The 72,089-nt window shown below is 48.5% G+C and overlaps 1 protein-coding gene and 1 non-coding gene across 4 annotated transcripts; one reads left to right on the top strand and one right to left on the bottom strand.

Moving 5' to 3' along the window:
• Positions 1 to 24,151: 24,151 nt before the first annotated feature.
• Positions 24,152 to 36,679, bottom strand: LOC142582704 (acetylcholinesterase-1-like). Of its 3 annotated transcripts, XM_075692664.1 has the most exons (9): positions 36,005 to 36,679; positions 35,278 to 35,437; positions 33,916 to 34,171; positions 31,562 to 31,882; positions 30,707 to 30,918; positions 29,365 to 29,698; positions 26,705 to 26,974; positions 25,399 to 25,529; positions 24,152 to 24,864 (listed from the first exon to the last, which is right to left on the bottom strand). In XM_075692664.1, exons 1-9 carry the CDS (start codon positions 36,660 to 36,662, stop codon positions 24,720 to 24,722), a joined length of 2,487 nt encoding a protein of 828 aa, XP_075548779.1. In that variant the 5' UTR covers positions 36,663 to 36,679; the 3' UTR covers positions 24,152 to 24,719. The 3 variants fall into 3 exon arrangements, with proteins under 3 accessions (XP_075548779.1, XP_075548781.1, XP_075548780.1); XM_075692666.1 differs by lacking the exon at positions 31,562 to 31,882; XM_075692665.1 differs by lacking the exon at positions 25,399 to 25,529 and having other exon boundaries at positions 24,727 to 24,864.
• Positions 36,680 to 40,168: 3,489 nt separating this feature from the next.
• Positions 40,169 to 40,351, top strand: LOC142583831 (U2 spliceosomal RNA). The gene has a single exon (XR_012828668.1). It is a non-coding gene; the product is annotated as a U2 spliceosomal RNA (small nuclear RNA).
• The last annotated feature ends 31,738 nt before the right edge of the window (positions 40,352 to 72,089 follow it).

Raw genomic sequence — 72,089 nt, 5'->3', positions numbered from 1 at the left:
GTGCGCAGGAGTCCGCACCTTCCAAGTCACGCGCACCGCATCGAAAGCCAGGCGAACAGCTAAGACCACCGCACAGCAGTTGCTTCTAAATCCTCCGCGCCGGACGCAGCGCACTGGCGTCAGATGGCGGCGAGGATGAGAATCGTTTAAAACCAGAGGCAGTGCTTCGCCACGCTGTAAAAGAGCTCAAGTCTCGCTTCACTGCCTGCCACGACTTGTGGGTTCTGGACTTGTGCGTTGTTTCCAAAGGCGGCAGAGAAGTTGGGGGCGGGAGGCTGGGGTAGTTTTTGTGATGTTCTCAACATAAACATCAAGCTGCCGTTATCAGCAGCATGATACCTTTTTTTTTCTTTTGTACTAATGCCTCATACATTTTCTACCCTGACCAAACCCCTTCTCGCATGCGATACCCTTGAAATAAGTAAGCGTACAATGTAGGCAAAAGCAAGAAGCGATTACAAGCGTTGAGGGTGCAATCTTCAGCACTCTTGTTCTTTTCCGAGAGCCACGGCGTATGCAGTGTATCGGCTCTTAACATAGCATAGCTCTCTTAACGACATCCGGAACATTTCTCGACGAGATGTGCTTTTTATATATAGCTTTGTTTTTTTGTTCTGGCTCGAATGTTTTATGTTTCAGCCACCTTCTCCTGGAGTAGCGTACAGCCAATCAAATGCATGTAGTTGCTACTTTATATAACGTCATTGCCCTTGTTTTATCTAATCGGTTCTCCGCCGCAGAAACTGTCAACTAAATCAATTACACTGCTTCATGTGACTAGAAAGCACACGTTGTGCGTGTAGGCCTGCCGCGCTCGGCTGAGAGGTTGGCGGTGCAGCGTGTCGACACGTGTTGAGCGTACAAATGGTCGTTTTGGTTCGGACGGGTGTCGTTCCTCTTAGTTCGCCTCTTCTGCATAACTCTTGGGACTTCGCGGCACGGAGGGCCCATCTTCTCCTGCCCAAGTTGCCACTCCCCAGGTTCTGACGTGATCGCCTTAGCAAATAGTGCACCGCGAGCTGCCCTATATCGTCCATGTGTAGGAGCCGCCTGACTTCATGTGATGTGTCCTCTGTATACCGACCGTCGCGAGACGCCAAATAAGCATTTCCGTCATTTCCGAGCTCAGGCCTTCTGTTCCCATCACACCTTCACCCCCCCCCCCCAAACAAAAGAAAAGAAAAAAAAAGAAAGAAAAATACGGATTCCACGCGCTGTGAGAATCGGTTTCAGCGAAGCTTTCATTTGTGTTTGCGAAGAACACTATTCCTGATTAGCGACCACGAGCTCCTGGCGCTCGATCATGCGCGTCCCACGAATGACGACGAAGGAATGACGACATATTTGTGACAACGACACAATGATAACGATAGATTGGCGACAATGGCGTGGCGAGAATGGCATGACGACAGTAGAATCAATACTATGAAATGACAACGGCTGAACGGGCACGACGGCATAACATGACTTTGACCACGATGCAATGACGACGATGGAATTAAGATGACGACATGACATCGACAGCATGACGGCAGTGAGATGACGATGCTAAAATGCACCGTCGTCTCATTGGTGCAATGGTATGACGACTGCAGCGTGGCGACGACCGTATGTCGACAATAGTATGACGATGGCCGCTGTAATAACGAGAATTTTATGACGACGACGACGGCGTGATGACGGTGGTGTGATGACAACGGCATGACGGCAACAGAATGACGACGGTGGGAATGAATGCGAGGAATTGATGTCAAAGGAACGGCGGCGACGACGTGCATACAAAAGTGTCTCTGTGTTGCAGCTCACGTCTGCGCTTACGTAGATCATCTGCCGGCCCGGGCCGCTTCGTTCTTCGCTATATCCGGTACTGGTCTCCACTATACCCGAGAGGGCAATCGTGCAAGACAACATTCACAAGCCAGCACCCGACCCATATCCAGTAACACATATGCAGCGATACTTGTATGAGTCACACATGCCCAGCCCAAGTTTGCTCTCCTCCCTTAAAAGGCAGAAACATAAAAACTGTACTGTGGGGGAAGGAGCCAAAGCAAGCTATTGCTTAAAAAAAGAAATAGTAAGAATGTGATGAAGTAAAAGAAGCACTTCTTTTTTGGCGCATGTCATGGTCAGGACGAACATCAAAAGAAGATGCGCAGTGCCATTTTAAAGTAATCCGGTGTAGAACAAATAGCCGAGTATTCAGCTCCGCCGTCGGGTTCAGCCGATTGCAACAATTGAAACGAGCGTACCCATGGGACGCCGCGTGACACACACGGACGCCGTGGTTAACTCAAAAGGAGGACAAATAGCCTTCTCAAGTCATGCACACCCCGAGATCCAAGCCACTCGCAGCGACGCAATGGACTTTTCAGACCCCTTACTGCTTCAGCTGCTGGCTATACACGATGCGATAGAAACCCTTGTCAACTTGCCTAACATCAGCGAAGCTCACATCTATACTGATAGCTTCGGAGCAGTTAAGTATCTCAAACAAGTAACAAACTTGTTGCGTAAATTTGCGAGCGGATACACGAAGTTCACAATTCTACACGTGTGAACATTGCTGCACGCTGGGTGCGGGCACATGATCATTACTACAACAATGACCTTGTGGACCGCATTGCTCACTCTTTCTTGACACCGGTATAACACGTCCTCTTTCCCATCCCGCGCCGTTTTCATTGCCCCACAATCCATCATCCACCGTGACACTCGTGTCCTCATCTCCCCTCGTGTCTGCCCCCTTTCCCACAATATTTCTCGGGTGGAGGAAGTCTCTCTCCGCAGACTTCGGGCCGGGGGGCAGCTCTTACAGCAGCCATCACTTGTGTTTGAGGCCAGCCATACGAAGACATTCCAGTGTCCGAAGTGCTCCGCTCCTGCGTCTGCAGCCGATGCCCGCCGTATACTTTAGACGTGCCCTCCCCTTAGGCAGCGGTATATATATATATATATATATATATATCGTAGCCTAGACCGTAATCACATATATGATGCAGTCCAATGCAATGCATCGACACAATTCCACGTTGTGAGTCTGTGCTAGGAGAAAATCGTAATTTTTGCTGATGCCGTGGTCTCTAAGGTTCTACTCCTGGGGATACAAGGTGCAATTTTGAATGTACTGAATGTAAGATTCTGGTTAGCGAAGGACTGTGTGTGACGTGGGGGTCATAAGAGATGCCGCAATGTTCGGCTGCGTATCACTTCTGACCACCCCCACAATGTTTCTTTTTTTTTGTTTTTACTTTTTAATTAATATAAAATGAAGGGAGAGGTTGCCACCGTTATTGGCGCCGACTACTCATTTTCCTATAACGTGCGCACTAGGCGAAGTACACGACCGTTTTGCATTCAATTCCTATAGGATTGCGGTCGCTGCAGCCGAGTTTCGAACGCGCCACCTCGTACCCGGTAACAGAATACCATAAGCACATTTAGAAGTGAGATTGAACAGCGCGAATAAAACAAGCACACGAGGAAACAAATACCACAGACAAGCGCTGTTACCATATAGACGCCGAATCACTGCGGCGGGTGCAGTATATTTGCACTGATGCTCTGTTTCAACCATCGTAAGTGCGAGTTTCGCAATGGTCATGATCTGGCATGTCTACACCGAATACGTCTAAATGTGGCAAACACAAACTATTTCCTATTTAAGATTAAACGAATAATGTCGTTCTCATTCTTTCGTTTGCTGGCTTGCACTAGCAGCGCAACTGTGTCACAGAAGGTAATGCGAATGCAGAGCAGCTGAATCTGTCGTAATGTCTCGCAAATGGAAAGTGAGTAGTGCCGAAAACATCCACGAGATAAAAATACGTTGCTTATTAAAGCACCGGGGTTTATGTCCACACTGCGATGAATATTATGGTGAGGGTGAATTAGAAGGGCTACAAAAGAAACATAGAACAAGAACAATACAGGGAAACAGTGTTATAATCACACGTGTCAGCAATTATATTACAAATGGGCTTAGCAATCGTGCATTATTATAGTATGTCATGCAAATGGCGATTAATGGTGGCAAATGTGCCACTTGACGCGGTAACGATTGCATCTGGGAAGCTATTCTACTCAATTATAGCGCGTAAGGAAAAGAAGGACGACATGAGTACAAAATGCTATGTGTGTGACGTGATGCGCTGTCGTTGTCATCATCATCTGTGTGGTCATCGTTCTTCTCGTTATCGCGCCGCTGTCGCCGCTGTCGCCGCTGTCGTCGAGCCAGCTACTGCAGTTTTGGATTTCTTTCGAGGGGTTCTATTTAATAGTTTATTCGTTGCGCCACATTATGCAATCACTGACCCGAGTGGAGAAGTCGCAAATACTTTGCCACTTTCCACCCCTCACAAAATTTGTCCATCCAATTCGATAGTCCGCTCGAGACGTGCCCATCGTCGCTAGCGCACGCCGGATCGCTTTTTTCAGTTTCGGTCGTGGCATTCGCTAAACGCATTTGACCTCCGGCGGCCCACGCACGTCAGCGCAGGGAGGCGGCCTTGATTTCGCGTTCACGCGGTGCCGTTGCACGCAGCCGAGACGCGGGGTCAAGTTCACTCAAGTAACGGCCACCACGGGAGGAACGCACCCAGTGCTACACGTATACCGCGCGACGCGATGGGGACGCAGGCGCATCTGGCCGACGCTCGTCGCAGCTCGATTGATGGAAGTGCCCCGTCAAGCAGGCTGCGTCAAGGCGGGGCACGCGATGTTCCACCCACCCGTCAGCCGTCACGAATCCTGCCATCGTAGGACACTATGCAGCGAGCCTGCCCCCGCCGCCGTGCATACCAATTGACAAACCATATCCCGCGCGGGCACTACTTAAAGGAGATTGTATTGGCTCCCAGAAGTTATGCACCGTGAAGTTTCTATCCCGAGTGGAAACTTCCATGAGAGCTGCTGCGTGCCCACTTGCGTTAACAGCGTGAAATGTGACCTCGCTTTTTGTCACCACGGCCTTCCGGAAATGACACATTTTCTGGACGGTGCGTGGCACAATTTAGAACAGCTATTGCGACGATCTGGCTTAATAGAGAAAGTTTAAGTGCTTGGCGAGTTGGTAAGATGATCAAATGAGACGAAGACATGTAAAAGAGACGCAAATAAAGAATGGCAAACGCGCCAGAGAAATTCTTCAACACCTTTTAGGTAAGGAAGCACAATGGCATATGCATCAGTGTACCTTCAATCGCCTTAACTGTTCAGGATACGTGCGCGTTAGAATCGTGACCGTGGCCGTGCGTTTGAGCGGTAAAATGTGTAGCCAGTGGAGGTTTGATAGCGTTGCGTTGTGCTGGAGCATGCGACTGGTGAGGTGATGTGCAGAATTAGTGTTTGGTTGTTACTGCTGTTCAGCATTCGTCTTGCCTACTTTTTGTATAATTTTGTATTTTGATCCCGGCTCAAAAGAAGCGCCGTTTTCGTCGACCGATCACGCGGTGCGTGTATGGTGTACTGCACACAACTACGGGCGCTGGGGACGAGCGAGCTCGACTCAGGTTTGCGCATCACCGACGTGTGCAGGCCTGGTTTGGAAGCACTGCAGTACTGACGGAAGCGTAATGACGCGGAAGAAAAAAATTACACTAAGTTATCTGAATTAATAAATTTAAGGTAGATTAGAACGTTTAAGCATGATTCATGAGCGTTAATTTTGGCGTAAGAGTTGCCATCAGTGTCCTCCTGCATCACCATCGCTCGAGCCAGCCGTGCACAGTACAACGAAATGTTCTTGCCGAAGTTTTTTGGACGGCGAACAACCGGTTCCGAAGAATTCTCTAATTGAGCGTTGCTCGTGTTGATACTGTTCTGTTGTCGGCTTCTTTTCCTCGCACATGCATCCGACCTGCCGTCTTTGAACCTACGTTCGGGAGGCAGCTAGGTCCGAAGCTACTCGGCGATGACTTAACCTGCAAGAATAACGCGTCTGGCTGCTCAATTCCTGAACTCTCTATGGTAACTTTTTTGAATTAGTGTGACCTGTAATAAGTATGGGGACGATTTCAGCAGGAATACTGAGCGCCAGCATTGGGGTACAACTTAGGAAACGATGCTAAATTCATTATCGTGGCAGATATCTTTCATTATTTATTTATATTTGCGAGGAGGCGATGTTATACGCTGCCAGCTGATAATTCAGTAAGATTTTGTGTGGCATTTCATGTACTATTCAGCATCAAGATAGAGATACATATGAAACTGAAAAATAGATCGGGATGAACCAGACGCGCCACTGGTTTCCTTGCGAAGATCTCTAGCGTAAACAAAAGGAGAAAAGGGAAAGAGAGAACTCTAGCTGACGCACTCACCTGTCCGGTTATTATCGTTTTATACACGTTAACAGGTACGACAAAACACCCCTTGAATTTGTACGCAACACAGGCCTCGCGGCGTACATGTAAAACATTACCCCGTACGGCGAATCTTTATTGAGGAAAAAGAAAGAAGCCAAATATTCATAACGTTTGCTTTTAGCAGGAGAGCATCTTCTGTTCCTGGAGATCAACCAGTCCAGTTCGGCGGCGCCGCGTCTTTCGTCTACATACATACTATGTATGTATGTAGACCACATACATACATACATACATACATACATACATACATACATACATACATACATACATACATACATACATACATACATACATACATACATACATACATACATACATACATACATACATACATACACACACACACACACACACACACACACACACACACACACACACACACACACACACACACACACACACACACACACACACACACACACACACACACACACACACACACACACATACATACATACATACATACATACATACATACATACATACATACATACATACATACATACATACATACATACATACATACATACATACATACATACATACATACATACATACATACATACATACATACAATCTACTACATACGTCCCGTCTTTTGCGCGGTTCGTTTTCCTTCAACATGCATCAACCGGCCCCGTTCGGCACGCTTCTGGAGACTTGCGTAGTTCTTTTATTGCGCATGGTATATATGTCTTTTCTTTGCTTTTATAGCGTTTTACGTTTGGGCTGAATTAAAACTTAATGTTCTGGCCGTCCGCCCAAGACGGCTGGGGCAGATGTCTACGGTGAAAATTGGGGCGAACTCGCAAATAGAGATCGAAAAGCGAGTTGGGCGGTCCCCTACTTAAGGCGTACAGAACGGGCGTGGTTGGTGCAGGACAGGACGTGATGGCTGAACCTTTGCCGAGAGGCTCGTTTATTTTTTTTTTTCGTTTTATTTTTTCTTTTCCTGCCTTGCATCTGGCAGAATCAGGCTCTTGATGATGACGAAACGGTGCTGGCGTTCGGTCGAGCGCGTCGTCTATAGGGCACCCGTAAACACTCTCGCGAGAGGCCTGCAACGACTGCTCTTCGGTGATGATGCCGAGACTGGTGCGATCAAGGCATTGCCAGAGCACTTTTGGAGTGTAGTTGCAACTCCTCCTGCGTGATGGCCCGTGGACTTTCGTGCTAATTTTGCTCGAGTGGGATCTCGCGCTGCAGCCGTTATACCACCGGGTGTATCATGCGCTCAGCGCGAGCCTGCTGTGATCTGTCACGGCTTCGCAATTTACAGCGGAGCTGCGTATAGGGAATTCCACGGCGGTTTTGGTGCGGCAGTGGAAGCGTGTGGGGGCGTGGCCGGTACCTAGGAGGGTGGCGCGATCGAGCGCACTGTATAGAGAGCGCAGCCGTCGCAGTAGAGCCGTCGCGGAATACAGGAACGCGCGTTTGATATATATGCCGGATAGTTAATGACGATCGGCGCGGAGAAGGACGAAAACGAGAAGTAGGCAAAAATGCGGCGCAAACGCCGTCCTTGTTTTGTATTCCCGTTTTCGTCTTTATTTGCGCTGATCACCACTAAAACTACGCGGCTCACCCAGTTCCCGATCATTCTTTTTTTTTTTTCCGACAGCGGAGAGTACGCCGGAGGTACCACTAAGCTCAGATGTAGTGAGGCGTTTGAGAAAGGCGCGGCTATAGTGGAGGAATTGCGCAGTGAATCGATTGCATTGCCAGCGGTAGATTTCGGTATATAGTTTCTTAAACCTCGAGTGCGACAAAGGAGGCCACATCATATAGCGAAACGTTTCAGTTCAGGTCGGATATAGCGAACGAGTTGCAACAGGTACAGCGGAGCACATAACAGCGCGGAGCTGGCGCAGCTCAAAGACCTATATGACGAACAATAACGGAAAGTGTTGAAGTGATAAGCTCGAATATAGTAAAGCGTGCGAGAATACCTCGGCTATAGCGGACTGCTTGCATGATTTGTGAAGGTTAAAATAGATTTCGGGTAGTTTGAACCCTACGTGTGGGCCTACCGAAGGTAATTTGATAATTTCTTTATACAGACGCTGTCTTTTTTAATGAGTTACTGGGATTTGCACACATATGCGATGTTGTTGTTTTTATTTTTATCTCATTGACATTTTCTTGAGTTAAATTTTTCTACGTGCTTTTATAACATCACACGCAACTCTAGAACGTGCTGATACGCGCTAGAAAGTGCTTGCGAAGAGCATGGTTACAAGCCAACGATTTTATCGGGGAGGCGTCGGGGGAAGCGGGGAGTAAATGTTGTCGTAGCAAATGAGTTCAGAAGTACTGGCACTGCTCAAGCGAGTAGTTATTCCTGTGCGCGTTTCCCATATGGGAGCGCAGCGGAGCCCGTAGAAGCAACACGCCGACATGCCGTGTGAGAATTTTATATTTGGTACACTATATCGCAAACAAGTTTGCTTTCATATAGACTTGTTTCCTTTGGTATTTTTTTTTATCTGCTCCTTTTTCCCGACCTTTCTAACCTTTAGCTCGCAGTGGATACAAACTGACTTGATGCCTCCTTGCCCAGCTTTCAGTTTTTTTTTTTCTCCACAGACTTTGCAGTAAGACGTCTATAGTATAGGCATACCTACGGATAGTTTAATTACGTAAACTTTCGCGACTCGTGCGGACTCTCTTTCTCGCTTCACGCTGCCATAATTGGCCGTTTTTCTCACCTGAAACAACTGTGTCCGTGACATCATGAAAACAAAAAGAAAAACAAAACAATTACTATGCCAGTAGTACAGTGGGCGTAGTAACTTGCGAAAACTAGCAGACGTGCATGCTTGAGTTGTGATAATTCATGCCGTCGTGATGACTCACTAACCAAATTAATGAATGATAACAATATCAACATTCAATAAGTCCGTAAAATATTGGAAGTTCTTTTTTTTTTTCTGGAATCGTAATCTTCGACTAAACCCGTCGTCCTATCTTCGTCTGCCGGTACATTTTTATCCGATTATGCCACTGCTTAAGAAGGTAATTTTATTACACAATCGCATTAATGGGATATAGACCCCTTAACACATTATTTTACTGCGCTTATTATATTAAATTAGTATACAGCTGTTAGTATATATTAAATTTCTACTTTACTCCTTCTTATTCTTCTTTATTGTCACTGTATATCTATAATATACACTTGTATAACCTGTCCTTATGCTTAAATTGCTTTTGCTATCTCGCGTCTGCCGCAGTGCGGTTTTCATCGTACAGATTATTTTCTCTTTATTTCGATGAAGGTTTGTAATAAGGCATACGTTTCATATGTTTTGCATGCGTGTAAGTTGTAACGCCTGTGTTGTGTTTAAATTAAAGGAATGGGGGCTTACCACAGGGTGTTTTTTCACTTCAATTGGTCAGAACTTCGGCCTGAAGTGTTTTGTAAACATAACATGAAATAAATAAATTTGATGCTGAAAATTTTCGTAGCGCAATGTCGTAACAATTGATACACATTTTTTAGCTGTATTCTAAGTCACGAAACATTTACGGATTTGCATTCTCTTGGAACGGTAAACGTTGCGATAACCCAAATTTCTGACAATGGGTGTGATCACTGTAAGGGTTTATATAGGACAAGAAAAACATGTTAGAGCACGAAGACCTCAAAAGAAAAAAGAAAAACTAATCGGTAAATACTTCGGGCAATGAATTAACTTGGCTCCTTTCTTTTCCCCGTCTGTCTTAAACAACTTGTAATTGACTTCCGAGAGCGGCCAGTTTAGAGGCTCAGTTAATAAGCTCGACAAATTAAAGTAGCACTGCAATTTGCTAGACGAAGCTCTGTTACCAGATTCGTATAAGCCTCGAAGATATTTTTTCCTCCGCGAGTTGGCAATGGTTCACTAGAGCCCAAGGTTTAAGCAGCTGATATGTCTCATTTCTAAGCCCATGTGGTCAACTGGTTATCCGTAGTTCGTATGCCTTGCGTCATCAAGGGAAAGATTTCAATTCATTATGTCCGAACAGCGCATATAGTCAATATTTCCGCACAGCGTATTTTGATTCGTTATGATTCAGAAGACTGTGCTTCAGTTGCCAAATTTGTCTTAGTTTAGGCATATGGCAGGGTATGTCTATCTTTAGAGATAGTTCCTTATAAGCTCCGCAAGGTAAACAAAAACAGAAGAAATATAAATCAATTTTTAATAGTTGAAATGAAACCCGCGTTACATGCCTGCGTAGAGTGAGAGAAAGAGGTGAAGGAAGAGAGAAAGGCGATCAGATTAATGAGGACAGAAAATCTAGTTTTAGAGCCAGTAAGTTGCAAAACTTAACATAGCCAAATCTTATACATTTAAACAATGACCATGATATCCATAGTCTTGAGGCCTTCCGTGGTCATATTAAAGCGTTTTAAGGAAACACACGCTTTAAATCTGTGTAAATCTGACCACGAAATTGCGGTGAACTTGTGGCCATCAGGTATGTCCTAACCTGAAAGTTAAGATTACACCAACCAGGCACGTAAATGAGCTGATATTCTGGTATGTATTAGGAAAGCCTGGTATAAGAGAGCGTTTGAATGCCGTTTGGCTCTGTACCCACAATGAAAACCCATCGGCAGAGTTACCTCCCAGCCCAGTCATCTCATATACCGTGTAGAATACTTCCTGAAGCAACATGCGTCATGCCGTGTAATATATGTCCTGATACAATGTGCTCTTTGTGGAAGCGTATGATTTGGGTTTCCCAGAATATGAAATACACAAGGCCGCGATTAAAAGATGAGTAGATTCCTATGGTTGCCCATCTGGTAACCGTTGTGGTTTCAGCTGCATGGGTCATCTCAGTCCTGATTGGAAAAGCAGCGGCACTATTATGGAAGATCCGGCGACGTTCTTAATTGCCTTACGAAACCTTGGCTCAAATTCGATAGCTTATCTATAAAGGTCTTTATTAAAGTCTGTATAAGTATGACCGAAGTGATACAACACAGCGAAATTTGACCATGTCCAGATTGACGCCCCAGAACTGCCACCAAACGCCTCGGGGGTTTCCCCGGCTGGCCCTACAAGCGTTCGGGAAGTAGTTCACCTCGGTGCCCCCGCCCTCTACAGTGATGCATCCCAAGTCCAGCCCCATTCGCGGCCGGTGGACTGAGGACTCTCTTTTCACCACGAGGGACGTCCCCCTCCGTTCGGCGACCTCCTTTGATCCCGCTCTCTCGCTTCCAAGATGCATGCGTTTCGGATGGCCAAACCTCTCTTGTCTTGTTGCCCGCCCGACTTGTACACCACCTACCTGGCTCACGTTTTATAACGGCTCCGTTACGCGCTACATATATATTTTTTTCGAGACCCGAGGGGAAGGGCTCTCGAGAAGAGAAGCTCTGCTGCGCCGTGAAGTGGAGCGGAACCGCACATGCAACTCGCGAGAGACGGGGAGGAGACGGATAGACGCGGCGGTAATTAAACATTAATCTCAAGGCCGCTGCGAGCCAACTGAAGGCCATCTTATAGCCTCTTCCCGGGGCTGCAGCTGCGGCCATTAAACCGAAAACGCCGTTAATTACTCGCGACGACGACGGAGTGTGCAGTGTCTATCTATAAGGCCGGCGCTCTTCCTCATTCGTCGAAACCCGCGTCGGTCGATCGGCTGTAGCGCGCGAGGTCCACCGCGTGCCTGCATACGCTCGCTCTCCGTCTCAAAAACAAAGACGTTAATTCGGTCCCACCGAAAACGGCCAGGACGCCCCTCTGACAGCGGCAATTCGAGAAAGAAGCCCCTTTTGCGCGTCTTGCTTGCAGGCATTATACTCTCTCTCTCTCTCTCTCGTTCTGACTTCGGGAGCAGCGTTGCTTGTTCTTGTTGGTTTCTTAAAGATTGAGTGGCGCGCGGCGCGCGGCCTTCAATAACTGGATAAATTTGCGGGCGCGCGCGCCCGCGCCAACATCATTGACCTTCATCCTCGAGCCTCGGTCGTTGATCGGGGCCATATAGCGCAAGCTGGACCTCTCGACCGATTCGCAGCTGGCCGGTGGTTTGCGAAAAGCGAGTCCACCGCCTGCAGAGGGCGTATGTATTTATGAGGAGCTTGTGAGGCGGTTTCGTGGGGATCGAAATGCGAGTTTAGACTTGGAGCGGGCCTGCCTGCCGCACTGGAATTGGCCTAAGTCGGGAAGGGTATATAGCGAGAGACCGCGTGATAGAGCACGACTCGAACGAATTTCTCACATGAAGTAACGATCACGGAATCTCAGCGCCGGTATGTAGAAACGAAGTTTCAGTTGTTCCATTCGCGCCAGTTGTAAGCGCGGCGTCTTTCCTGTCTGTCTGATTTGTTCCTTAAACTGTTTTTAGCGCTGCAAATCGTGGTGCTTGATCGAGAAGTTTCTTGGTTTATCTTGAAGTTAGTGAAGTTGTATGTATAGTACGCAAACCTGATTTGCAAGCACATTTACTGTTAGGAAACCGCTTTATTGCGCTGTCTTGTCCAAATTTAGCATCTTTTACATAACAGAGTTCCTAGCTGAGTCATGCAAGGCATCTATCTCGTACGAGGTATATAAAGCCTTTGCCAAGTTGTAGGCTTGCTTTTTCAGTGTGGGTTCTATATATATCTGTGATATGAATTAAAGGTTGTGTGTTCTGTTACGTTAGGAGCAAGCTTTTTTTTTTTTTGTTGCCGCAAGACTGCAATACCCTTAACGCTTTACGCTTGGAACGGCTGTAAGCTGAGTGAGTTCGTAGGAATTTATGTTAATAAATCGGGGGAAATGGGGGGGTGGGGTGGAGGGCTCACGGTGTAATTAAAGCTGTGAGCAAGTTTTACGCTTGCTTCTTCTAAATTTGCGCTACCACATCTATGCAGGAAGTTATCGCTCTTGACAGTAAGGAGATGTCCACGTCACTTGACGGACCTATCTACTCATGTGTGCGACATGGAATTTGTACCACACACTTTCTTAGACAGCGTTGGTCAAGCGTACAAGTGGCTTGCGTACATTTCAGTCAGCGTACATGTGCGGAGTGAAGCGACGGGTGAAAGCCCCGAACGAAAGGGCTCTGCATGCAGGCTTAGCTGAATCACGCTTGCCGCTCGAGTGGTTGCAACCGGCCCGTGGGAAGCCAGCGTCGCGGCATGCGTTCGGCGACGGTGATGATGGTAATGACGACGGAGACTATAGAGCCGTAATGATGGCAATGGGGCCGAGGAAAATCGAGTGGGTTCGTTAATCGCGACCCGTTCGCGGGCTCTCGCCGGAGACGCCGTTAGCACTGTTGTTGCGTTGTTAATGTCCGCTCTCCTCCCAATCTTGTCGCTAAACACGGAGTCGCATAATCGTGTCGCTGTGGGTGCCCGCTGGTCGGGCGACATGTTGGTACGCGCAAGGGTGACCATATAGGAAACCAAACTGGTCCTATAAGACTTCAGGGACCACTTCCGCAAGCGAGCGGGTCGCCTTAATGCTCCTGCTCGCGCAGTGTAAGTCTGCATTCTTTAGCTGGCCGACTACAAGTCTGCCAGCTGGAGTCTCCTCCAAAGATGGGCCAACGCTTGTGCCCGAACCCCCTTTACAGCGTTCTTTACAAGGGGAAGCTGACGCACGCTGTATTTATAGTATAGCGTGCACTGTAAGACACAGCATCTTTATTTTACCCTTGCTAACGTTCTGTATTAATAACCTTCTAAAATTGGCAATGCCATCGTTGCTAACTGAAGCACCAGAAATACCTAGCAATCAAATCGGGAAAACATTGAACTATGCTTCTTTTGTTAGTCTTGCTTTGTTCAGGGTTGTGTCTTTCGACATAAGTGAAGCTGATGCACTTACGTATTTTCTGTGGTCGCTGTTATGATTATAATTTTGAAGCATGGGAACCTTGAAAATGCTTGAGCTAGATAGGTTGTCGTCAGCTTGTAACGAGAAATTCAGCCGTATATTGAGCAGGTCTGAAATATTGTTTTCGGTTAGAGTAACCGTAGTAACAAAAATACATGTATCCGCTGTACTTCCTGTGATTTTCGCTCGCTTGTCATCGCCGTCTCAGTATTACATTATAGCTTTGTTGTTTGACCCTGCTTCCAGATATGACTTTCAATTATATATATATATATATATATATATATATATATATATATATATATATATATATATATATATATATATATATATCTTGACCTTGCTTCTCCATAAATGAAAGCCAATTGCGGGGCACGTCTCTCTGAGGCACTGTGATGCAAATAAATATTTCGTAGAACTCGCGCCGGAGCTTACGCTAGTCAAATTAACGAAATCGATCTCAACCATGGGCTTTAATGAATTCGTCAACTTCCTTCCTTATTTTAGCAAGTTTTTCATATCGCTTCTCGGCGGAGCCCCTGCGTTCCCACTGTAGAAGTCCACAGCTCGACAGTGCGGCGCCACCGAGTGTCCGATATTAGGCACCGCGGTCCCCGTCCCAGCAGATGCTCTGTCTGCGCCTTCAGCGTTGTCGTGAAACGCCCAGCTTGCTCTGACGACCCTTCAGGATATCAGCTTCAGTTTCAGTTTATTGAAGCGATAGAAATTTTGTACAGAAAAAAGTAACTCTAGGAGGTTCCATAGTCAAAGACTCGGAGGGACCTCCCCAGTTTGGAGGTCCCTACCAGTCCCTTCCAGGAAATGCAGTGATGTCGATCAGACACACGCCTGGCTTGCAGAAACAGTGGGGTTAAGAGATTAAAAGAAAGGAGAGGGAACCTTGACACTGTCGCTTCATACGGAAGTGAACACTGACAGAGAGAGAGAGGAAAGGCAGGGAGGTCAACCAGACGAGCGTCCGGTTTGCTACCCTACACCGGGAGAAGGGAAAGGGGGAACAGAAAGAGGAAAGCGGGATAGAGGGAACACTGTGTGTGCACGCAGCAAAGCGCCTGGACATCAGTCAAGTTTAAGCAAGTGCTTCGCCGATACGATAGGCTGCCGTCATTCTGCTGTATGAAGTTAATTTTGGTGCTTCCCCTTAGCTGGTGATGCACGTTGAAGTCACCAGTGAGGACCAAGGAGACGGTGGGCTTCAGCAGTACGTTGCAGTGCGTGGCAGTATATCGTTAAACTAAACCCCAGCCTTTTTGACTTCAGTGCGAATAGAATGATGCGGTTGAGCCATGATGCTTACTCAGGAGCTGAAAGTACTGAATTGAGAGCATTCAGCACTTGCTTTGCACTTCGCGCTGACGGAGTGTGTAGGTTATTCAAGAGCATTCGAAAATTATTCATCAGTGACCGAAGCATCATAACTACTCGCCGGTCTTCTTCGGGCAGTTTGTCAGGAACCCGCGCTGTGCACTCTACAGCAGTGCGAAGCTGTATCACTTGACCTGGCTAAGCGGCTCCGGCTGTGGCATCGGCTGTGGCAACGGCTGTGGCATTGGCTGCGGCTTCGGTTGTGACTTACGCGGTTATAGCTTTGGCTTTTGCTTTAGTAGTGCGGACCAAGTTTTATTTTTTTCCGCCATGACCTTGTCAGATTTAAATTGAAGCTACAGTCGGTCACATAGATCTGTCGACTTCAAAAACTGCAGCAGCATTGTATGGTATGGTATGGTGAAACATTAATGAAGTCCTGCAGATCGTGAGCAGCAGTGCACGTATCGCTTTCTGGGCTCGCGATCGCACGTGGTCGCGGGCCAAGTACTTTTTTCGCCGAGAAAGATCTTGGACACAGGTGCTCTAACGCGGTACGGAGTAGAAGGCGCTGGTTGTCGTAGAGGGGACAGATGTCTACTAGAAGAGATGTTTGATAGACTCCTCACACCCACAACTGTCGCAAGAAGGTGTGCCACCTATCTGAGTGAGCAGCAAATACGTGCTTGTGAATGGCACACACAGACACAAGCGACACGATAACGTTGCATCGCAGCGGTGGAGGCCTTGTGGTAGCTGGTGCTTCGGGGAAAGTTTGAGAATTTGCAGGTGACAGTCCGAGAGGTGGTGGAAACTCCAGCCAGCCACAGAGTGGCGTTACGAGCCGGGGATCCGAGTCTTTTTTTTCAGCATCCGCTCTAGAGAGAGGCGTCCGAACACCTGGACAGTGTGATGGGCTCACCGAGCGGCACTGTCAGCGCATTCATTACCAGCGATGATGCAATGACCCGGCAGCCACTGAAAAATGATGTTGTGGCCTCCAGGATCTCGTACACTAACAGGCCGTAAGTTCCGTAACACGGCTCGACAACAAGCTCTAAAGGGTTGGCTTGGAATCATGAAAACAGCTCATTTTCTCGATTATTCCTCATCATCATGCCGGTTAAATCAATAATTAATTCGTATAGTCCCACATGACGATATCGATAAGGGTTGAGTTTGACGCTCTCCTCCGTCGACTTTGCAGACGTTTTACAACCTGACCCGCCGTGGTAATTGCGTAGTGGCTATGGTGTTGCGCTGCTAAGCACGAGGTCGCGGGATCGAATCCCGGTCACTCCGGCGGTATTTCGAGGGAGGCGAAATGCGAAAGCACCCGTGTACTTAGATATACGTGCACGTTAAAGAACCCCAGGTGGTCCAGATTAATCTGGAGTCCCCCACTACGGCGTGCCTCATAATCAGATCGTTGTTTAGGTACGTAAAAGCCCTTAATTTAATTTAAACCATCGAGTAGTTCTTTCAGGCGTTTGCGCTGCATCTGGAGCCAAATTCAGGAAGCTTTTCGTTCGTAAGCGCTGCTTGCTGTTGGCCGACCGCCTCCACTAATCACATGTCCAACGCCGCGACCGGCCAGCATCTGCTCTTTAGCGTAAGTACATTTTTGTCAACAAGGACCCTGCAGCCTAACTCGTGTACCGTTCCAGCACCATTAATCGCTGCCCGTACACAGTGCGCAACGAAATAGCTCTTGCCTGGTCTAGCGCGCTGGCCTAAAACAAGCGTAGGTCTCATTGTACATGTGCGCGAATGATTTGGGAGCGTAGCGCTTCATCGGTTATTCTGGTCGTCTCGCGTATACTACGTTCTCCGGGTGTGGCTAAACCAACCTCCCTTCATAGTTCATCATACAACCTCCCTCGAGCTATAGCTACCAACCGCCGCACCTTTGCGCCCCTGACAAAGCACAAAACAAACACGTCCGTAAAGTGCCACTCGTCGGCTGCGTTTCCCAGGCTTCGTTTACCGCCCGCATCGATACAGTGTTGCGCTTTCGCTCCGCCGACGCCAACGGGCGTACAAACCTTCTCGCTGAAAAACATTCGTCGCTCTTTCTAAACATAGCGAGCTCCTGGTCGATATGCAATGCAGCCTCGGGGCGCGCGACGCCGACAGCGAGCGGACGAGGCGAAATGGTTCTAGCGAGAGCGCGTCTCGCGCCGAGCCCCGCCGATGTACGACGGTGCGCCGCCGACGAAAGCCCGGCCGCGCAAGAAACGTTCAGCGGGTCCTTGCATGCAATTAATCCCAGCGGCCAGGAAAGTCCGGGCTCCGCGCAACGTCTGCGCGCGCGCTGCGGGGGTTTCTCTGGTGCGGAGAGCAGGCAGACGAGGATCCTGGTGGCCGGTCTGCTCCGCATGCGCCAGGGCAGCCAAGGCAGCCAAGGCAGGCAAGGCCGCTTCGGCGGCGGCTGCTGCGGCGCCTGGCTCATCCCTTTTCGGAGGCGCCAAAGTGGGACGATCAACACTCCGCGCCTCATAAAAGTCGGCCCCGTCGCATTCCTCGCGCACTAATAGGCTCGCCGAGCGCTGCTCGTTCTGCGAACGGCTCCGACGGACATGGACACACACAGGGCGGGGAAACAGGTCGACCGCGGGTGAACTGTGGCGTCGCAGGAGCGTGCTCGCCCCGTGTGTGTGTATATACGCGATGCATATTCGCCCCCAAAGGCCTCGTGAGAACGACGCCCCGGCGCCACTGTTATGAATAAGAAAGACCGTCTGGCACAGCCGCGTGTGTGTGCGCTGCCTGCTACGCGACCTGACAGTCGAGGGTCCAGTACCGAGTCCAGGGGCATGCTCGACACTACCAGGTAGAAATGTCCGTGCGTTCGAGTTCGCCGCGCTCGCTAAGCGCCGTGGGATCTGAATTAAGTCACTGCCGCCTACTATACACTAACTCAACTACATGCGGTGACGGCTTAAGTGACTTTAAAATAACGAGCCGGAGACGGGATAGGAGTTAAAGCAGTGAATAGCGTGCTCCTGTAGACGAGTGTCACAACCAATCTGTTCTCCACTAGGAACGTTCTTAAGTCCCTTCGGCGCCCTATAGTCGTAAATGCGCATTGCATCATTTGTTTTGTTACAGTTGAGGCAAACCTGACACTGTGCTCTCTTTACCGGATACTTAAAAGTTGACTGGTGAGCCTGTATCTGAGGAAGGTTATCTCGCTTATTTGCGTTTCGCGCCTCCGCCGTACCCGCGTTTCGCCACAACCGGCACGTTGAAACTAGTTCTCCGTCCGTTCACCTCAAGTCCGAATTATTGGAGCAAGTGCATTTCCATGTCGTTTATCGGTATACCTCGGCTAAGCACTTCATTTGTATCAGAACCCAATGGCACTGATGTAACCTAGAAGGAAAGACGTCCAATAGTGCAGTAGATAACTGCGAAATAATAGCGAACTTCCTGCTAAGGCTTTTTCGCTCATTATCTGGCGTCTCTATTTCTACAGCAAAATTTTGGTGCTCTTTCCCCATCTCACGTTCATTTTTATATTATTTCTTTTTTCCCGCAGGAATCCCGAGAACCTCGCAGGCGACTCAGTAATATCTGAAAAGCTGGATTGGTACAATTGAGCCTACATCTCTATCATATTTTTCTTTTAGGCAGGAGGTGCTACGTTGAACCGCGGTCGATTGTCTGAAACTTCTCTTATCGAATAGTTAAATTCCTGAAGTTATATTCTGTCATGTCGTCCTCGTCGTCGAACGTTGTTGTTATCCTTTCATCACATGTGCCTTATAACCACTAGGGGTCATACACTAAGTTTCATTTGTATTTTTCCCCTTATTTTTCGTAATTGGCCTTTGGTCACTGGCCACTCATTATCACGAGCGCCGAGTATTATGAAGATTCAATATTTTAACTGAATACCAATATTGGAAAAACTGCGTTTTTTTTTTAAAATATCGAATCGAAGGTCGAATGTATTTCCTACTTCTTAACCGGAAAGCAGCACGAAGGAGAATTAAAACTTAAAATCTGTTAACCTGTTAACTTAAAATGTTCATGAATACTGGCAAGAGTTCCGAAAGTCCGTTCGATAGAAATTAGATCACATTTTAGTGCCAGCAGACAAGGACGAAAGGGAGACGCCGACACCACGATTGGTGTCTACGTCTCCCCTTTGTCCTTGTGTACTGGTGCTCAAACGTTATCGAAGTTCGAATACCAACAAGCCCAACACACAGCGGAGAAATGACCACGTTGTCGTCTGTCCTAGTACTAATAGCGTATAATGGCGCCCTCTACGATGGCAAGCACTCCAGTAATCATAGAAGTAACTCCGTATAGCCGTCATTATACTGATATTGGGAGGTATCAGTATGAATTCTGGAATGGAATATTTCGCGTTTAGAAACACAAACATTTATTTCATAAAGGAAGCTTAATCGCACTCGTCTATGCAGCGCTCAACGGCTTCTAACAATGTAGCCCGAAGCAAGGTGATCTCTCTATATCTCCCGCTACATAGTTATTCGTGCCAAATTACGCTCGTAGGCCGTACGGCGTCACTCTGTGCTCACGTGGCAAGATCGATCGACCGAAACACCGTTTGATGCGAGCCGCCTGCAGCGCGTTGGCAACCTTTCCAAATCGCACGCACGGCCGACCGTAGGTCGAAGCTTTTTTTAAGCAGCACGCCACTATGCGAAGGTTATACGCACACGTTCGTGAGTCTCGATCGGTTTCCTTCTCGAGAACAGAGGTGCGTTCATTCGACGTCCGCGCGCGTGATCAGCCCTTCCCAACCCCGGCCGGGCCATTGAATTGTGCTGACGCTATTGAGAGATCATACACCACCGATAGACGACGGCGCACAATCATCTCGGTGGCGCACCATACATATATATATGGCTGCCGTGGACTGAGTTAGTTTTGACAGTGGGCGTAGGAGGCGGAGATTGAGCGTGACGCCACGTTAAAAGCGGCTGTCTGGAAGAGTGGCAGGCAAGACAAAAGGCAACATGTACGGAGGGTGCCAGTCTGGAAGGGAAACGCCAAGTCAACATTGAAACAGGATTACTGCAAAAGTACAGGGTGGAAGGTAGCGCGCTGACACGTGCTGATTAGCTCTCGCGCTCGGTAAAGTCTGATGCGATACATTTTCGCATCGAAGCACAGACAGACGCGCTTAAGGCTGTGGACTGCGCATCTGGTGTTCTCTTATACCTTTCCATCATATATACTGGCGATGAGAAACACCGAACGATAAATGATAAACTGAAGCTAGCGCGAGAAAAATGCCGACCTTGCCAATCAATTTTCTTTCGTGCATCCGTGGTCTGCTGCCATGTCTTCATTTTCAAGTTCCTGAGAAACCAGGCCTGGAAAGATTTTTCTATACAGACTGTCAATATCACTTTCTCACGGCTCTCCTCCTGCTCTCATTTATCTTAAATAATTCAGGTTGCTAATATAGTCACTTTGATGACCGACAGAATACCGTCAGTGCTTTGTAGAAACGATATAGTGAGCATGGGGATACGTGTTACGAGGAGTTGACAAAACGGTGACCCCCTTTTTCGTGCACCGGGACTGACAAATTGAAGCTCAACTTAACTGCCCAACGTGGTGTGCCTTCGAAAGCGCTAACTAGTACCCTTCTTTTTTTGTTACATCGGTGGTAAAGCTTCTGCTGGTTTCTTCCTCCGAATTCTTTTATGCTGTTCGGAAGTTCCGAAAAAAAATATGCCATTGATAACGTAGCCTTCAAGGAAGCAGGAAACTGCAAACAGCTCTGCGCGTTATCGTTGCGGCACACGTGCAGCCTCATGGCCTCCTTCATCGCTTAGCACTTTGTCCCCTGCGCACTTACGCAGAGGTAAAGAAAAGAAGACTTCGAAATATGGGCACGGTACCATCAATTTCGCCCGGACTGCAGAAGTGGCGCGTTCTGTCCGAGGAATCTGCGCAGCCGTCTAACATCCCCGAAAGCGGTCACCGGCCAGATAAGCCTCTCGATCTTATTCAAACTTCCGGCTTGTCGCCCAGTCTGGCTGCCACCGCCGTTAAGCTAGCTGAACCCCCACAACCGCTCTGAACCAGCCTACCGGCTTCCCCGGTAAGAATGACCGCGTTCTTGTTGTACTACACGCGCATGCGCGCTTACAACACGCACCCGCGAGCGCAAATCAGGTATATTCCAAAATTTAAACCCTAAAGTACTGTTCTTCCCTCTTTTGATCATAGCGACGAAGGCGACTTCCGACTTTCGTCATCCGTGTTTCTCCCGGGAATAATCAATTGCTATGCCTCCGAGACAATCGGCACTTTCCCTCACAAAAGTCGGCTGCCGCATTGCGCCCGTTAAATTCTTATTTGCAATCATTAGTTATTAACAAGAATTGCTATTATTGATGAGAGGTGTGAGCAGAGAAGGCTTCGCTTGAAGACATTTCGTGTTCGTTGGTCAAGCTACATTGTCGAGCGAGGTGACAATGCGTTCTGTGGGAACCACCAATTTTGTTAAACTTCCCGGGTAAAAAAAAAAATGCCATGACCAAGGATGCGCAGTGTATACGTCCCCGGACAAAGTTTACGGCACTGAATATTGCATCAAAAATCAAAGACGGTAAGCTAAGCTAGTTGGTGCAAGCTCATAACTGAAAAATCAAGCACCTAAAGGACACGACGATTAAGTAGAATTCAAAAGTATAATTCGTACCAACGTGCTACTAGCAACTGAAGTCTTGTATTCCATACACCAGCGTGTATAGAGAACAAACGACCGGTCACGCGAGTGCTGACTGTTACGCGCATCCTTAGCGACTAATGTGACTGGCGCTTCTCTACGTGCGAGTGGCGCTCCCACTAATCGGACTTCTTAATTAGTGTAATTATTGACAGGCTCTCTACGCAGGGATCTGCAATAGGAAACAATTTCATGAATGCACTGTCAAAACATCAATGAAATTCGTTAAAACAGGCAAAAAGCAAAGCGTGTCCTGCCTGTGCATCTCAACAGGAGGCATCACAATCTTCCGAACGCGGCACCTGTGTTATTTTTTCGGCTATAGAAGTGCCTTACCATTGTTGATCGAACACATATTGACACGCTATGCACTTTTCAACGACTTTCAACTACCCAGCGTAGGGTAGCAAACCGGATCTTCTTCTCTGGTTAACCTCCCTGCCTTTCCCCTTTCCTCTATCTCTCTCTCTCTGATGAGATCGAAATTCCTTCTATGTGCTTACGCCGAAAAGATTGCTCTAAGAGCACATTTACTACTAGGCACCTCCTCTAAACCGAGACTCACGTACACAGCACGGTATCTTGCAGTACGAGTTGCTGCGTGAGGTGACCGTGTCGTTCCACAAGGCACCGGACAGAGACGCCGTTGACACGTGTCCAAAGCATTGGTGTCAAACAGACTTGTCGCAAGTTTACAATGCGTCAGGAAACGATAAACATAAACAGCGCAAACCCAAATGTTTAATGAAAATAATTCGAGTAGTTTGCATCTTCATGAAAGAGCAGTACCTCCGAAGAAAAAAGATATGCGGATCCCACCTATTGTGCGAATCGATGCAAGCGAAGTTTTGTATGCTGTTTGCTTTGATTGACGATAATTAGCGGTGATGTTGGCGGCGAATCTGTAATTTCTTTGGTGTTAAGAGTGGTGATATGATGTTAAACGTTACCTTGCGTGCACCACTGATGTTTGTCTGCGTAGTCCCCGGAACACACAGTGAGCCATGTTTGCTTGAGGGGTTGTTGTGCGTCGTTGTTTATAGTCAGTGAGACGGACGGACGGACGGACGGACGGACAGACGGACAGACAGATGGACAGACGGACAGACAGATGGACAGACAGACGGACAGACAGACGGACAGACAGACGGACAGACGGACGACTGTAACGTTTACGCTATCACAGCCCAGCACCTGTATTTTTGTCGCTTAGGAAATCAAAAACAGCACTTGCCATACGCACGAAGCGGGATGGATGGATGGATGGATGGATGGATGGATGGATGGATGTTATGAGCGTCCCCTTTGGAACGGGGCGGTGGGTTGCGCCACCGAGCTCTTGCTATTATACTGCCTAATGTCTTACCTAGGTTAAACAACATAAAAAACACTATGAACTCCCACAACCAAATTTCCTGATCCCCTATTGCGAACTGTGCTTTTGTACGTCTCCGTTTTTTTTTTTTGCCCTTTCCCTACTTCCACCAATCATCCAATCGCCTCTTACTGCAACACGCACCCTGAAAACCCTGGGGATGCGCGGAGACGAGCGCCATCTGGTAGTGTTGCAAGAAACCCAGCGGCACGCGCGGCAAAACCGTCACGCAGCGCGCCCGGAAAGTCGGGAGAAGGGACAAAGAAAGCTTCGACGATCGCGTCGTGAACGCGTGCGATTTCCGTATGGACAGGGCGCCTGGCAAGGACAACGCAGTCGCCTTTACCACTGGCGTGTTCTTCTACCATTAGCATGAGGATAAGAAATGGTTGCCAGAGCAACATCATCTACATCGCCGTGCCTGCACGCGAACCACAATCCCCTCTTAGTGTCACTTGCGGGCTAATTGCATCCTGCAATAGCCCACAAACGTGCCACAGCCCCTCAAGACAACGTAAGCCGCAGGCGGGCGCAACATGTATGGCCGCTGAATTTGAGGCGGTCGTCTTTATTAAATGTGAAGCGTCGTGCACAGTGAGCTATATATGCGTGCGCTGAATCCACATTACTAGGAGGAGGGCTGAGTGATTCTATAGTATGAATTCAAGAGTTCGAAGAAAACTCGTCTGGCCGCGAATACTCGTAGTCAAGGGTAAAATGGACACCGGCCAAAAACATTAAAATAAAAGAAACCGATGTGTTTCCGCTGAGTCTGTCGCAAATGTCGTTCAATCCTCGGGTAGGTCAAGCGACCAGGGAAGCACAACAGAGCTGGGTATGAATAACATACAACAGTATAACAAACGTTATACAGAGCGATACTATACTCTAAGATACTGTGCAGTACACTGGTAGTGCAATAAACAATATACCATACAGCAGCATACGATACTATACAATAAAATACCACATATAAGCCCAGCTCAGTGGTTTCTAAGTGATTTTAGCCGCGGTTATAGTCAGTGCCCCAAGCAAGTCCACGTACTGGTCGCGGATCCACAGTGCTAATCACAAAGATGCGCTCGCCCAGGCATAGTCCAAGCATCTTATACGAGGTGCTTTCGCAGTGCTTCGCACTCTGCCCTCCAAGTATCTTGAGACACGACGCGCTCGGGCCATGCCAGCTCGACCGTGGTCTGGTTCTCAAGATGGAACGTTGGCCATGCTTGTCCTTGAACCGTGGGTAGCTGCCTATAGAAGAACACGAACCACAGCGTTGCGCATCAATATAGATGAATGAAGTGGCCAACTGTGCATTACGCAGGTGTTGAATGAATCATGTTTTATTAGAAGTAGGCGCTCCTTTTTTTTTTCAGCACGCACGCACGCACGCGAAAGTGTCGCATATATCTATTAACGTGGAAATAATGGGAGTTGGTAGTCTTGTAGGGTTACTGAACCAAGATAGTTCTGCGGGCGTTGGAGCAGTGTAGTTTGCGCAGTGACAGGGGTTTCGCATATAAGTTTATTAGGGTTCTGTATTTCGCCAAGAAACTTATGAGGACGGTGGCACCAGTTCACACGCTTCTGAAGCGTTATAAACGACTCTAGGCATGGATCCGCTATCTCGGGTAGGTCATACGTGATGTGCGGAGAAACGAACTTGCGCGTTCTTGCATGTCCACTGTTGCATTTGTCATTAATCACGCTACGCTGTGCACCGCTTCATGTTTAGGCGAGAGATAGACTGTACTGGTAAGATAGGCTATCGGAGAACTCAAATACCCGGACTTGGAGAAATTCGCCCAGATTTCAATAAGGCTGCGACTGTAGTCCTTCTCCTCCTTTGGCGCCGAGTACTCGCTCCTCAGCGGAAGCCCGAAAATGTACCCCAGATCTTCGAAATGTGCTTCGGGCTAAGGAAAAAGAAACAAAACAGGTTAATTTCCCGTTCAAGTGAACCAAGCATAACACAAGTGCTTTACGTCTGCTTTCCAAACGTCCATATTTGTTTAATATTCATTCGTGCCAAAAAATCTACGCAGCCTGTCTCAGTGATGTGCAACGGGCAAATACAGCGAATATAGGTAGCTGTAGGAAACGTAACCCTTCAAGTCTTCCTGCTGACTGTGAAATGTGCCACAAACCCTTAAAGGCCGACTGCAAGGAAAGTTTGGACAGCGTAAAAAGCCTAGTTTATGATAGCGTAGAAATACAGGAGTCTCCTTGCAAAATTCGACGTCTAAACATACAAGCTGGAGCATCCCGAAAAACGCGCAAGAATAACCGTTTTCGATACCTAAAAAAAAAAAAACGCCCCCATTACCGTTCGCCGGAAGTGACGCATCACCCTAAAACATGCAAGATATCGGCATGACCTCCGAGATAAGGCGGCGCCCTCGGCTTCTGCCCGCAGCGCGGTGAAAACTCTGAGGCGGCGTGCTGGGGATTACGTCATGGCGACGACCACCAGGCGCACGCGCCGCCTGCTTAGGTACTGTTTAAAGGCTGCTAACAAGAAAATTATGCAACTGCCAGCCCTGCGACTCTGCCACGATTGCCTCAGTAGTGTAGGCTACAGATGTGTAACAAATTTAGCCAAAGTGAAATTCGTTGCAATTGGCCTTTAAGCATAGAATCTGTTGACACTGCTACGTATACTGAGCTGGCGCGCTTCGTCGCTCAATTCTTTCGCACATCTTTAGCCATATTCGTTGATTTAGTTAAGGGCACGTGCTGCACACAGCCCTTAACATTATTCATAAATGTGCCTAGTTTTATAACCTATCTCTCAAGCGTCAGTGAAGTACCAAAAGTTATGCAGAAAGCTCGTTTCATCTTAACCGCGAAACTTGACACTTGGCTGAAACGATATGACATTAAAGGTGCACTTGCAGATGGCCGCCTAAAAAGCGAATGCTGTGCTTTGAGGACTTAAATATGCTGAGTGAATAAGAAAATACCAGAGAAAAGAACCCGGAACAACGCGTTAAACACCGTCTCCCAGAGGCACGCACGATTTCGTGCGGCTATAGAAAGCTGGACAATGTTGCACAAACAGTTTCGGTGCATCGCTGTAAAGGGAGCAGACCTCGTCCCCGTCACGGTCTTGCTCGTCGACCAGTCGTTCGTACAGGAGCGTGTGGTTGATGATGTAGGCGTAGACGGCATTCGCCCCATTGCGGGCCAAGTGCTCAGTGAAGTAGTGCACCGGGCAAGCACTGAGCACGGTGCCGAACACGCTCTGCATCCACTCCATGTCATGTTGGGACGCGGCGTGGGCGTACGTGGCCACCACCTTCTCTGGATCCGGCACGCCCAGCCACCGAAGCACGGACACGGCGTCCTTTTCCAGAGATGCCTGGAGAATGAAAAGCCGTCTGAAGTGAAATGGAACCCGCGATAAATATATATGACAGTCGGCGATTCGTCATAAATTCATGAGCGTTCCGCATTCACGCCATCAAACATAGAAATATTTCACATGGCTAGCTGTGGAAGAGGAAAGCTGCATTCTGTCCCGTAAATTGCAGGCATTAAAGCGAAAGCTTCAATGCCGGCAACAAGAGCCGCCAGCGTGTTTCAAAGAAAGAGGGCTTGTCCAGTGTGCGCTACTAATCCTTTCCAACTCCTTTTTCTGGTTCTCTGGTTGGCTGGTGGCACCCATAGTTTCTTGCATCTTCTTCTTCTTCTTCTTCTTCTTCTTCTTCTTCTTCTTCTTCTTCGTCGTCGTCGTCTTCGTCGTCGTCGTCATCAATAACAAGAACAACATCTGGTTGAAGACCATGTCTCGCGAGTATTCGTTGCTTGAAAAGAAATTCGATGCTCCCTACCGTATCTCTTTGTTAGGTGTGTGTATCTCAAACGGCAAGTCAGACTGCAGCATTCAACACGCCGATGATTCTGCGCGGGTCCTTGCTTCATAAAGAACTTCGCGACACTGTTGGGCGCAGCTTCTATATCTGGTTGTCTTATTCCGTCATCGTGCCATAGTCGATTCTAGGGTAGAAGATGAATATGTAATGCGTATGATGAATACTAATTGGCATCTTTACTAATGGGAGGGGGGGGAGTCTATAGCAATTTTTTTTAGCAATCAATGCTCACTCTTTTAAGCTCTCTCTAATCTCGTCGTAGTAATGTGTCTTTTTGTAGAGAGAATTGAGACGCGGGCACACATGGCAGCACGTAAAACAAAAGACTGGCACCAACTTCTTGCTGTTTCATCAATCATCAAAGTATGCCAGCTCATATCAAAGTATTATTATCTGCGTCGGACCTTATTTTCACGAGGTTTTCTGGAAAACTTATGGGAAACTGGTGCCATGCCTGCAATGCAGTTTTCATGCAACCGCCGCCAGCATGTGCCTGTTACCCTTTACCTCACCCACCGCTGTCACGCGGTGTCTCCCAAGATTTAGCTCGGGAGTTTAACCCGACATGTGTCAGTGTTTATGTACCTCGGATTTTCTAAGCAAAATGGCGTCACAGTGAACGGCGTAGTGTTAAAATCGTGCATCGAAAACCATTGGAGCATTGGTGCGCCATGTGACCTTCTCCCCGTTGTTACGAACGGCCTGCAAGGGTACCGACCTGCAAAATTTACCCAGCCAGCCCCATCTGTGGAGGTGGTGAGCTTCCCAGAAGCGACCTTGGAACCCTTCCCCACCTGCTGCGGTGACTCGTTTTGTAGGGACGACGATGTGCCGCATCAACACCCCCTCGGCGCCGCTATGACTAAACGCGGTCGGCGGACCAAGTATTGTTAGTGGATTCACCGTGGCCGTCACGGCTTGTTTGAAGCGGTGGAGCTCCTGGGAGAAGATGTCTTGCGGCAGTCTCCGGTGCTTAGAAGTCATGGACAGGCTCGGCGGCCATTGTCTGCGGAGTCAACACTGGGATGAAGAGGCGCCTTCTCGGGGCAAGACCCGTGTCTGCGAAAACCCTCTCACCTTGGTGTGGTCAGTGAAACCTGTGCGAAAGTGAGTGTGTGAACCCTCCCCCCCAAAGGTGGGTCGGCTACGATGACTTTGAACGCTCCGAATTGGTAGCAGGTTGAACGGCCCTTTTTCCCTCACCTAGGGATCTAGGGAGGACAGAGTGTATTTAAGGAGCCGTTCGCGGCTCCTCGGTGTGCATTCCTCTCTCAGTAATGTTAGGCTGATGAACTGTAACGTTCTCATGTAAATACTGTAAATAAATCCCATATCCCTCGTTCTCGATGAGAACAAGTTTCTCCCTTCAACAACGTCCTCAGCGTGAATAAGTTGGACGACGGCATGGGCCTGCTACCACCCATTTAATGCCCGACCCCAACCATGACACTGTTCTCCTTCTCGCAGCCGTATACAAGAGCCCTATTTCATGGCTCTCTGGATGAGGTTGCACTGCAGAGTGCTTATCTTTGCCTTCTCCTACCATTCCCGCTGCCGGCGCAGAAAACGCTGACGTCTCCTCGACCCGCGCAAGCCTCAGCGCTGGCGGCCTCGTTCGCGTTTACATGCGCGCTGCCAACGGGTCAGGCTGAGTCAGCCTAACCGGACTCGACGCTCGCTCAGCCCGACCGGCTAGCGTTTACATGAACTTGACAGGCCGATTGCAAACCGACAAGCCAACTCGACGTGCTTCTGTCGGTTTCGTGTAAAGGACCACAGAAATGTGTCCGTGTGTTTTAACTCGCGCTCAGCGGGGAAAAAAAAGAAAAACTGGCACGACGCCGAACGTGCGCGAACGGCTGCAAGACGCACTTACCTCGAACACAGATCCGGCCACCCTGTTCCTGAACAGAGCTGCCTGGTGGACGCCTTCCAAAGTCGTATGCCCGATAAGCACCTGCTTGCTTTTGAGCGTGGCGACATGCGGCAAGTCGCTCGGCCTGACCGGCATCAAGTCGGTGCCGTGTGCAGGGAAGAAGAGGCTCGTCAAGTGCTCCCTCGACGGCGACGACGCTTCGAGCAGCGCGGTCACGCTCACGGATCGCAGGCACGCGTTCGCCGATACCACGTCGTCCGCCGGGTCAGCGCAGCCCAATTCTCGTGATAGGGCCGCTGTCTTGTTAGTCGCCTCGGCCCTGCCGTCAATTTGCCTGGGAAAGAGATATTCTACCCTGAAGCAGAATGGCGCACAGCTGCTAGAAAAGTTGGCATACAGCGAATGTATGGAGACCAAGACGGGAACAGAAGACGAACGGTGGCAGCTCACCTGATGGATTTAGTCGAAAAGAGCTGTATAGATAGCGAATCGTCACCAAGGAAATAACAGTTCAGAAGTCATATTAACGCTTGATAAGAAACGCAAACGCGACAAAAAGAAATGCTCTTACTAATCGAAAGATAAGAGACGGTTCTGATTTTTCTTAGATTAAAATACGGCACTCTTCGCGAGTTCCCCTGACATCGGTACTCGTTTTGTTTTCGTGAGGACTTGCCTACTTATGCTGTTGTTTTCGAAATAAAAAAATCTTTTAGCTGAAGATCAGCACTCTTCTTGTGTTCTTGTATTCGGAAGTGTCCGCATTTATTACGCTGCGCACACTGATTTTCTTTCTACTGCCGAGAGCCAAATTTTATTGAGAACGGTGATTTGATGTGTGGAGAAGATGCGAGCGTCAAGTTATAGTTCGCTGCGCTAAGGCATCCTTGCGCTGGATGTGCTTTAATGTGAAATCAAAATTGTTGCCTTAGGTCATTTTCACGCGACACTTACATTTCGCGCGAGCTAGCGCCTGCACAAAACGGCGCTGGCGAAGCATTTCCCGAACGCCTCCCCGAGTTCTTTCGTAGTATAGTTTGGCGAAACGCGGTCGCCCGAAGCTGATTTCTTCACATTAGGAGGTACTGTTGGTTGAAGCCCACTTCGCTAGAGTTTCGGATTCACGACAGCGTGATGGAAACTGTACAGACTTGCCCATGTGTATGCGTCTCTCTTCCCTTGTGTGGCTTTGCATTAGCGCTAGTTTCTTCACAATGAACCAACGTCAACTTGTTCGGCAATCAACGATCAGGCTCCGACAGGTCGTGCACAGTATTCCTGCCATTTTCTTTGCAAAAACTACGCTCAGTCGACAGCCGGGGGGTTTTGTGCGCAGACACACCTGCTGTACGGGCTGTTGCTCATGACGATGAATCGCTTCACGTAGCCCATCCAACCGGAGTTCGGGTTCAGCATGTGCAGCCCTACGGACACAGCTCCCGACCCGTGACCCGCCACCACTATTTCGGAGTGGTTCCCGCCGAAGTAGGCGATGTTCTTGTGCACCCACTCCATAGCCGCCAGTTGGTCGTACAGGCCCATGTTTCCCGAGTCCTGCGTCGCGCGCAATTGGTACCTTTTTTGAGTTAACCGAAATACTCTTTAAATACACTATAGGTGGATATATTATGTGTTGTACTTTTTATAGACTGCATTTTTTTAAAAGTGCACACGGATCATTCTTACCGTGAGTGGAGAGTTGGCGCACACACGCACGCACGCCCGCACGCACGCACGCCCGCACGCACGCACGCACGCACGCACACACACACGCGCACACACACGCGCGCACACACACACACACACACACACACACACACACACACACACACACACACACACACACACACACACACACACACACACACACACACACACACACGCGCGCGCGCGCGCGCGCGCACACACACACACACACACACACACACACACACACACACACACACACACACACACACACACACACACACGCACACAAGCGCGCGCGCGAGCGCACATCGACCTTGGCAGAAGGGACTCTGCTTTAAGCGTTGCAATGGAGCTGCCGTCAAGGGCATTGATATCTTCTGGTAAACCACAACGTCTAGAAGGTATAGATATCCGTGCGCTCTAATATCGCCAATACCGACAACCACAATACAGTGGGCCACAGTGGGTCGTACAGTGGGTCGTACAGTGGGCCACAATTTTTTTTTACCCTTGCGGTGGAGGTGCACAAGAATCCGAGAGCCCCTAGCCGGTAGGCGAAGGTGACCACGGCGATGTCTCCTAGCGCAGCGAGAATGCTTCCGTCTTCGGTGACGTCACCAGCGTCTCCCTGCTGGAATAGGCTGCCCGTAATGAACACCAGGACGGTCTTGTTGCCACTGCACGAAGTCCCGAGCCCGCAGCCGGTCGGTATCCAGATGTTGACGCGCAGGCAGTCCTCGTCCGCGATCCAGCCGGTGCCCGGTCCGGTGTTGCCGAGACGCGGCTGAGGACACGCCGTGTAACGTTGGTGGATCCCATCTATGGTGGTCTGGGAGATAAGAGGTTCGTGTTAGTATGTAGTCACTTGGGATCGCCACAGGGTATTGTGTGAACATCTCTACCCGAAGCACTGTTGTTGACTGTGGTCATGACGGCGCAAGATGACGTAAGCAACAGTAACTGTTTGTACGAGTTGACAATATGCACACGGTCTTGCTTCCGTATATACTTTGGCTCCTTCGTGGTGTATGGTGTACACGAAAGTTTTTTTGTACGCACTCCGTGCATTGAACAGGCAAGTGGCTGCAAATAGAACTGGTAAACGTAGCAGCCTTGAAGCACATCACTCTGGCCGACCTTCCACCTATCTCTGGCAACAAGATTTCCTTGTTTCTTTTTCTTTCTTTTTTCTTTAAGGCGAAGCTTTACTTGCTTCTTTGGCCGACTTTCGGGGTGCTGCTGCTGTGGTCTTTCTAGCGCGCGCCGCTGCGTTTCTTGCAGCACCCTGAGATGGCGCTCGCCTCAGCGCATTCCGGTCGGCGCCGCCGAGGCAACGTGCTGTGCAGCATGTGCTGTGCAGCAAGCACAGCATGTGCTGTGGCACATGCTGTGCTTGCTTTTCTATGCGACAAACATGCAGGTGCTGGGCTGTGGAGGTCGCGTGATGGGCTGTGATGGCTGTGAAACATTACAACCGTCTACAACCTAAAGACAGCGCTTGGAGCTGGCGTCTGGACAGCGTGCTGACCACGTATGCAGAAGGAGCACGTAAACACGCACCAGCAAAATGGCTCCGAAGCGTGCACTCAGTGTGCATATGCCTTTGAGCACCACGTTTCGCATCGCAACACAACGTGGTGCGGACCGCGAATGCATGTCCACAATCTATACACACATTTGTAATAATTGAATTACGCACAGCTCCATAGCTCAGTTAAAGTTGAACACATCTGTCACGATGCGATGTACCATATGTGACGCAATGATAATGCTCAACCCTCTCAGAGATTATGAACAATGACGCACAACAACACCTCAAGCAAACTCGTCTCCTTGTGCGTTCTGTGGACTATGCAGACAAACAGCAGTGGTGCACGCAAGGTAAGGTTTAACATGAACTCGCCACTCTCGTATGGGACTAAACGCTGAAGAAACTACGTATTCACCGCCAACATCACCGCTAATTATTGTCAGTCAAAGCAAACAGCATACAAAGTACCGCTTAGATCGATTCCCACAGTATGTGGGACCCGCCATGTTTTTTTCTTTCTCAAAGAGTGCCAAATGTAGGGCAAGCTTTAACTTCCGCCGAAGGAGTAACCACTATTCAGACTGTACGACACCTTCGAAGCTGCAACGGTTGTTGCTTTTTTGTCATTTGTCATGTTCCGTACGCAGTGCTATTCTGGTATTCCGCTGTAACTGTGATGTACAGGACAAAGTATATACACGGAGTAAACCGCGATACGCTTTCATGATAAGCAAAGGTTGAACCCATCGCAACCGGCATTTGTCCGTGCACTGTGGCGAGTGTGGTTGTCAAGGTATGCTGTTTAGGGTACGGCGTGTAAAGATAGTTAAGAAATTGTGAAAGCGAGTTTGATCGGAAAATCGGGTTCTAGCAGCGTCAGCGCCTCCTTCTATAGCACTGGGTAGAAGCGAAATCGCTTATCTGGATTCTGCCGACTGACCGTGAAGCGATTTGCCTCGACCTCGATTTGCCTATATCTCAAGTATAACTTTCCATTCTCATAATAAAAATTGAAGGTTAGCGCACCGTCCTTGTTGTTTTCTTTTTTATTCACGTTGTTTAAGCGGTATACCGTTAAAGTAACTGTGATGCAACGCTTGGTTGAGCAGCGGAAGCACTGCATGCTTCGAGACGAACACCACACCAAATTAACAAGTCAGGTTCGTTGCGCATGCAAAACGCTCTTTCTACGACGTGCAGACATATAAGTCACCATTAAGTGCGTAATTAATTGAGTCGCGGTGTGTCTGTCCTCACTGGCAACGCGACACCCGGAAGAGAGGCCCAACTGCGTATAGCCCGGGCGCATACGCGGACAAGCGCACAGTCACCCCGTATTGCGGTGGCACCGGTCGAGCGAATCGCAGAGGTCCCACGGGAGCCGCGGCGTACGGGATGGCGTTGAACGCGTGCACCAGGCGGCCCTCGACCAGGACGGCGACGCCGCGCACGGCGCCGAACGGGCCCCGCACTTCCACGTACTTCGGTTTCGCCGTCACGTGCGCGGCCACGAAGAACGCCAGGAGGATCAGCGCGGCCGCCACCACGCCGCTGCCCATGCACATTAGGTAGTCGTTCTGGCTGGCCCTGCGAGCGAAGCGGTTGGGTCGGGGCTCAGTCGCGTGTGGCCGGTCATTGTTACCGAGTGTCGATCATGAGAACAACCAGCAACGGATTTGTGCCCCGAAGCGACCGTATGAACGGGGCATCGGTGAGAACCAGCAGGCAGACGCCAATCGTCGGTGGTGACCACGGAGTGGTGATGACTGACGAGCTATCAAAAAGAGCTGTCGGAAAAGCTAAGAAAAAAAAAAGAAGTGCCCGCAGCGCAGCCCTACAAAGCTGTCGGAACGCGCAGTGAGACGCCGGCGTCGGTGTAGCCGGCGCAGCATGCAGAAACATGCGTTGGATACAACGGAGAGTATAGAAGTACTGAGGATACTTGATAAGGCTCGAGTATAGTGAAGCTTTCGCAAACCATGGGTATATTTCAAATAGTTGCTAAGCAGACCCCTGGGACTTCCGAAGGATGCGAGAACTCTCTTGTACAGCTAAGCAGTCTTTCGTGTATGTCTGAGCTGCTCTGATTCACATAAATCTTCTAATTTCTGAACGTATTAACGCGTACACGTTCTTTGGCAAGCACCCCAGCAAAATCTGTCTGTCACGCGAAAAGTGTAATGCCTTGTATCTGCACAAAAAATCGTAATTTGCGAAGTTAGAACATCTAATCTTTATGATATTGTAAATGTATATGATTGATAGCTTTATAAATGACAAGGAACAATTGAAACAACAAATTTATGAGCGAATACCCATATGATCATATTTTGCATACCCGTGGCGATATATAGTTCTCCATAGAAAATGCATGGGGAAGCCTATAGTAGGGGCGTGTCAAGTGAAACTTATGGTTGGGCCAACTTAAATTTGGGGATAAAATTTGTCAGTTGGCCAATTTGAAATACGGGGGTAGGTCAACTTGAAATACGGGGTCGGCCAAGTTAAATTTGGGGGTGGGCTAACTTGAAATTTGGGGATACACTTGCGCCTATTTAGACAACTCCAGTGGATTTTCCGCACAACGTTCTTACAGTGGAACTGTTCAACTGGCGTATCGCCGTGTCGCCGAGTTTCAGCTAATTCGAACAAGCACCCTTTCGAAACGATTCCGTTAGGAAAGGGCGGCTCACACCAAGGCCGGCCGATACTCGTTGCTGCTGAACATTGACCAGAAGCTGTGCACCATGGGCGATGCGTTGCCGGAGGAGAACAGGCTGGCGGTGCCCGAGTTTGGTTTCCCTGGCACTCGGCTGGACATCGGCGCGGTTTTCAATACGCTGTCGTCGGGCACTGCGAGCGTATCGGCATGTTTCCCAATCAATCAATCAATCAATCAATCAATCAATCAATCAATCAATCAATCAATCAATCAATCAATCAATCAATCAATCAATCAATCAATCAATCAATCAATTAATTGATCGATCAAACGATCAATCAATCAATCGATCAAGCTGCTGAATTTAATTCGAGCCCACCCATCTGCAACAGACGTGACGTGGGATCGCAAACTAGCAAATGATGAAATTTAATTTCACCTGAGCATATATACACTTCAAATTGATGAGGTACTTGTAACTTTGCGTAAGTAAAACAAGAGATAAAACAATACTTGTTGCCGTGTCATTACGCAATCTAAATGTGGCTGCTATAGCTGAAACATACACCCACTCGGATAAAAGGACGGGAAGATGGAAAGTGCCAAAATCAAGCAAGCCTATTTTGTTCTGATGCACACCTATAAAACGCCCCGGCGGAAGCTTTGCTATAACGTATCGTTAGTGCGTTTCACTGTCAACCCTGTCCTGACATCGCGTTTTTCAGTTCAGCCTTGTTTTCGAGGACATCACCTCGTACCTTTCGGGCTGCCAGCTTTGCTTGACGCATCTTGCTCCGCTGCAGGTTTCACGGCTTGCTGCTCCGACAGCGGTGACCAAGCTGCTGTGCCGTATGCGCTGAACAGGCCCTGCGGATGCTGTTCTGGACGTGGCGATGGCACAGCGGCAGCTGAACTTTTCAGCTCGGTCGGTACCATCGAGCTCCGCTGTTCCTCCTCTGCCGGCAGACTCTGGGCGTTTTGAAGCTGCGGCGTCCGCTGTTCCTCCTCTGCCGGCGGACTCTGGGCGTCCTGAAGCAGCGGGGTCCGCTGCTCCTCCCCTGCCGGCAGACTCTGGGCGTTTTGAAGCAGCGTCGTTTCTTGCCGGCAGAAGGATGCCTCTTGACTCAGCGGCGTCGGCGGGGAGGTCTCGACGAACGCAGTCGACGCTTGTCCGCGTTTAGCTTCGTCGGGAGGCTGTTGCGATGATGAGGAGCCTGCAGCCACTGGCTGCTTGGGCGCGGTGCTTCCGTAATCTCTACGGCGAACGCGTCGATTCGACAGTCTGGATGCTGACCGCATCCGCGACCGCGACTCGCCGGAAGACTTGCGAGAAGGAGCTTGCGGGGCAGGGTCCTCACGGCGTTCGCCCTGAGAAGTCCGAGGCCGGACGCTGCTTGCCTGCTCGGCCTCGGACATGGCTCGCCTACGGGGCTAATCTGTGTCGTTTGGAATAAGAGTAATGACGTGCTGCAGGTTAAGACTGCACAATACTTCACGTTTCGTCAATTTCTTCGTGTCTAGTCTTTCGCGCTGTTCGTAACAGGGAATCCATGACGACTCGTCCAGGTGTCGACTCTCTTAAAGGGACACTAAAGGCTAATACTAAGGGCTAATACTAATGCTTAAAGGACACTAAAAAGCTAATACTAAGTCGACGTGGACTGTTTAAGTACCATTCCAGAAACCTCGCAACGCTTGTTTCGTAGCAAGAAAAGACTTTGTTTACGATAAAATTGCATCTGAAGGGACCGAATACTTTTTTCGTAATTCAAATCTTCCGCGCCCCAATCGGGTGAGGGGCCAGTTGCATACGCCATCACCATCCGTTGCTGCCGCGGGTGAGTAAAACTGCGCCCTACAGACGGCGGTAACGAGCCAATACAGAGCGGTGGATAGCCGCTGCAGCTGCTTTTTTGGTCAAGTGGCGTAGACCGTTCGTGCATCCCGCGACATCACATGGAAGTTGAATTATCTCCTACTTGAGGTTTGTGCAAGTTTCGCAAGGCAGCAAAACGAGTGTAGCACTACGTGATAACGAAACTACTGAAACACGAAAGCGTGGTCGGCGCTTTCGAGCGAAAACGAAACCTTTCGACCGACCGCGTTGTTGTCAAGGGTAACTTCAATGAGTTATATTTTCTAAAAGTGAAGTAGAACTGAAGAAGTAGCATTTTATTTCGTCTTATAATATAATACGAGGATATTTTTTGCAACGAGTGGTTGAGTACTAGTCACAGAATTTCACTGAGGAGTGCTTTCGTCATCGGGCAAGTAGTTGAATGTCACGGAGGAGTCCTTGATTATGTCCTGCATTTACCTCAATTTCTCGACTATTAAGGCTCTGTTCGCGATAATATTGACGCCTTAGAGATTGTCGAGCACTAATCTATCACTTTAGCTTGACTTAATATTTGCCTTTGGTGTCCTTTTAATGCATAGCAGCACTGCTGACAGCTTAGGGAAGTGGTGTTATGACTGCAGGCGGTGCCGGCTATCATGGGCACTGTCAATGCCTGGCTCATCGCGGTTACGTCAACTCTTCCGCTACAGACGAAGAGGCATCAGCATCTGGCGGTTTTAAATGGTCTTCTTCACAAGTACTAACCGAACCCTAGGCTGCTTCGCTGGTGGCTTTCGAGTAAGTGACTAGTGACGTTACCTACCGTATAGACTGAACCACAGCACATGCAAGGCATCGTAGTTAAGGGTCATTATATAGCGCGGCATGGATTTATTTCCTCGCGCGGTTTGAGTATCCTCCTACAAGTATTGGCGAAAAAAGAAAACGTAGAAATTTAGCTTTCAGTCAAGCCACACCGTTACATTATGAGGCATCCGTAACTAGCCAGTCATATCTCTAAAGCATGCCGGGCTAGGCAACTTAATTTGAGTGCAGCGCTAATGTATAATTTTTTCGCAAAGTCTGATCATAGCGCTGTTTTCAAATCTCGTGCTCGAGTCAATCGCCTAAGTCCCTACTTTTGTTAACAGACCAGAGAAACAGTCAGTTTGCGCTTTGTGCCAAGGCTAGCCCGGGTTGTGCCAAGGCTAGCCGGCGATTGCCTAATGGTTCCGATTAATTGCATTGAATTATAGCTTCGACGATAATTCTACACCAACAAGAACAATCAACAGAATCCTTGGGGGCTGCTCTCTATTGAAGTTGCTTCACACGAGATGCGTTACTGTGATCGGAATCACAGCGGCCGTATCCGCCTCAAGACCGTCACGTTCCTGGGGGTGCTTCCTCGTTCTGAAAAGTGGATCGTTACCTGAGGGTTCTCGCCCAAACTCAACAGTAGCAGCGGATGCGTAGGAACGTCTGACCCGTCAGTGTCTGGTGGCTTCTTCTTGTCCTTCTTCTTCGCGTTGGTTGAATAATTGGTCTCAAGGGAAAGCGCGCTGCCAGCCGCGAGGCAGGGGATAAATGAGGCCTGGTAGAAGAGAAGTAGAAGAATAAATTAACCTTGAGAAACAAAACAAAGCAAGAGAAAGAAGTGAAGTGAAATAGCTTCTAATGGCAAAATTTAGAGTTGTTTGAGTAGAGGTGTTATTAGCCAGATTTAAACTGGTATGAACAATAACACTGATACATTTAGCCTTCTCGCCTGATGAAGAAAATTCAAGTATACGACTTAACCAATTTTTCTACGACTGAGAACAACTGCCGAGGTTGCCACACAGAGAGCAACACTGAAGCCAGGCCGTCTAAGGGGTCCTCCGGTGGTCCCTTCATTTACATTAAAGGCAGCTACTCAAGGAACGAAAACGCTACAGAACAACTCATTGAGCACTTCGAATAAAAAGAAACACTGTAGAACAAGTATATTTCATTGACGCTCACCAAAATGAGGGAGTCAAGAAGTTCACTTCTCCAACGAGGTTTTTGGAGGGACAGACAGCTAAACTTCGTGAATTCATAAGGGAAGCAGGCAGCTGAGTGACTCTATCCTCCACGGAAACGCTTCAGGCCATCAACACAAGCGTAGCGACGTCTGACTCAACATGGGGATTATTTTCCAAGAAAACATGCTTTCTTTAGTTTTCATTTCTGTGATCCTGTGCACGTTCCTTCTTTACTCCTCCTCTCTTTTCTTTCGATCTCCAGCCTGCAAGCTCATTGCCCCGTCATGCGCACTGGTCGAACAATGAAGCAGTCAGTAGCTCGCCGTTGCATCCCGCTCTTCTCTCTCTGTCTCTGTGTACTTCTTTTTACCCCTCTTCAAATGAAACCCTTCCGTTATTCACGCGTTACCGACACAACCAAATCGTCGCCACAATAGCTTTAAAATCCATTCTACTCTGTTCCATTCTACTCTGTGAAAGCGGATGACCAACGAAGCTGTGTATGTGGGACCCTTAATGGCGAACTGTCCATTGCCGTGCATCAGACGCCGTATGCAGATAAATGAAAGGCGAGGCGCGACTAGTCGCTCCTCCACGATGTTGAAACTCGGAAGATGATGAGGCACCGGGGGTATACATTCCTATGTAATGTTGCAAAACGCAGATCAACACTTTTTACTAATGAATCCCGGCACGTAGAACAGACACGCACGTCGCCGCACTCCGAGGGCACACACACTGCTTCGCCGTAGCCAAGGCGATCGTGCGTGGGTCGACGTCCCGCAGTGCAGCAATGGTTGTGAGGTCACTCGAAAACCACAAGCGGTCTCACACAACACAGTCCACACAAAATTGGTTCCTCACAAACTCCCTCCAAAATCTGGCCGTTGCTCCGGTGAAACGTTGGAAGTTTGTGGGATCGGGGGCCACATGGGGGGACGGTTCGAATTTCTTTCGGCCCCGTGGTTTTGGCGGGCCGCACGCTTACGGGACCGCCACCACGGGAGAGTGGAAGGAAAGGAAAGGAGATACGCAAGCTCTTGGAACGCCGACAAAGAGAGGGTGGTGTGAACGTAAACGCGGCCGACGTGGGTCAAAGTTAAGTATCTGTTCCTATCAGCTTAACATCTGACACGGTTGTATTTGGACCCAAGGTATTAAACTTATTTTTTGCGAGTTGGTGGAGTGCTTAAAGCCTGCTTCACATCCACCGCGGGTCGGTCCGGTATCGCTCTGCCTTCGGGATCGATCCACATTTTCGATCTACACGGCTCGATAGACGCACGCACTTTTTTCGAGAACCTAGCCATGTACAGCTTCGTGGTAAAAAGTGGCTTGATTGGCAACGAGTCAGTGCCCGCGGTTCTTGACGGCAAGACCACTACCACATCTCTCTAAGTTTAGTCCTACATTTTCTTATATTTAACAATGCAAGAGCTCCCAATAATCGAAGCTGCCGTTTTTTTCATTCACTTAGCTTTTCGGCGAGAAAGAGGAAACTCCCCGGCCCGAAGACGTAACAACGTGGCCAGTATAAAGCAACGTGTTTCGCCACTAGCAGGAGAGTAAACTGTGTCACATCAACCGCCTCGGCATGTCTACCTTAAGTGCTTCAGGCGCGACAATAGCCCGTCTATTGCAGCGCAAATTGTCGGCTATCTATTTCATCGAGGCAATCTAAGCTCGGTGATGAGCTTTCGATAACGGCCTACAATGGCGCCGAAAACGGTGGCGCCGATGATAAATTTTCTCTTGCCGCTCTTCTTGATGGCTTGATCGGAGATTATTCCATCACGGCCTCTTATTTCGTGCACGCGGTTCAGTGCCCTGGCGAGTGGCGGCGAGCTGCCTGCGGCGACCGGCCTCCACCACGCAACGCGTCTCTGCCGTGCTCGCGCATGTGTATAAGATGAGCGGCAGCGCGAGCCGTAAATCACGATCCCATTAACCGGTGTCCTTGTTGCGACCTGCCGAGTCTTTCCCCCAAACGCTGGCTCGAATTCGGATGTACCGACCGGAGCCCCTATCGAATGCGATTGCGGAGCAGTGTCTGCTTATGCTTTTCTTCGAGCCAGCAACCGCGCGCGGGCAGGCATCGCGTAATTGCACGAGCGCGGATCGCGAGCGAAGGCTTCTGATAGACACTCACATCCCGGCATATGTCCGTGCGTGCGTGCATTAAGCGTATATATAGGCCTGTACTTCGCGCAGTTCGCAAGGGCATCAACTCTACAACTTGCACACGTGAGCGCTCGGCATGTACGCTTGCCGACATGTAATGTGCCACATGTGCGTACCGCGAGCGCGCACCCAAAACGCACATCCAATCGACCAAGTGCGCGCTTTCTGTGTACGTTCGCTGGAAGTAGGCTGATGCAAAGCAATGGATGACCGCTTACTTTGGCACTCGGCAAACACAGTATACGCGCCAGTTTGCACGGATCGCGCGGGGACCGCGTTTCCATGGGTGTATAGTATTAAGACGTTCGTTCCTTGACGTCTTAATATACTCTATACGCCAGTCTGTACTGCTGCACTGGCTTTTTTTTTTGTTGCACTCTCTCTATCTGATCTTCAGCGCGATGATCATGGCGCAGTGAAGCTGCTGAAGGAACCAACCCTCGGGCGGGTAATTCTGGCGATGCCTATCATTGGTGAATTGGGCGATCAGTGTACGTAGCGAATAGTCGACGAAAATGCAGTGGCGACACCTGCGCAAGCGCCCTTCTATGCGCAGCAACGAAGTGACTGCAGTGCGTGCCCGCATGCGCGTATGCAGGATGCGCCTGTAATTGTAAGCACAATATGCGAGCGTAGGGCTCTGTGCTTGCACAGTATGTAAAACTGCGTAGTAATACATACTATGCAAAGTATACGACATGCAGTTGGCTTCTGACGTCAGGGTCATTGGCTCCTGGACTCAATTTTTTTTATAACCTGATATGTATTTGGATGTTCGAAATAAAGTGTATGAATTGTAATGCGGTTAGGTTCCAATCTTTGAAGGACAATTATTCTTGACCTTTGCGTAAACCGTCTTAACAACTATGCCTTGGATGTCCAGAAATTTGGGACATCGACCACTACGCCGTCTGTCGGTGGCGGCTGCTGCGCGGTCACGTCGCTCAGTGGGAAAATAATTTCAAAAATCAACTACAGAGCGAAACTTCTTTACACACCTACGTCTATTCACTTAAATAATCTGTATGTCATGCTGCCATTATGTGCTAAGCTTAGCTTTAGTGCAGTAATTTTTCTGCGTTCAGTGGCCACTTTACTGCACTATTCGAAACTCCATAACTTTGTTTAGAAATTCATACCAGAAAAATGCGCCTCCATCATCAGAAATAACTGAAAGACGTGATCACTCTCCCTCACTCATCGTACATGCCAAGTTTTGAATGTATGAGCAGCGTTTCTGAGGTTAAAGAGGCACTTTTATAATGCTGAACTGCAGTGAAATGCAGTGAAGTGCAGTACTGAACTGCAGTGAAGCCACTGTGCGCGAGCATGTGCGTTTTATGAAAGCACCATACACACCAAAACCCATTACATTTGCAGCGCTTTTATTTAAAGTCGCATTTGTGAAAGACGAAAACATGTCTCGATGGAACCACGGGGCAAACAACTTTCAAGTGAAATTCGCGTCCTTCAAGATTTCGCATCCACCTAACCGCAGCGCATTTGTGTATTGCAGTGAAAACACCGCATATGAGCTTTGAACGAACAAGGTGAAAAAAGTTCAACAAGGCTGATTCTTGGGCTAGTTGGTACGGTTTACTCATAATGGGAAAGCCTTTTGTGCAATTCAAAAAGACAGGGACATGACGAGCGCAGGACGAGAGCGCTGTGCTGTATCTCTGTCACGTCCCTGTCTTTTTGAATTGCGCTAAAGGCTTTGCCATTATGAGTGAAAGAAGTTTCTCGGTAAATAATGAAATGGGTAGAAGAGCAGCTTTCTAACAGGAGGTATTAAGGAGACGCAATGACCACCACAAAGGCGAAAAAAAAAATGTTTGAGTTACTCATGTCGTTGAACAGGTGAAGCACGTAACCCCGATGTCCAAATTCCTGGGTATGTGTTTTGAAAAGGAAGTTCAACTGATCCTTTCCTTGCATTTGATATGATTATTCCCATACATATGCGGCTTTTACTGGCAATGCGTGGAATTGTACAGAAATCCAGAGGTTCATCTCGCGCAAGAGGACATCGGTGCCAGCGGGCTAAACACAACAGCAGCATTCCCGTGATTTCGCGCTTCTAAATAAAAAAGCCTGAAGCAAAAGTACTGCTCTTCCACCTTTTCCAGCCCTCAAAAGGAAATTAGAGCCTCATCATGATGATGTTATTTGAGATTGATGATATGAATACACTGATAATAACCTAGAGTCCGTTTACAGCAAATGGCTATATCTACTATCGTAAGGTCAAGGACGATTGCTTACTTCTAGGTTACTGCGATACTTTCAATGAATAAGGTCGCAAAAAGTGCTCAAAGGCTACACATGTAGTAGTTACATCTGTGGCGAACTCCTGAGAAGCACTCTGCCGGCTCGTGGCCTCCGAGATTTGCTTTTGGGTGCAGGCGTTGTGGGCTTCTCAGGAGCACTGCATGAGCGAGACGAGGCCGCGATGCTTCAAATCCTGTGGTACAAGCATTCTGAGTTGTGAAGAAGCTCACATCATTTTTTTTCACTATTGAATACAGCATTCTTACTAGCACATGTACATAAATATGATGGGCATCGTAAAGCAGGTGATTATGACCACGGGGAACCTATTTTTTGAACCCGTCAACGGAACCACACCCTGTCGTAAGCATCACTACAAAGTCCGGGAGCGCAGCGAGAATTTTTGTCAAGCTCCTGCAGTCTTTGATTGTTTCGGCAAAATACACACTGTTGATTGCGTGATGACTGGTTTACTGCTTGCGTGACAAGCTTCGGTGCAATGACGCAAAGTTGGGCGAGTTCTTACGGATTCACTTTCATGTCAAATTCAGCTCGCACGAGTGACGACAGCGCAAAACGTGGGAACACACGGACGCGTACGCTTCTGTTCCCGTGTGTTCCTTCCTTCTGAGCTATCGCTGCTTGCTCGCGCGGCGTTCGACAAGAAAATGACAAAACCTCGGCTTTTTCTTTAGTTTTTCTTCTTCTTTTACTTTCACAATTTTTTTTTTTTGCTTTGGGTGCTTAACAAATGGTGGCAATTCGTGTCACAGTACCTTACACGGATGCTAGTTCCTTTGCGCGGCCACGCACGTCTCGCACGCCCTCTGACGTTTCGTCATCAAATGTAAAAATTGAATTTTCTCAGATTGTGCACCTATGACGAAGAGCGAAATGTGCACTGGATTGACGACGGATCGAGAGCTTCGCATGCAGGCCGGCTGGCTGCGGAGAACGTCCGCTGGAAACTGAGAGACTTTACGGCACTTGAAAGTGTCGTTCATTCTCCATGAAGGAGCGCGGCGCGGTCTGTTTTACGCACGAGTATATAACATTCTAAATAAACTCAAGCGGTTTTTTTTCTATCGAGGGGGTGGTTGTATGGGATCAGATTATGCAAACTGCTTTGTGCTGAAGCTTTTTTTTCCACTACGAGAATAGGTGGAACGATGGCCACAGGTGGACGAGGCTTACGTTTTGGCAAATTGATATATATATATATATATATATATATATATATATATATATATATATATATATATATATATATATATATATATATATATATATATATATATATATATATCACATGAACGGCGACGACTCCCCACAATTATACGCTACGCGAACAAACGCTCAATGAGAACACACACAATGAAGGCAGTAACTTCAATGTCGCATTACAAGGGTGATGGCACATTTGTACTCCACTTGATGACACTGAAATGAGCCTTTGTAGGAAAGACATATAGAAGCCAAGCACAATTCGATCAATACTCCCGCTTCCCCTTTGGTAAACCTAGTAGCAGTTCCGCTTTTAGCACTTTGCCCTACCAATGTGTGCGCCCCGCGCTTCGCGCTGAGCGTCGGAATCATTGGGTGAAGGTTGCCATGACTTGCCTGTTTAATTCGCCTACGTGACCTTTCCGCCAGCAGCTTTGCCTATATAGTAAAATTTACTTCTGCGCGAGAACTACGCCGCTTCTTCGCCCAGATCGTTCTACGGCAAGGTGGTCGAGACATCATCTGAGTCGCGATGTTTAGCATCATTTAAGTCAAAGCTACGAATCACCTGGCAGGTAAGCACGCCTCTACGGAGCGCGTCAGAGGAGCAACGTTACTCGGTATGCAAAGCAAGCGTTACACGAAGGATTAGAAGCAAGAATGTCTGAAGTACAGAAGTCGGTATAACTGCCTCCACGTTTATTGATTGCAGCCCGGGGACGTTACTGGCCTAGTCATCGCCGACCGCACCTCCTATACGTTGCGCGTGCTTTCCCCGTTAGGGCTATGCAATAGCGCAACGCGTGAATAGCGGCCGTTCAGGTACGACGTTACTAATTACAGCGTCCTAGTCTCGCGCTGTAACAACTGGTACATACCCGTCGGGTTGACTGGTCACGACTGGAAAGAAGTAGAAGAATTCGGGACGGCGCGACCAAGCTCAGACTGTTGAAAACCTAATCCAGGATGAGCGCAGCAATTTTCCTGCCGTCTCGCAAGCGTGCATCACACATAATCGAGCAAGATAAACGTTCGCATAATCCGCGCTTGCTATCACTTTTCTTTTCAAGCCCGGCCGAAGCACTCGTGTTACAGCCGATGCCTCATCAGGAACGCATTAATGTCGGGCAAGATTGAGTGCGCAGCTTTCGCCGCGGGCACCTGGCGCGCGCGCACGGATAACCTGGCGTCCTCTCGAAGACAAGAGGCGGAGCCGTTGTGCGTCTCGAAGAACAACGGCGTGGATTTCCCGCCGCCCGAGCTTGACCGAGAGGCTGCTGACCTCCACGGCGGATCGCTTCCTCCTCGACCGTCTCTTACATACCGGCCTCGTAGCAGTGACTCAAATCGTTCGCAACTGAAACAGGAGCAGTTCGTCTCCTCGGCGTCATGATATCTAACAGGATGACAACCACTAATGGTAACTGATGGGCCTATTGCGTCCTAATGCTGAGCCTGGTCTGTATACGAGCGAACAAATTTGAAGATATGGAATCGATTTTAAAGATAGTTAAGTGTGGGTCTAAGATCGATGGTAAGAAATGTGATAGATGTCCGTAACGTTAACAGATATATGTATACATAGACTGTGGTATAGATTACGGATAGAACGCGAATGGATGACATCCTGGTGAAGATTACGAGGACGAAGTGATTGCGGGCCCTCCATGTAAGGCGAAGAACAGATAACTGATGGCTAATTAGTGTAAGAGAACGGGGTCCAAGGAAACGCAAACGCTGTCAATGATGGCAGAGAAATATATGGAGCGGGGCAGTCGAGATAGGCGGAGATGTAGCTGAAGGATGACACCACGAAATTCGCTTCAGCAGAGTGACTTCGGTTTAACGCACAACAGGGGTAAGTGGAGATCTCTGGAAGAAGCCTGTGTCCCGCATTGGAATGCATAAATGGAATGCGCTGCTGTAGAACTCGGTATAATCGTGATGCTGATTATGATTATTATGATGATGACGACGACGACGATGTGAGTTCACGTGTACTAAGTCCTCTCAATGTGTGCTACGTTTCCTCACTTCAGAATACGACCAGCAATTGAAACCGCGATATCGTGCTCTGTGTGCTATGAAAACCAGAGTAGTTTCAGGGGTATTCCTTAAGGGCGAAAACATTTGTGAACCGGACCCTCATTCTAACTACTAAACACCATCCAGCTTCATTACCTTTCTCTTCCTTGATGTTCTAGAATGGAGATAAAAAAAAAAAGGTTGTTTGGCTACAAGCACAGTTTCAGGGTTTTTGGGGCTGCAAGTTGGTAGCTAAGGTTCACGAGTCAAAAACACCTTAATAGCGCAGCATTACAGGGCTTGCGAAATCAATTAGTAAAAAGCAATCAGCAGCATCGTCATCAGTGGGCACAGGAATGTAATGAACAACGCACTGCAGCGCTCGTAATTAAGTCACAAACAGGCTGAATTTGTAAAGAAAATTAAGTTGGGAGAAATTATCACAAGTGGCTTAGTAGTAGTACTAAATATGCATCAAATTAAAGATGAGTGGAGGTAAAAACACAAAGCGCGAGCGATATTGGAGACGTGCAGACCATGTACGAACAGAGAAGCATCACGACTTTATGGACAGGGCCATCGCCCGTCCACCGCTCAGGTGGGTTCGCGGACACGCAGGCAGAGGAGCTGCCGCGCTCGGACTTCTATTTTTGCGAGCTCGCAAGCAGCGTGATCCTGAGTGACCCATTGTCCTCGCAGCTGTAGCCGCTTCGGGGGCATCGGGGCTAACGGCAAAAAAACGATTCGGACAGCTCCGTATCGGGTCCCGCAACGAAGAGGCTGAAAAAAAAAAAGTCGAAACGAGGAGAGTCAAACAAACGAAGAATGATTGCGGCTGCTGTCTTCTGGTCCGCGTTACAGCCACTGTTAAATCAAACACAATCTCAAAGTTTGTGTGTGTGTGTCTGTACATGCGCGTGTGTGTATGTGCGTGTTTGCAACCGTAATGGGAAGCGGTGGAGGAGGGGGGGGGGCATATGGTGCGCGTATGCCTCGCAAGTAGAACGACGAACCAGCGTTGCTCACATCCTTCAGCACGGGAAGGGAGAAGAGATCGGCCGGCTCGGGCGTCCCATTTTCGATGGTTCGCTTCTTCTTCTCGCGCAGCCTTAATCCGGTTTCTTGCCGCCCGCTCCTTCAGCGCAGCTCATCTTCGCAGCGCGCCGGGGTCGCCGTCTGGTTCAGCGCCCGACCGACACGCGCGAAATGCAAAAGGCGGCACCGCGTTCGGCGCGCGCGGCTAACGCCGCCGCGCCAGGACGGGCCCAACGAAAAGGAAAACGAAAAGAAAAAAGAAAACGGTGTTAGGAGAAAGAACGAATCGGGACGCAGGGTCCGCGCGGGCCTGTTTCCTTGCCCGCCGAAGTCTGTTCAGTTCGTGCCAGACACGGCGTTAGCAGCACAGCATCCAGCAGCTCGTCCGCACAACGCCCCGGCGCAGTCCATATCGCGCAGATTTGCCTCTCGGTTTTGGCCGGTTTCTCCGCCTGCGCGCTTAGCTTGTCCTCGGCGCTGTTGTCTTTCGCGTGAAGGGGAACTCCAGTTCGAAAAAGGTAAGTATACGCATGGTGTACGCGCTCTTCTGGTATCTACCATGTATCTCGCCCATCTGTGCAAGCGGTCTGCGCTGGAGCGTAATGCACTGGAAGCGCGTCTCTCTTAACGGTCACGGACAGCTCCCGGCCTTGTGGAAAGCGAGGATGTTATTCCCGCCTCCTGGACGCGTTTGCTTGCGATCAAGGAAGGATGCGGCTCGGTTATTTGTACCGCGCTTGTTCTAACTTTTTTTTTCGCGAGATGGATGGACTTATATACCGCTCGGAGGTGTTGCTTTTCAAGGTCAGATACAGATCGTTGTAATACCCGCGCCTGTGTTCGCGGCGTGAAATCGCCGCGATCTGATATTCGCTCATGGTGGCAGCCGTATCGAAATAGGTTGAACTGGTGGCGAGTAATTCTCCTTGTATACGTACTTGCCGCTCTGTATTCGGCCTTTAGATGAATTCATTCAATGTCTGCTGCATAGTATTTGCGTCGCGTTGCGATAAAAAAAAAGAAGAAAAAAGAAGACAAAGCTGAAAACTGTTGCCCTCACGTTTGCCAAAGTGCACGAGAAAAAAAAAATATGGAAGTGAGAGGAAGTTCATCTTTAGTAAGTACAACTTTCATCATAGCGCTCACGTATATATCGCGACATGCCTGTCACGACCTGTAGATCCGGATTAAGGAAATTTCGCGGCGACGTGATGTAATTTCCTCGTGGCACGCCCATGCTCGACACCGTGCGTGTGTGTAGGACGCGTATGTTTATAGAACCGCATTGAGGAGCAGGTGGAAAGGAGGACGTCGCGACGCGTTTCAAGGTCATGTACATTTTTTTTTCTTTTTGCATTTACAAGAGCACGTCTTAGAGGCATGTTATTTGGTACGTACCGCTTCTTGTTAGCTGCTTGTACCGGCTCTTACAGCACTGCTGTCTAGGTGGCAAGTCTGTTTGATAACGCTCGTGACAGAACAGATGAATTTGTTAAGCGGGAGTGAATTACGTGCTTTAGGTATTAGCGCCCTCTAGTTTCTGTGCGCCTGTCCCCCGGCTGCTTTTTAGAATGAAGTGTAAGTGAGGGGAACAAGCCTTGGTGGCGGAGGAAAACTTCCGTACAAAAGCAGTGGCTTTACGAATTGTAAAGGACAATACTTATGTGATCGTATTTAGCGAACTTTGGCTCTCAGAGTGCGCCTGCAAAGCATGGGTTCTGCGTACTTTGCACCTATGAGGCCATTTGACTGCCACTCGTGCGAAAGGAAAGAAAATGTTTCTGTTTATCAGAGAAAAGCAGCGGTTTCATGTGTCCGGTGACCCGTGCGCGAATGACTTAGTTCGCTGATCAACGTGACATGTTCTGAGGACTCCCTTCGCTCGCTTTGCAGTGCACGCCGTTGTTTGGAGCCTGAACACCACAGCCTCCGAACAGACAATGACTTCAGCTGCGCGATTATGTTGCTTCGCAGTTGTCTTGTTCTGCTCAGGTAAGTCCTTCCTGCCAATAAGAAATTATTATATGCTTCGATCTGCATCGAAGTTATGGCTTCCATTTTGAAAATGTTCTTTTTTTTCCTTCCCTTCTTTAACGTAGCGACTGGGTGGTTTTATCTATCAAGCGTCTCTCTTTTAATTTATGGTAATAATGTAGAAGAAGTAATGAAAACACGATTAGTGAACGAGTGCGAGTCGTAATAGACAACCACGTGTCCATGCGGTAACGCGAGTAAGTTGTGCCTTTACGTTCTCGGCGTCGTCACCATCATCCATAACCAACACACGCACAGCTTAATCAAGTGCACCGCTTGACAAAGGCCTACACTCGGAGCTCATTAAAGAGGTATAAGACGAGAATCACGGGATAAATCGCATCCCTACGAAAGTACAGAGAGTGATCTTGGATTAACTTAGGTCGCCCTGTGTATTTTGAATGATTTCTCTCAGCCTTTTTATTTCATTTTTGAACAGCGTTTCGAGCCTCCTCTTTTTCTTCTCCTTTTTTACGACCTAGCGAAGCATATCAGAGCCGGCTGCCTTTTCTCGAGCGATTTCCTCAACTCGGATTTCAAGTCGAACTTGGATTCCTCGTCTGAAGTTGGAAGCTATGGAGACGAGGACGGTATGAACCTTCACGAATTTTTTTTAGGCGAGAATGGGCTCTGGTAGAATACAACAGCGTCAAGTTGGTAGCATTGCCAATATGCGGCGTGAGATACAATGCATCGTGTGTTACACCTCCCTTTCTTGCCTGCGCTCGCAATACTTACGCGTTACTCATCAAGTCGACGACATTGTCCGCAGGTACAACTTGGAGAGCTAGAAGGTCATTCATATAAAGGTGAAATGCGGCTACGGGGCTTAAGGGAGAGTATGAAAGAAGTGGGGGGGTGGGGAGGACTTGAAGTTGAAGTTGATTCAAAATAGGAAAACTACACAGGAAGTAATTTGCAGGCCATCTGAGTCCTGTACTCAGATCCCAGCTAGTTCAGATCCCAGCTAGCTCAAGGCTAGCTGGGATCCGTGCTAGTTATTATTTACATAATAACGGCAATACGACAAAGTACAAATAAATCATATATACATAAATATTCATTTATAAACACAAGATAGGGTACGTGTAATAGCTACAAAAAGGAATTTGTATGTAGTAACTGTACACTGCAGGCGAAAAAGAAAAACAGATGTGTGCACCAGCGAGATAAAAACCCTATGCAGATAATAGTAGTGAGTGATAATGGGATTTCACTGTTATCGAAAAAAATTTTTGCTTGTTTTACTTCCGACGGTAAGCTGTTCCATAGGAGTGCTCCAGTGTTGCTTAACCTTCTCCTTCCATATAGATTATGCATTTTCGGCAAGAAAAAATTTGCCTTAAGAGCAGCGCTGCGTGTATTGCTTCTGGAATGTAAAAAATTAGATAAATTCAAGGGGCAGTTAGGGGTTATGCTATTATGAGTATGCAATGCAGTTTCAAAATTCAGTAATAAATAGAAAGGCAGTATATTTAATCTTTGAAACAGCGGCACAGATTTAGCATTGTAATCCGAAAAAGTCATAAATCGCAAGGCGCTTTTCTGAAGAAGTACAATAGGTTCTACATATGAAACGTGCGACTTACCCCAAGATGCAATACAGTAGCATAGATGGCTATGGAATATGCTAAAGTAAATTGCTCTCAGAGTGGCAGTGTCGAAGTGATAACGGGATTTGTACAGCATAAAACAAGCCTTGCTCAACTTTTTACACAGCAATGCAATGTAAGGCTTCCAATGAAGATGCTCATCTAGTGTTACAACCAAGTATCGTATTGAACTCACCCGCTCAAGTATATTATGGTTTAGAGAAAGTGAATGACATTCCCTTAGAGTTGCTTTCCACGAAGAAGAGACTATATTTAGTTTTCTCGGTATTCAGAGTTAGCTTATTTGACGCGAACCACTGGTTAACACTTCCAAGTTCATTATTAGCCACTTGAAATATTTTGTCCAAGAAGTCTAGCGCACAAAGTCAAACAAGGTCATCTGCATACATCACAGCAGAGAAGTTTTCTAAGGTGTCAGGAAGATCGTTTACAAATAAAGAAAAAAATATTGGCCCCAGTACTGAGCCTTGTGGGACCCCTGTAACAATGTCAGAAACTTCGGATTTGGTATCTGAAATGGCAACTAGTTGTTTTTTGTTATTGAGATAGCTACGAAAAAATTGAAGAGTTAGACCTCGAAAACCATAGCATCCTATAACTTATTTAGCAGTATGTCATGATCTACAGTGTTCAACGCTTTTCGCACATCTAGAAATATGCCTAAGACACTTTTGTTGTTGTTCAAGTGAGAATTTATGTAATCAGCCAAAGCTAACACTGCCGTGTTTGTCGATATTTCAGCTCTAAAACCATGCTGGCAATAGGACAAAATGGATTCAGGTTCAAGAAATGAAGTGATTCGTTGGGCGATAAGTTTTTCAAAGACGGTGTTTAAGCAACTTAAGACTGATATAGGACGGCAGTTTTCTAACAAATTATGGTCCCCATTTTTGTAAATTGGAATAACCTTAGCGATCTTTATTAAGTCTGGATAGGTAGCAGTACAGAAAGAGAGATTGAATATTTTTTCTAATGGCTTGCACAATTTATCAATACAATGCTTTAAGGCCACTGTGGATATTCCATCATGACCAGTAGAATGTTTGAATGACATGCCGTTAACTACGGACACTATCTCCTCCGCAGTAATGTCCACAAAACCAAATAAGTTTGTCGTTCTTTCTGGGTAAAAAAAATATTAAATTATGGGGTTTTACGTGCCAAAACTTGTTTCTGATTTTGAGGCACGCCGTATTGGGGGACTCCGGAAATTTCGACCACCTGGGGTTCTTTAACGTGCACCTAAATCTAAGTACACGGGTGTTTTCGCATTTCGCCCCCATCCAAATGCGGCCGCCGTGGCCGGGATTCGATCCCGCGACTTTCCGGGTAAGTAATAGACGAAATAAGAGGTACATTATTAGATATTGCTTGACCAATCATACAGAAGTACGAGTTAAACGACGATACTAAGGATTGCATAGATATGCCTAAGATTTTCAAGTCTGGTATTGTATATTCTCTAACCGACGGCTTAATTACCGAGTTGATAGTGCGCCATGTAGCCTTTGAAGTACCAGAATTACGGACTATTAAATTTGTGTAATACTCTTTTTACGAATACGTATAGCGCTAGTTACTATATTTCGAGCCATAGAAATTTTTTTCACACTACTTGTTGCCCCTATGTGACTTTAGTGCGCCAAAAGTCTTTATCTGTAATTAATTTTAGCAGCCCTATCTGTCATCCAAGGACAGATAGGAGTGCTATAATATATTTTTCTAAGGTGTTTGACCATTGCGCTAATGCATAACACAACGCTTTGTTGAATCTGTCAAATTGATTATTTGCATTTTTCTGCGTATCTAAAGTTAAGGAGCAAATGCAATAACGTAATACTGGGTAGTTAACTCGATTAGAAATATGAGAATGGCCCTGAGAATGAGTCTATCGATGAAAAAAGATGGCGGTAGCAAAGTTACCCGTTACTGCCGAATCATAAATATTACACCAGCTTGAATCGGTGTTAAAGTTATGGAGTCCATATGATCTAACAAGATTAAAACAATCACTGTCATGTTCCTTTATAGCATCAATGTTAAAGTCTCCACATATTATTATTTGTTTATTTAAATTGGTTAAAGAAGCTAATAAATGTTCAAAATGTTGCATGAAAGCTGATTTGTTCTTGTTAGGAGCACAATAAATTACCGCTGCAACAAGGTATTGAGAATTCACAACAAGCATATCAAATTCATTCGCGTTTGAGCAAGAGTACTCCTTAAGGACTGAGCACGATATAGAAGACCTCACAAATAGTGCAACGCCACCACCCCTATTTACCGTACTTCGAGGAGTGGAAAAGAATGCATATCCGGGTATATGGTACAATTTGTCTGAACGCAGCCATGTTTCTGAGGTAGCAATAACACCAAACGGGAAATTATGCAGTGATGGAAGAGAGCAAAGATTGTCAATATTTTTGAGCAAGCTACGCACATTACAATGAATTAAAGTGTAATAGGAGGAACGATTAGAATTGATTTAGAAATGACTGTGTGTGTTGACAGCTTGAACGCAGCATTGAAAAAGAAAACAGCCTTCAGTCTAGGAACCACTCGCGCCACTGTCTAAAGCCCTTTAAGGATACTGTCAAGCAAGTGCTTCCGTGTGAAAGAAATACCGGAATGTGACTGTATGGGATCTATGCAGTCATTCCGATGAACAAATCTCTGCGTACTTTTTTTCTTTTTTTTATGCTCAAATATATGTCGTGACCTCAACAGAATTTGGCAGAAACATATAACCAGACGACAACAAGTACACTCGGCAACAAAAAAATGCGGGGTACGAGATCTGAGAAGAAAGCTGAATATCTCCGCAACCTCACAACGCAGCCTGGTATGTCGGTCATCGACTAGAATGTGCTAGCAATATTGGCGTATACAGTTCTACTGGCTACTGCAACAGGCTGCTCGGGAATTGAACATTTTCGGAGATCCCGTGGTGCGTAAATTTTTGTCGCCGAGTGTACATCCACAAAAGCAATATTTCAAGTTCTAAGGTATGCAAACTAAGGTATGCAATAACTTTTCCAATGTGCATGGAATCTATGTGAATCGAAGCTTTCGTGAAACGGTTAATTAAATGCCGAGTGACTAACGGCGATGCTAAAAATTAATTCTGTGCGTTGTGCAATCTCTTGCAATATTTATGTTTGTGCACTGCACCGCTCAAAAGCTATGCGGAAATCCAAACGATGATGAAACGATCAAATGAAGGCGTGACGAGGCCAGTATGTCCACGATGGCGTATACCGACGACTCTATGAAGACGACGAAGTGAGGATGGCATGATGAAGACGGAATGACGATGACGGCACGACGACAATGGGATAACGATGGCGTATGACGGTGTCATGGCAACCACTGCATGACGACGAATAAATGACGATGACATGATAATGATAGAGTGACGACGACAGCGGCATGATGACAAAGGGACGACAGGGATACTATGACGACGGCAATATGACGATGATTGTATGACCGCAAATGCATGACGACCATGCAGTGACGATGGAATGACGGCGGCATGATTACGGCGGCCTGATGACGTTGGTATGATGATGGCGGAATAACGAATGCCTGATTACGACGTATTGATGACTGAGTGAAGATGGTGTGAAAACGGCGGAGCGATGACAGTAGAATGATGACGGCGCCATGTTTGTGTTGGAGCTCGCGTCCGCGTTTAAGTGCATCTTCTGAAGATAAAGTGTATTTCAACAGACAAGAATTCAAACATACAAGCAACAAAGTTGACAGCCAGTGGTCTATCTTGTCTTTTCTTTGCGCCTCTCCTACTCTTGGCTTGGAAGCAACGCCTCGCTTATAGATTTCGGTGGTCTTTGAGTTGTTGATGCTCATGGCCTTCTGTTTGTATATTCACGTCACACAATCGCACGCTTCCCCGTCTTTCCTGCACAAGATATACTTCAGGTGGACCGCCGCTCCTCAAATATTAGGGTAAACCTGCTTCTGCTACCTTGGCTGCAGCTTCCAGTTTTTGATCAGGAGTAGTCGCAGATGAACGCCCCTGTTGCATTCTGCAATGGCGCCAGGGACGCCGCAGAGAGCCAAGGTCGATAGCGCGGGGCAGCCGAGAGATCGACAGGCCTTCGTTGAGCCCGCTTGAAAGAAGGACCTTCTGGCCACAGCAATTGACCTAGACGTTCTGAAAGCAAGTCCCACAGATGCGCTGTCCACCGTTAGTTCATGCAAACACTCCAGCAAGAGAACGGCCTTTGCATAGCTTTCGCTAAGAATGCACTTTGTCTCGGACGAGCGTGCGCGTTCGCGCGTGCTCTGAGGTAACTCCGGAGCACATCCGCTCCTTTCGATTGGTCCTTGAGAAAGAGAATGCTTGCCGAACAGAGTAAGTGCGCGCTAAATAGCGGCAATATAAGCTCCTCGACGATGTAGCCACTTTGTATTGTGCAAAACACGTGCAAGTTGCTCGTCCTATTCGCGTGGCGCAGCCCCGAGTAGGCGTTCGTGGGCAACCGCATGGAACGCCCTACCGGCGCTTTTCCGGCTTGGCGGCGCCTGGCGTCGGCACCGGAAATGCGGGTTAGCCGCGCAATTAACACGCAGAAAACACGTGCGACGAGCCATGTTCCTTAATTGGCAACCAAATGCCCCGCATTTCGACTCAGATGGCCCGATGGTCATCGCCTGCAGCATCGTGTAAACTCGCCCACGGGCGTCGTCACGCTGAAAATGCGTCGTAAATGCGCTCCATGTGGTTGCCGCTTCGTATACCCTAACGACTACGGAACTGAGGAGCAGTCGAGCACGCGCGCAGGACGAACTCGACTTCTCGCGATGAACTGCGGCATATATAGAAAGGTTCATTACAATGTTGGGGTGGGCGTTGTATTGGGGAGTAACGACGACCGAAAATATTTAAGCGCTATGGTTGATAGGACGTCACCCTGACCACAGCCTCGCTATATCGTGAGGGACCGGCAATCCAGCAGCGACCAATAGCGACACACATTTGCCTAACGTTATGTATATGTGAAAGGAGAGTCGCTCAAATCGTTAGCTATAACATGTTTATGAAAGGGCCAAGGCGAAGCTCAACCATTTACTACTGCGATGCACGCAAGTTAAAAGCCCGCATGTGACGCAGAGATAGACGGGGTCAAGTAAATCCACCGCACCAGCAAAGTGGCGCTCATCTAGAAACAAAGCGGGGACCAGTCGGTTTCACGGGGGCACCGCTTCCTGCGTTGCTTAAGAGCCGGACAATCGAACCGCGTGTTCATCCTCGCTTTTGCTTTTAGGTTTCCAACAGAGCCTCGGTGCGGGGTATAGAGACGTTAACCTCATTCTGGCATGGTCCAAACCGAGGCAAGTGCCGTGCTTAAGCGACATAACTACATTATGCGCTGTTACGGGCAGGCGAATTTGAATGCGCCGGAATCAAAAGCTGATAGTCGCGCTTCGTCTGAGTTTCGCCGCGCTGGTCTTTCATGTCGGCGCTTGGTGCGCATTATGCCCTTTTTCGTGTGCAACAAGCATGACCAACTAGTTCATTGCTCTGAGACACGCGGTATTATCAGCTTCTCTGCGTCTCCTGGTCGACGTTTCTCTTATTAAGCGCACTTGCGAAAAGCTTCGTTCTTTCTCGATGCTTCGACTCGGTTGGCAGCACCCGCGCTGGCTGCGGCTTTGCATGAGGCGAAGGCGGCGACAACGCGGATTTACAAAAACAAGAGCCAATTTAATGGGTTCGTGTGCAAGATAACAGTGAGGCTCGCATATTTTCGCGAGTTGCTGAATTGTATATGATGAAAACGTAATAATTCCTTATATCCAAGTGAGAGAAAATGTAGAATATTTTAAAAAGATTTACGACGCGCGTTTTTTTTGCTTCTCTGCGCAAAGAGCTTCCCCGCACATTTTCTCGCTGACCGCCGAAAAACATTGCGCTGTGACAAGACGGCGCGATGAGCGGGGCAGCGAACAAATAAGCCGCGCCGGCGAAATGCCGTCGTCGCTGTTTGTCGTTGCTTCAGCAAGCCTTTCACGAAGAACGCACCAGGCAACTTTATAGGTTGTATTGTCTCCGTCAGCTATGCGTTAGGTTGGTTGTATACGCGTAGCTGTGCCTGCGCTCTCTCATGTATATAGCTTGTCTTCGATCATATAACCTCGGCAGCGAAGCACCCTTGATAAGTGTAATTAGCAAGACTAGAACTTTCGATGTTTCCGACGCAGCATGGGCCGAATCTCAAATATCGATAGAAGTGCGCCGTATGTTGTTTGCACTGGCGTCTCCGGGGCCGCCATGCTGGTGAAACACTATAGTACGCATAAGACCCGCCCACTATAGTTCGGTCCGTTCATCGCCAGCAGGCGCTGTAGGCGGGTAGAAGGGTTGAACAATATGGCGCTCGTGACGTCAGGTAAGACCAGTGTGTTGCAGCAAAAGTGGTCGTCTTGGTGTGCCGACTGTTGCACGTCGACCGACGCCGCCTGCGATGGCATCGTTTATATAGCAATTTTCGGAGACCAAGTTGTTATTAAGCTGTCGCCATATAGTTACGGCAGATGACGTGTACACACTTTTGCAGTGATAAAGTTTTTTATTCGATAAAACAGTAGTCGGGGGCAAACTAGGAATGCAGCGAAATCACGGCGCGCTCCAACTCAATGCAAGTTTTTACGCGCCTACCGATGATGCTCGTTCATTTCCGTGACCGCACGGAAAAGGCGAAATTCTTTCGGCATCGGTGACAGCCGCATTGGAGTGCGTACACATTGGCGCTATAATCGCAGCTTACTTATGCTACGTTATCTGTATTCGTCGCCATTCGCGCGTGCCGCAGTATGGTTAGAAAACGTTTCATGCTGGAAGCTGACCCAGGTGCATCGGTGACATCGACGCGTGCGCGTTGACGTCGCTGCTCCTCCGTCTACTCTTTCTTATACGGGCGCGTGCAGTTTCGTTCGGTGCGTGAGAACCAGAGCGGCGCGTCTCCGCACGTATTGTTTGCCCTGTACGCCAAGCGATAGTGGAAGCGCCACGCGCTCCGTAGGAGAACGACGCAAAGTGTTGCCGCTGTTGCTGACACGTGAGCGTTCCGCAAGCAGCGCGTGGCGTTTGGAAGACCCGCATGAAAGTAAACTTGCTCGCACGCTCGTATCCTTTCCTGCTTTTCACCTTGAGTGCAACGGTCCGTACGGTCTGAAACGATGTGAAGGTTGAACGCCCGAGAGTCTCTACACAGACCTCAGCAGAAAACAGAGGAAAGGAAAATAGAAGACACTTGATATGAGTTGCCCTTGCGAAAAGTCGAGATATTGTCTTAACTTCTCTTGTTCTTAAGCTATTTTTGTGCTGCAATCATCGCTCTCGTGTCCGAACTACGCAGCTGTCGCCCTTCGCAGCCGACATTCGCGCTCGTTCAGTCAAGCATCGCCATATGATAATCGCGTTTGAGTGTCTCTGAACTACATGCCAACATTAAACTGAGATGAGCAAATTAGTCGATAAAGTTCTGCAGAAATTTGTTAGGTGGAGTCAGCTGACACGGAAAAAAAGGATAGTAAAAAAGAATTGCCGTTCGCCTGCCAGCAATGCATGTAAGTCTGCAAAAGAAACCCACTTTCGTTTCACATAGGAAAACGAATTGAAGAGTTGAAGAAAAATCCATGTACTACGGGGATCGAACCCAAGACCAATGTTTTTCTCAGGGCATTGGTCAATATAGCAATGCTTCCTTGTTTTGTTACGGAGAGAGACAGGGAGGGAGAACATGACTCCCGTCAGACAACTGACGTTCAGGCGTTCAGTTGGAAACTAGAATTTAGGGGAGGACGAGGAAGGACGAGTTTTTCCGTTTCGCGCTGAACGTCACTTTCCCCATTATGTGTATGTCGAGGGAAAACACTCTTGGCATCGCGAGGAGCAGCAGCAGCAGCCCCGCTCGAGCCTCGACAAAGGGTCACGCGTCAGAGACGCCCGGTCAGGGCGGCAAACACCACGGCGAGCCATGCAGCGCTCGAGCGGATTGTTTTCGTTGAGAGGCCCGGCTGTTATGTGGCGCTCGACGGTGGAACACTCTCGACGTCGGCAGCCGCGCTCGTGGGGCTCTCCGCCGCGGTGTCGTTGCGCGCCGAAGGAATAAGAACGCGTCCCCGCGGCTGTTTGCTGGGCATCGGCCTTGAGGGATCGCAAACGCTCGCGCGCATGGCGCGTGGCACTGCGTTGCATCTCCTCGAGGAAGAGGCTCGAGCTGCTCCAGCGCAGAACGTCTCACTCTAATTCTGCGCAGCGTCGGAAGTGCTGTGTCCCGAAACTCGAGCAGCCGGTCTCGAAGAACGGCACGTTGACGCATCTGCGCTCGCTCTTACACTTGTTAAATGCCGCGCGGCACGCCAAGGAAATTAGAGGAGCAGCTTTGACGTGCGGTTAGTAGAGGGTTGCCTCATTGCCGTTATTTCGAGTAGCAGTGAGCAGTGACGCTGTAATTTAGACGTTGAGTTTCGCTCTTCTCTCCTCGTGGCCGCGAGAGGTATGCCATAGGCGCATCACTAACGCAGTCATTCTTCTTGACTTCCTACAATAGAGACGAGCTATCTCGTGGAATAATTCCTACCTGCAGAGGATGCTTGTCTGCTTGGCGGCTACTACGCTGTGCCGCTGGGTACAACGAGGATGGTTCGATTCCGTACCGTGGCAGGCATATTCCGATGGAGGTGGAATGGAAAAGCGAGTTCGTGCGATAGGTCTAGCTAGTATTAAAAAAATGCCCAGAACCCTTCGCTACAGCTTTTCTCATAGACTGACCCAGCAAAATTGCACCAATAGATGTGGGAAGAACGGTCATATCGTCTGCTGTCCAAAGTCAACGCCTCAAGGTGTCGCTGCAAGCACTGAGCGCTGCCTATATATATCTGCGTGGCGATGGTGTGCGTAGTCCGAGCCATTACTTCCCATTCCAACCGTGTATTCGCTTACCGCGTTGTTGCAAGTGCTTGAGAGCCACCTTCGACTGCAGTCATAAGGAAACCGGGTATATGTAGTAAGGGCTGCAATTTGGCCATGTCATTCGAAGGTTCGTTGATCACCCTCGTTCGCGCCGTTACGTCGCAATATCACCGAGATTTGCTTGCCGAAAGGTTTGGTTTGAAGAACAGAAAAAAAGTGGGGGTCAAGGGGAGGGGGGGGGGTGTAACCTCGGGTGCGATTGCTATAACTTTGGGCGCGAAGGTACTATAACGAACGCATAGGTTAGCCGCATCACTAACCAGAAGAAGGTCATGCCTTGTTTGCACTTACATTTTACTGTTGTGTAGCAACACCTGACAACACCTTCGCGGCCGAAGGAAAATTTCTGCGATCAGGGGCTACGGCTGCTCAGCATTTACGGATCCATACTTTGGGGAGCGAGATGCTGCACGATCTGCAACTAATCCATCAGCGATTTGATAATTCTTAAATGCATCTTGGTACATCGATTCTTAACGTACACTAGTTATTAGAGGAGCAGACCTTACCAATTAAACAACTTATTCGTTGTTGAGTTACTGGCGCACGTTGGCCGACTACTTGATGCGTTTCCGATAACATCATTAACCGTGGTAATAAACCTATACCACTCAAGGAAACAAAGTCTAGTGCTAAGTACCGATTGCGACTAGCATAATTGGTAGAGTGCACTCGGTGTGTACTTGTCCCCTTGTGCAATGTGCGTTTACTTGTGTGGTTAACTACTGTACGTTAAAGTTCTCGTATACAGAGAAACTGTCTGTATGGCTAAAATGGTCGCGAACTAAGGCTGCCGATATCCTTGGGCACTATACGTAACGTCCCGTTGAAATAATCTTTGAGGAAGCGTAAAAAGTTGGCAACATCGTTATAACTAGCATGATGTTGATGTTATGATAGAAACATGTCCTTTGAAACAGGAGGTGGCAGATGCCACCAAGCTCGTTGCTTTTGGCTTCCTAATGCCATCTTAATATTCAAATACCTTGTTTTTCGCGCCAAGCTGCATTATTCACAATAGAGAGTTATCTTCGTTACGTGTTTTCTCTACTGTTGAATTAATAACCTACCCACTATAGCATGAACCTTCCCAATTTCCACTACTTGTATTTAAAACCGAAGGCTTGTAATTGATCCGTCATTTCCAACCAGATAAGGCACATCCATCAGCAGAGACTCCACACCAGACCTCACTTTCACGAGGAACATATACTCTGCCAAATGGCTCAGTCTCATGGTAGACCTCGGTAGCGACCATTACATAACCTCAACCAACTTCGAATTCGCTTGAAAGAAGCTACGTTCATTCACTGTGCCCGACTGGGACCAGTTCCGTAACATCAGACGAGAACGCGCAGCCCGCGGTGAGAAGCCAGAGAACCTTGAGGCTGAATCAGGCTGAATGAGCTGAATCGATCCGACAGGATGTCAGGGATTCTACCAAAACGATTCAGACAGACTTGCAGACGGAGAAAGTGGACACCTCGCACACCTGTTAGAAGCCAAGCAATCGCTACTCAACAGGTGGAAAGGGCAGCGCCTCAACCGCCGACTCAGTAAAATGATTTCGGCCGTCAACACGCAGATTGAAGAACACTACGGAATACTCTCCAGGCAACAATAGGACGATCTGCGTAACTCTATCGACGGCCAGGTGAAAACGGGGGGCAAGTGGAACCTCCTCAAGCGTCTCCTCTACGAGACCAACACCAGGTCCAACCAACGAAGTAACTTGGCAAGAACGCTCCACGCGGCCACGAAAGCCACAACAGAAGACGAGGTCATGGACAGATTGATCAGGGAATACCTTCCAACAAAGACGAGCGGCAACGTCGAGTACCCGGCGTATCGTGGAAGGCCAAAAACTCCCCCCTTGATGAGCCATTTGGAGTCGGAAGAGGTCAGAAGATCTCTGCAGGACCTTAATGGCAGGTCCGCGCCAGGTTCCGACGGGGTCACAAACAAGGCCCTTTGGAACCTCGAGGACTGGTCAATGGAATTCCTCATTGACGAAATCAATCGAGTATGGAGAGATGGCGTGGTCCCGGAACAGTGCGCGAGTCATCCTCATACCCAAACCTGGCAAACCCCCGCTCTTGGACAACCTGCGGCCCATATATCTCACGTCCTGTGTCGGGAAGGTTGCGGAGCACGCCATACACAACAGACTCTCAGAATTCGTCGAGGACAACGAATGGTTACCCTACAACATGGTGGGTTTCAGACCCGGCCTCTCCACTCAGGACGCCATGAAGCTCAACAAGACTCCGATATTGGACAACGACAGCCTGCACACGAGAGCCATCCTAGGTCTTGATCTCGAAAAAGCATTAGACAACACCCTACACTTGTTCATTCTCTTCACCACCTCGAACCTCGACCTGGGCTCGTTCTTCCACTCCTTCATCAAGTCCTTCCTCGAAGGGCGACATGCCCTGCTCAAGGCCGGAGAGATCAAGTCAGATCAAATCGAAGTGAGCAACAGGGACATCCCGCAGAGGTCCGTCATATCTCCGCTGTTATTCAACATCACGATGGCTGGACTGTCCGAGAATCTGACCAAGATTCACAACATCGAACACACCATATATGCCGATGATATAACAATCTGGTGCACTGGGGGCAGCGACAGGCAGGTAGAAATCGGAGCAACTTTTATACAGGCCGGACAGGCGGGGTACCAAGCCAAAGGACTTGAAACTCTTAGCAGAATGCAGCATATCGCTGCACGCAAAGAACGGTGACCCCCTTCCTAAGGTGTAGTCGATCCGCATCCTCGTCATGACCGTGGAGTCATATGGATCGAACAACTAGACGGTCCTCCGGCTCACCAAGAAGACAGATAGCACCATCGGCCTGATCAGAAGGGTCGTCAACAAACCTAACGGCCTGTGCGAAGACAACCGGGTCAGGCTCATTCATGCTGTCCTACTCTGCCACTTTACATACGTCGTAGCAATACATAACTAGCAAGGATCCGAACAAGTTAAACTGAATGCCTTAATTGCCTTAAATCAAAAGCGCTCTGAGGCTCCGGCTCTTTGCGCACACAGAGCCGCTCCTCCAGCTGGGTATGCACAACTCGATAGAGGAGATCGCGGAGGCCTGAGAGAGGGCGCAGATCGCCAGACTCTCGGGAACGACTGCCGGTCGGCAATTACTCGCTGACATGGGAATTCCAGCAATCAAGATCGAGAGGAACTTCCGCGGCCTCCCCAGGAATCAACGAGAACAGATCACTGTCTCTCCCATTCCTCCCAATATACACCCACAGCGCAACTTCGGAAGAAAACGAGCCAGAGCCTTGGGCCTTCTCTGCAAGGTCAAAGAGAACACTAAAGAGAACTGTTTTGTCGACGCCTCCCGCTACTGAGATAGTCGAAGATACACGACCGTCTCAGTTGACCACGCGGGAACAATCATCAACGCGGCCTCGGTCGAATACGCCTCCATAGGGCGGCCGAGCAAGTTACCATTGCCATCGCATAACTTGACGGACAACGTTCAAACGTTTTTAGCGACTCCCGAGCTGATGTCCAAGCCTTTTTCCACTGGATCTATCACCTCGGAAGCCCACTGTATTCTCAAGGGCAAAGTGATCACCCCACATACGCTAACGTGGTTTCCAGCACACATCGGGTCCTTTGAAGAGGGGCCCGGGCCACCAACCTAAATGAGCCGGTCTACTACAATGCACGAGGTCTCACGTTCCATGCCCATGGAGAATCCCCCCAACCAACGACGCCCTGCAATAGAGATTCTCCCACCACGTACAACGAGGTCACGCAACACTTTTACCTTAGTAGGAGGGTCTGTCCGCTCCCACGCAAGGAACTGACTAAAGCGCAGACAATCACCCTCAGACTTTTGCAGACACGGATATACCCCAATCCATTTTTATTACACTCGATCTATCCAGACTCACATACTAGCAATACCTGCCCTCAGTGCGGGGATTCAGTGAAGTTGGAACACATGCTCTGGCGATGCACCTCGTTACGGGGCACAGATCAAGCACACCGGTCAAGATGGAATACCTCACTGCGAAGCCCCAACTATGGGGGCCAAATCTGGACCGTCCAGAGAGCCCACTATGCGGCGGCCAGGCTCGGCCGGCCCGTCCCAACGTGGGAGCGGCCCGCTGTGCGATAATCGCGTATCTCAGGGCTCTCAATAAAGTTTTTCCATCCATCCATCCATCAGTCTGCAGGCTAACTATACGCCAACATTTATACGCCAACGCCAACAACTCCACTTTGGTTCCAGTTTTTGCTGTGCGACAAAGTCCCATAGCTCGCGCTGTCTCCATAATTATTGCATATCTAGCATTCTGTACCGGCATTTCTGACTTTACATCTCGCAGTTGTAGTGGCGTTTCCTGTGAATTCACTAAGCCGTTCACTCTAAGAAAAACATTTTTTTTTAAATACCGATTTCTAGTTTTGATTCCATCTTCTCTCGCGCGTGGACCCTGTGAAAAATATCCATGGCAAGTGAATAGGCAAGAGCCATCGTTGAAATGGAACAAGTTTCGTCGCAAATGTGGAGAACGCCTTCAGAAAATGAAGTACAACTGTTTCAGCGACTTCCGAAGCTTGATTTAATTATCCACAAAGTATTCGTCGTCGTCGTCGTCGTTTTTGTTGGTGTTGTTGTTGCTGTTGAAAATCACTGGCTCATCCTTCCGGCGCATACCGCGAGGTCTGTGCACTCCTCCAACTTGTTCTTCCTCTTCCTTTCTTGGGCGTTGAACGTATAGCAGACGACACTGGCTCGAAACGTACGTTTCACCAGCAAGCTTGTCAACACGAGGCAGACACGGAGGTGATAGACAGCCCGTGACGCGACTGCAAAATGATATGCGATTGATGGCTCGAGCCATCCTGGCCTACCAGGCCACTGCTATAGGAGCATGGCACCCCGCGTTGCTGCACACAACTGAAGTTTACGCGCGCTTTGTTGAACAACGTGGAGTCGTCTTCACGTCGTGTTTGAGCGTCTCTCGCTGCTCCTCAGCCGACATGCTCGGCGTTCTCTTGCCCGTCGTTCCACATACCAGTCCCAGCTGGTAAGAGGAGCCAGCTCCGATGTCTAAAGGGTACAGGCTCCCTTCACGCTGTCGTAACGGCAGAAAGATCGAAGGTCTCGTCCTGGCTCGATAGCTGCCGCGGCCGCTTTTTGCGCAATGCGCTTGTCGACGGCTGAAGCCGAGGCTTAGAGATGGTCGGCTCAAGTTTGAATAAGACGGACAAGGAGACTGTGTGTTCCAATATAGTGAAGAGGTAGGTCTGTGGTGCTTGGAAAAGCAAACCGCAGCTGAAGGCGTCGCATAACAGTTTAAACAAGAAGCTATGTTATGACGCACCATGCCTGGACAACCGCTGTGTAGCAGAAGCCTCGCCTGATGTGTGCGTGTTAATTAAGCGCGAATAGTTTATTGCGTCAGTTTTTAGAGCACACTATAGTAGCAGGCGTAAGGCACGAAATCGCGGCTAATTCTTCCAGTCGATTATTTGTGCGTGTGTGCTTGCGTGCGCACTCTCCTTATGATTTGCTTAAGTTCCGAAAACCCTGCGGTGTGACAGCGGAATGTTCGTGTAATTGAAATTATGTCCCACAGCGAACTTAATTATGTATTTGTTTTCGCCGATTATTGTGTAATGTATTGTGAAATCGGTTGTGTTCTACCTCATCTTTGTGTTTTAAAGCTGATAAATGTGTGTTCATTTTCATTCATTGCTTTTAAATGTCTACAGTCATTCATGTTTACGCCTTCTTATTTCTCGTCCTTTCAGAGCCCAGACTGAAAGGCTATGGATGCCCGCTCTACCCCGAGAAATGCTGGGAATACTGCGCCAAGCTAAAGAGATTTCAGGCGACCTGCGGAGGAATTCTGCAGATGACCTGTGTCTGCTGACCTCAAAACGATGGTGTAGATGCGGCCATCTTCAGCGCACATCCAGCCGGAAATTGAATCGAACGCGCGCTCGGACAGCTCGCTTTAAGATAGTGAAATCGGAGGGCGGAGAAGACCAAAGAGTACGGGAGCAGGAGGAAGAAGGGAGGTAGATTGGAATAGATTGAAGCTTGCAACGACAACCAGCGGAGGCCTCTGCTGGGACATCGAAACTAGAAAACGCGCTTGGACCCTCATTATCGCAGGGTGTTGCAGGCTTACATCAGTTGCTTTCTGCTTCTCAAAGATATTCTCTCAGTTCCTATGAAGAGCCTGGTGCTCTCAGTTTGCTACTTATCATAATTTCTCCTCATTTTATATAATGCGAGAGGAAGAACTTTGCTTGCAAAGCCGAACTCAGTGGGTGTAAACTGGTTCTTTTATTTATTATCTTTGTCATCGTACGCTCAAGTTAAGACTTGAAACCAATATGAAAGAGAGCGCAAATGACAGAGAACTGCACTCCTCGTGTATGTGTTGCTCTGTGCCAAACGGCGCCCAGATCGTTTAGCGCTAGAAGAGGAACTTCGCATTCGTTCATTCGAGACACTATGCTCATTCAGTGGACAGTTCAGAACAGTTTAGCTTCTCGTACACGAGGAGTTGGTACTTCAAGAAGTTCGCTTACAGAATTGTCTCTTCTCTTGCATGAAGGCTTCATCCATTAAAGATGTTCTACTGAGTTTGTGCGGTTACGCTTCTTTTCCTACAATATATCGACCAAACAGACATCTTGATGTGGCTGTCTGCAACGCCCGGTGTCATAAAACACATATAAACAACTCCGGGTGACGTACGTCATTACGCGCACCCCCCCACCCCCACCCCTCCTCCCTTTCTTTTCCTTTAGGTGGAACAGCGCACAACAAATTTACCAGTAAGCCATGTATCGGAATGCATTAGCCTGTCGAAAAAGTATACTGGCCCCATAACATTAACCACGTACCTCGTACGTCCTTGCTTCGGAGCTCGCGCTTCACCCGTCAGAGGACACCACCACCACCGCTCCGTGTTCTCTTCTATAGCGCGTGGGCGAAAAGTGGGTGTTGCACCATTTGTCTTTCTAGTTGCCCCCTCCGTCGCCAACACACGCGTCGTAGGCGGGTCTCCTCAGACTCCGTATCGTCGCGAACCGCGTGTCTTATGCATCTATGATAGCCGCGCACGGCATAAGGGAGACACATAAACTGAAATATATGGGACAAGCGCTGCCTGGAAATTGTTCGTTTTGTCGTGCCCTGATATCGTGGATAAGTTCCAACCCGCCCGATTCGATCGCCATCCTTGTGCGATACATCTGTCTGATATACCGTATTTGTACGAGTAGAATGCGAGTGTCTTTTTCTTTCTTTTTAAATCAGGAATAATAATTTGCTCGCGTTATAATCATAATACTGTTTTTTTTTTCATTACGAGCGAAAACACCCCCTCCAGTTAGTTTCGTTGTCTCGTTATATCCGTGCAAATATTGCACAAATAGAGAGGCGGTGTTCGCGCATGTTCGAAACGCTACATGGCTTCGCCATGAACCGGGCTGCTTGCCTCGTGTCCACTCCTTCATTCCGTCCGGTTCGTACGTTTCTACACTACATGACTTGGAGTAATATATATATATATATATATATATACACGGAAGGCAGGGATGTTAACCAGTCAATGTCTGGTTGGTTACCCTACGATGGGGGAAGGGACATTGGGAAGAGAGAAGGTATGGAGACGTCCACGGACAGTCACTGAGTCGAAGCCGCTCCTGCAAACCAGACGTTCTCAGAAAGCACAAAAGTGTCCTCACTTGGATATCGCTTTCGCGAAAGCCTACGCCCTGAATATCGAAACTGCTGAGCGAGCGGCAATTGACATGGCCAGATGCGAAGAGGCCATTTACCTCTCTATTTGTGTACTGACCACGATTTATTGCACGAAAGGGATCTTAGTTCATCGCCCAAGGTTATTCGAATTCTTGGCTATACTGTGTGAACAGAAGGGAACATTTATCTTACCGTCTGTCGAGACATATACGTACAAGGCTTCGAATGCACTTCTGCGCTTTCTCAGGTCAGACCTACCACTCGAACGCATTATGTAGCATGTTGATTTTAGCTGGTTGGTACATCTTGTAATCAGCGGCTTTAATCTGTGCTACACAGGGCACTGCAGAAAGAACAATAGGGCAGAGCGCTGTCCTGTGGTTCTCTTGCTGTGTTCTGTGCTGCGTTGTTTAAAGCTGCCGCTTGCATGATGATAGCCTTTAAAAGGGCCCTCACTGACAATCTTGAGCTAAAAAGCACAGAGCATACAATGCGCGATAACGATCGTGTCTGCAAAGTACTACATCGCTACGCGCCGCGGAAAGATCTGAAATTTCAAACCGAACGCCGTTTTCCCTTCTCCTCGCGGCCGCCGCACTCCAAGCCGGGCGGTGACGTACACGTGCTAGTGCGCCTACCTACACCTGTTTGCGCTGTGATGTCGCTCGTAGTGACACGTGGCCTCGCGAATTATTCAAGGCAATACCTCTTATTTCTGTAATCTGTTGCTTGAATAGACGAATTAAAGTTTAGAAAAATAATAAGACACACAAACCGAATGTCTGCAAGTTTTTGTTTTACTTTCCCACCGCAGCTAGAGATACGTGCTTCCGTTTCGCCTGCATGTTCCCACGTCGTGTAGTCGCGCGCGCACAAACCGAAACTATGTCATTTTCTATCGTGTTCCAGCGCGGGATCATGCTTTTTGATCCGCTTGTGTCTGCTTCATCTAGTATTGGTGTAGTGCGGCATGACTTATACCGCTAGCAAGGTGCCCTCGTGCACAGCGCTCAAAATCGTTCGCTGCGCGAAACGAGACAATCACAACAGCTCGCGCGCGACGCCGTCGGCGGAAGTGCGCAGCGCCTCAAAAAAGAAAAAAAAATGCGAGTAAAAAAAGAATGAATGCGGGGCCTGTGACGTGTGCGTCACGCGATTCTCGAGGTCCGGTATGGGAGATCGCAGGGAAGGAATTTCGCTTGCGCAGGCTTGCAGCGTATAACCAAAATTTGACCTGGGGCCTGGTGAGGGGCCCTTTAGCGAATACGCCGGCCAACTCTTGTATCGCCTTCTCTTTCTAGCCTGCCTTCAGCGTTGAGTGGAGCGGTGTAATAGAGCGAACACCGTGCTCCTCCAGTTAATCTCCAAGGATTAAACATTCCTGCACATCTTCTTGTCCTGTTTCTCCTGATCACTATAAATAATCAACAAACAACATCACTGTACCTTCTGTTGGCTAGCCCCGCTTGTTCCAACTGAAAAATTTAAGGGCCAATTAATCAAATGCCTTGTCCTTAAACATGGTTATGCTAATAAGCCAGAATTATTCTATAGTGTTCATAGGAGGGCAGGTAGTGACGGCGGATCCGGATCATGAGACGGAAATAATCAGAAGAATAAGAATGGGCTGGAGTGCGTTTGGCAGGCAGTCCCAAATCATGAACAGCAGGTTGCCGTTATTCCTCAAGAGAAAAGTATATAATAGCTGTGTCTTGCCAGTACTCACCTACGGAGCAGAAACCTGGAGGCTTACGAAAAGGGTTCTACTGAAATTGAGGACGACACAACGAGCTATGGAAAGAAGAATGATAGGTGTAACGTTAAGGGATAAGAAAAGAGCAGATTGGGTGAGGGAACAAACGCGAGTTAATGACATCTTAGTTGAAATCAAGAAAAAGAAATGGGCATGGGCAGGACATGTAATGAGGAGGGAAGATAACCGATGGTCATTAAGGGTTACGGACTGGATCCCAAGGGAAGGGAAGCGTAGCAGGGGGCGGCAGAAAGTTAGGTGGGCGGATGAGATTAAGAAGTTTGCAGGGACGGCATGGCCACAATTAGTACATGACCGGGGTTGTTGGAAAAGTATGGGAGAGGCCTTTGCCCTGCAGTGGGCGTAACCAGGCTGATGATGATGATGATTCTATAGTGTTTTTTTTCTTTTGTTTTTCTCGTAAGTTTCGCCTGTCAATTTTTGCCTATATGCATGGAGCAGTGTCTTGCACCGACCTCTGGCAATATGGTCGAGATAGAGGGACTGCAGGAAAAAAAAGAACTCCAATTAGTTTTAAACTGTTAAATTGTTAAAATTCTGATGAATTGGACCCCGGACACAAAGTAAGGGAATGAATGCTTATTGGATTTTTTTTTAAATTGCGGTTGCATGAGAGGCTGTACGCCTCGCACAATTTCTTCTATGTCCATAACAGGCCCTCCGAGTGAATATATGAAAAAAAAGGCAACCTGTACTCATATTTTCATTAAATTTGCAATCGGTCATAGCGGACATGCGATCAGTACCCAGTGGGGAGCGTTGTCTGTCGCTCGCAGAGACCGCAGTACCGTTGGCCGTCTAGACCGCAGTCTCTCTCTTCGAACAAGACCCATTAGAGCATTTCCTACCTTAGACTGCTGCAAGGTACGGCAGACCGCAAGGCCGCGCGACTCTCCTACAGCCGTAATGCACTTCACCGCAACCTCTCTCAATCGGACGCCCAGCTGCCACCTTCCAGACACTCCTCGGAGAAGGCGTCGTCGGCGCAATTACCTCGACGCGCGGGGCCGCGATACTGCATATCGCGCGCGCGCGCTGAGGTCGAATCCGCGGCATCAAAGGACTCGCCGCTGCTGCTTCGCGGTCGATCGAGTCGCCTACGTGCCGCGGTCCCCGCTCCGCGCAACGGCGCAACATAACGCGGCGGCTGACACGGATTCGAACGTGGAACGCTTGCCGCTCACGCGTGTTGCGGGAGCGGTGGCGTCGCAGGACGCCCCCGTCACTGGCCGACGCACGCTCGCACTCTGTGCAAGGCAGTATGTATATGCTGTATACACAACAGGCGCGATTTCTTCGCTATACGCACGTGCGCTGGACAGAGCTTGGTTGCTTGTTTGCACTACGAAGGCATCTCTACGAGGCGGCCGACGCATGAACGCGATGGCTCCTCACGTCGGACGGGGCGAATGGTACCGCGCGTCTCCTCCTGACGTCCCAATCTCTCGACTCTTGACAGCTCGCCTGTCTGGGGGCGTGCGCGCGTGTAAAGCGAGTCGATTTCCAACGTGCTGCGGGCGGCCGCCGGTGTGACGGCGTTGATGAGGTTCGACGGGCTTCGCGCACCGGACTTGGCGCTCGTTGGGCACTGCGTGCGCGCCTGTCACGGTCGTGTGTCCCCGAGTCAGGGCTGGAAAGGAGGACCGAAGGCGCATTCGCGAGACGCGTCGCCCGGAGCGACGCCGAGTTCTCGTTGGCTTACGTAGCGTGTAAGCGCCGATGCAAAGCTCTGGTAAGACATGGCCTACATTTTGCACGCGCGCGTGGTGTGTACAGGCAGGACCTTGCTGCACAACGTTCGTCAGTGCAGCGACAAAGTGTTCGAGACTGCAAAGCGCAGTGATGGAAATGTGACACTGCATATTCGAGCGCCGTTGCTCTGCAGTGCTAGTTTTCTTCCTTTTTTTTTTTGTTTTTGACTGACATTCGCAAAGTCGCGCGTAAAATACAATCTTGACGCATCTAAGAGTGAACGACCTACACACGTGCTTCCAGAGTACTGGCAACACGCGATGATTGTTTGACGCTTTTCTTAGGCTCTCATTTGTCTGTTCACCGCACACCATTGGAAT

This window comes from Dermacentor variabilis, chromosome 5 (assembly GCF_050947875.1).
Source record: "Dermacentor variabilis isolate Ectoservices chromosome 5, ASM5094787v1, whole genome shotgun sequence".
Classification (NCBI taxonomy): Eukaryota; Metazoa; Arthropoda; class Arachnida; order Ixodida; family Ixodidae; genus Dermacentor; species Dermacentor variabilis.
This window is presented reverse-complemented; position numbering and strand designations above follow the sequence as displayed.

What these genes read in the sequence shown, in the direction of transcription:
- LOC142582704 (XM_075692664.1), bottom strand. Translation starts at nt 36,662, where the DNA reads ATGTCCGAGGCCGAGCAGGCAAGCAGCGTCCGGCCTCGGACTTCTCAG. An exon ending in TGTGCACCTCCACCGCAAGG is followed by an intron (nt 30,919 to 31,561) that starts GTAAAAAAAAAT and finishes CGCGCGACGCAG; the next exon opens with GACTCGGGAAACATGGGCCT. An exon ending in GCGAATTTCTCCAAGTCCGG is followed by an intron (nt 24,865 to 25,398) that starts GTATTTGAGTTC and finishes GTTCTTCTATAG; the next exon opens with GCAGCTACCCACGGTTCAAG.